This window comes from Oncorhynchus nerka, linkage group LG3, assembly GCF_034236695.1.
Source record: "Oncorhynchus nerka isolate Pitt River linkage group LG3, Oner_Uvic_2.0, whole genome shotgun sequence".
NCBI lineage: Eukaryota > Metazoa > Chordata > Actinopteri > Salmoniformes > Salmonidae > Oncorhynchus > Oncorhynchus nerka.
In genome coordinates this window covers 65,546,794-65,618,882 of record NC_088398.1, presented here as the reverse complement: position 1 = coordinate 65,618,882, position 72,089 = coordinate 65,546,794, and the positions used below count along the sequence as shown (strand labels likewise).

Here is a 72,089-nt window from a genome sequence, read left to right as displayed (position 1 = left end):
GAGAAGAGAGTCGGTCCAAGAATTGAACCCTGTGGCACCCCCATAGAGACTGCCAGAGGCCCGGACAACAGACCCTCCGATTTGACACACTGAACTGTATCAGAGAAATAGTTGGTGAACCAGGCGAGGCAATCAATTTGAGAAACCAAGGCTATCGAGTTTGCAGATGAGGATGTGGTGATTGAACTTTAGAATTTTCGATTAGGCTAATTGACATAATTTGAGTCAATTGGAGGTGTACCTGTGGATGTATTTCAAGGCATACCTTCAAACTCAGTGCCTCTTTGCTTGACATCATGGGAAAATCTAAAGAAATCAGACAATTGTAGACCTCCACAAGTCTGGTTCATTCTTGGGAGCAATTTCCAAATGCCTGAAGGTACCACGTTCATCCATACAAACAATAGTGTGCAAGTATAAACACCATGGGACCATGCAGCCGTCACACCGCTCAGGAAGGAGACGTGTTCTGTCTCCTAGAGATGAACATACTTTGGTGCGAAAAGTGCAAATCAATCCCAGAACGACAGTAACAGACCGTGTGAAGATTCTGGAGGAAACAAGTACAGTTGTATCTATATCCACAGTAAAACGAGTCCTATATCGACATAACCTGAAAGGTCGCTGAGCAACAGGGAAGCCACTGCTCCAAAACCACCATATAAAAGCCACACTACGGTTTGCAACTGCACTTGGGATGAAGATCACACTTTTTGGAGAAATGTCGTCTGGTCTGATGAAACAAAACTAGAACTGTTTGGCCATAATGACCATCGTTATGTTTGGAAGAAAAGGGGGGACGCTTGCAAGCCAAGAGAACACCATCCAAATCTTGAAGAATGGGGGTGGCAGAATCATGTTGTGGGGGTGCTTTGCTGCAGGAGGGACTGGTGCACTTCACAAATTAGATGGCATCATTTAGCAGGAAAATGTTGTGTATATACTGTATTAAAGCAACATCTCAAGACATCAGTCAGGAAGTTGAAGCTTGGTCGCAAATGGGTCTTCAAATGGACAATGACCCCAAGCATACTTCCAAAGTTGTGTCAAAATGGCTTAAGGACAACAAAGTCAAGGTATTGGAGTGGCCATCATAAAGCCCTGACCTCAATGCCATAGAAAATGTGTGGGCAGAACTGCAAAAGTGTGCGCGATCAAGGAGGCCTGCAAACCTGACTCAGTTACACCAGCTCTGTCAGCGGGAATGGGCCAAAATTCCCCAAACTTAATGTGGGAAGCTTGTGGAAGGCTAACCGAACCGTTTGAACCAAGTTAAACCATTTAATGGCAATGCTACCAAATACTAATTGAGTGTATGTAAACTGCTGACCCACTGGGAATGCGATGAAAGAAATAGAAGCTGAAATAAATCATTCTCTCTACTATTATTCTGACATTTCACATTCTTAAAATAAAGTGGTGATCCTAACTGACCTGAGACAGGGAAATGTTTGCTAGGATTAAATGTCAGGAATTTTGAAAAACTGAGTTTAAATGTTCTTGGCTAAGGTGTATGTAAACTTCTGACTTCAACTGTATATAGAGTGTCTTAACAGGGTGTTAGGCCACCACGGCCTGCCAGGTCAGCTTCAATGCGCCTTCGCATCGATTCTAATAATGGACTTAGATCTCAGAGTAACAGCATATTAGAACATTTAGGAACTTGGCCGGAGGCTTGGCTAGGCTTAGCAGCCTCCAGTATTTATGCTGCAGTAGTTTATGTGTCGGGGGGCTCGGGTCAGTTTGTTATATCTGGAGTACTTCTCCTGTCCTATTCGGTGTCCTGTGAGAATTTAAGTGTGCTCTCTCTAATTCTCTCTTTCTTTCTCTCTCTCGGAGGACCTGAGCCCTAAGACCATGCCTCAGGACTACCTGACATGATGACTCCTTGCTGTCCCCAGTCCACCTGGCCGTGCTGCTGCTCCAGTTTCAACTGTTCTGCCTTATTATTATTCGACCATGCTGGTCATTTATGAACATTTGAACATCTTGGCCATGTTCTGTTATAATCTCCACCCGGCACAGCCAGAAGAGGACTGGCCACCCCACATAGCCTGGTTCCTCTCTAGGTTTCTTCCTAGGTTTTGGCCTTTCTAGGGAGTTTTTCCTAGCCACCATGCTTCTACACCTGCATGTTTTTGCTGTCTATGCACTGTACTTTTGAATTCTATGTGTTCTTTTGTATTTTCTGCTAGCCTTCTGGCCAGGTCTCCCTTTTCTGGCCCCAAATGGGACTTTCTGGCTAAATAAAGGTTAAATAAAAAATATTATAAAGTAGCAATTCTTTACATACTGCACACAACACGTAAAAATATAATTATAATAATATAGAATAATAATAATGATAATAATAATACAATAATACTATAATAATAGGTAGACTCAGTCACAAACTTCTGAATGATTTTTAACAGTTTACAATATGTTCAAAAGCACTGAAACTAATGAGTAGTTAAAACATATATTCTCAGGAAGGAAACAACTGCTAACTGTCTAACAGACATTCTAAATATCATTCTTTATCTCTGATGCAAGTTTGGTGGTTGCAACCACACTGTAGTTTTCACTGACTTCCCTCTTCTTCCTTCTTCTTCTCCTTTTTTGAGTGGTCAAACAGCTACTGTTCACTGCAGTGCCTGGTCACTAGAGATATTGGATCATTTTAAATTTCACTGAAGAATGAAATGCATGTCCCACTCGGAATAGCATAGGATTAATTAGCATCCAACCAATCAGTATGTGTGTCATAGTTGAAGTGTAGCTATGATGAAAATTACAGGCCTCTCTCATATTTTTAAGTGGGAGAACTTGCACAACTGGTGGCTGACAAAATACTTTTTTGCCCCACTGTACCTGGCCTCCCATTAGTTGGCTTCAACATGCACCATTCATATATAATTACATACAGGAGAGCTATTGTTGCCGCTGAAGCAACAATGCCCCTCCACCACGGCAAGTCGGAGTTCATGAGAGGGGAACAAAAAACTGAAAGAGGACCAGCACTATTTAATGCTGTGGTGGAGGAGGGGCCAAGCTGAGGTTTCTAATGTCACAGAGAATCCTGCATAGGGTCCCTGTTCATTAGGCTCTCAAGTGGTGCAGTGGTCTAAGACACTGCACCTCAGTGCTAGAGAGGTCACTACAGACAACCTGGTTTGAATCCAGACTGTATCACAACCGGCTGTGATTGGGAGTCCAATAGGGCATTGCACAATTGGCCCAGCGTTGTCCGAGTTTGGCCGGTGTAGGCCGTCATTGTAAATAAGAATTTGTCCTTAAGTGACTTGCCTAGTTAAATAAAGGTTGAATGTATATTTTAAAGTTGTAGAACGTGCCTGTTCTTTGCAAATGGTTGTAGCGTTGGAGAATGTGCAGACTGGAATTCTTCCCCCACACAGTACATGTCTGCGATTCTTCTGGCATCTGTCCTCAGCCTGTCCGGTGATTTCTTTAAAAAAGCACAATAATCATACCTCATGAATTGACAATACCTCAAACAAGATATAAATAATATTAAAAATACAAAATAATAATTTAAAAAATGTGTGTTCCTTACATCACGTTACTTCTCCCTTATCCGCCTTCCTGGCTTGGAGTGTCAGAACCCAGACGTCCCAGGTTCATCTTCCTCAACCTTGTCATCAGATATTACAACAGTATTATTACATAGCAAAAAGTGGCTGATGAGATTAATTAATCACGCAACAATGGTAGATTAATCACGCAACAATGGTGGACTTTAACATAGTCACATACCTGTGGTGGTGCCTGGAACTGTTGATTGGCTATGATTGGACTCCTGGAAAATCGTCAAGATAAAAACATAATCTGAATTTGATCCAAATCAATATATGATCATCAAATATTTTTTTTTTTTTAAATGTCATAATGGAAAATTCTGTTCATGATATTACCAAGGAAACTGTCTGTATTTGCACCGGTACCATATGAGTGCAGCCGCAGCAACAATCAGACAGAGAATGACAACGAGTAGAACCCAACAGGCAGCAGAGGTCTCTGTGAGGAGAGAGGGGATACAATTAATATAACAAACAGTCTTAATTTACAATGACATTTTTTTATTTTACTGGGCAAGTCAGTTAAGAACAAATTCTTATTTTCAATGATGGCCTGGGTTAACTGCCTGTTCAGGGGCAGAACGAAAGATTTGTACCTTATCAGCTCGGGGATTTGAACCTGCAACCTTCCGGTTACTAGTCCAACGCTCTAACCACTAGGCTACCCTGCCGCCCCATGTAATCTTGTTTCCCTAGCAACCACAATGGCTCTGATGCAAATGCTTCCTGCAGAAAGCAACGAGATAATACCAGGTTATAAGACATGTACACATGCAGTAAGAGATAAGTGTATCATGACCATCTTAGTTAGTGGTTATACAGTAACTTCCAATAGAAAGGATAATGAGGCCATAAGTCTAATACTAACACATGCAGTGAAAGTTAAGTGAGCATCTTCCTCAACTTTGTTATCCATGCTACATCACATTTCTCAACCTCATATACATGTATGTGTTTGATGTGTATACCAGGAAAGCCTGTATATTTATCAGACACATTTCCCTATGGGACAATAAAGTATTCAATAAATCAGACAATCAATCAATTATCAGCAACTAGAAAAACTCCCTAGAAAGGCCAAAACCTAGGAAGAAACCTAGAGAGGAACCAGGCTATGTGGGGTATGAATAGATGTTCAAATGTTCATAAATGACCAGCATGGTCGAATAATAATAAGGCAGAACAGTGTGTGTGGACTGTGTGTGTGTGTGTGTGTGTTTGGCCATTGTGTGTGTGTGTGTGTGTGTGTGTGTGTGTGTGTGTGTGTGTGTGTGTGTGTGTGTGTGTGTGTGTGTGTGTGTGTGTGTGTGTGTCTCAGGTGCATCTCACCAGAGGATGTGTGTACATAGAGGGAGCCAGTTGCTCGTCCGTAGGAGTTGGAGGTCTCACAGACATAAAGACCATTCAACTCAGGGCTGAGACTGAGGAATTGCAGTATGTCTCCCTCAGCTTTCACTGAAGACTCAGGCCATGGCTGGACCACTCTGAGGGGGACAGAGAGAGGAGGAGAGGGGCTGAGTATCTGTGTGTGACTGTGTGTGTGCATGTGTGCGTGCGTGTGTGTGTTACAGACAAAGGCATGATTTGACCGCCAGCATAATTCAACAACTGTCCTTTAGCTAATTTAGATATCACGTCTTAACAAGTGCAGATAACAATTACATTTAAACTGGTTTGAACTAGTTTAGGAGTGAGTACCTGCTCCAGGTGTAGCTGGGTTGTGGGTTGCAATCTGCTACACATAGGAAGACTGTGGTTTTAGAGGCCTCACTAAGTGTGATGATCACAGTCTGAGGTGGATCTATATGAGAGAGAGAGAGAGAAAGAGAGAGAAAGAGAGAGAGAGAGAGAGAGAGAGAGAGAGAGAGAGCGAGCACTGGCTCTGTATTTATACACACACAGCATATGAGTTCATTCCACATGTTTATGAAGTTACTTCCCTCAGGTCATCTGCCACCATTATCTTTCAGTTCAGGCTTCTTCCATGTTCATGCCCAATAACGCCTGTATCCACTCTTGATTAGATTACAATGGTGGCAGGAACCCACCCTCCTTTGTGTGCCCCTCTGACCTCGGTATGTCCAGCTGTCCTATGCACTCATGGCCTTGCTTTGGTTTCCTGTCCTCTACAATAGACAATGCACTTTACCCTAAGCATTTATGCATTTTATGGCTTTGGCCATTATGTCTGTTATTTCTTGGTTTCCTGTTCATACCAGAATGGCAAATGCACTCTAAGTGTGTCCTCTTCCCTCTTGTGGTCTAATGTACATCTTTGCTGTACAGTATTATGTTTGTCCCTATATGTACCGTTTGCTCCCACACTACTCTGTTCTTTATTTTACTATTATTATTACTATCCTGATGCCTAGTCACTTGACCCTGCTTTCATGTACATATCTACCTCAACTACCTCGTACCTCTGCACATTGATCTCGTACTGGTACTCCTTGCATATAGCTCAATTCTTGCGTATTTAGTTTTATTCCTCTTGTGTTAGTTACTATTGAATTTATTTTTTAAACTCTGCATCGTTGGGAAAGGATTTTAAACAAGCATTTCACTGTAAAGTCTACACCAGTTGTAGTCGGCGTATATGATAAGCAACATTTCATTTTCTTTGATTTGAGAGACGGAGAAAGAGAAACAGAGAGGTGATTACAGTTACTGCAGGTATAGAATGTAAAAAGACGTACACTCACACACCAATACCAAGACAGCTATATTACAACTATAACAATGACAGGAGTGGAACTTTAATCCACAGATTTGTTTTATTTTAATTGAACGTTTGTTTAAAGAGGCAAGTCAGTTAAGAACAAATTCTTATTTACAATTACGGCCTAGGAACAGTGGGTTAACTGCCTTGTTCAGGGGCAGAACGACAGATGTTTACCTTGTCAGCTCAGGGATTCAATCTAGCAATCTTTCAGTTACTGGCCCAAAGCTCAGATGAGGCAAAACCTTATCTTCCTTCATTTCAGTTTGATTACTTTCAGTAGAGGAGTGGTACAATGAAAGCCTTGTAAAGGTCCATACCACTCTGTGCCTCAGAACTATATTTAAGCTAAAGAAAATAACAGTTGTTACGGGCTAGATCAAAGGCTTTCCTCGGTTGAAAGGGTTTTACATGGAACCCAAAAGGTTTCGACCTGGAACTAATAGGGGGTTATTCAAAGGGTTCTCCTATTTTGAAAGACAAAAAACAACATTTTTGGTTCTAGGATAGCACCTTATTTTCTAAGAATGTATAGACAGACAGGGACTGGTTAGAGGGGCTACTAGGCTACAGCCAGTGAAGACAGTGACACTCTATACATACAGTGGATGTCTATGGTCTATGACAGTGATAGTGGATTATATATTTACAGTGGATGTCTATAGTGAAGGAGAGTGCTAGTATAATATATACTTACGTTAGATGTATATGGTGTAGGACAGTGGTAGTAGAATATATTTACAGTGTCTGTCTATAGTGTAGGACAGTGGTAGTAGAATATATTTACTGTGTCTGACGATAGGGTAGGGCAGTAGTAGTGGAGTGTATACTTACAGTGGATGTCTAAGTTGTAGTTGTAGCTCCTTTCTGTTGCCAGGGCAGACTGGTTGACCACACACTGGACCTGCTGCTGATTGGCTGCTTTGGTTGGCAACCCGAGCAGGTGGCTGAGTACTGTGGTGGTTCCATTGGTGTGCTGTGTGAAGTTAGTCACTGTCCTCAACAAACTGCCAAATGTACCTGACTTCCACGTCACATCTGCCTGTGGCTTGGCACCAGCAGCCATACAGGTTGCCAAGACAACCTCATTCTTCCCAGTGACAGGAGGAACATCAATTGTCACACTCACTACTGGAGGAACTATGGCCAGGAAACAAACAAAGAGAGAACAGAAAAAAACAGAGAACAGAAAACATGAACAAGTAACTCATTGTAAATGTTGAACTATACATGGAACTACCAAAACAGACCTCACATCACATGAAATGCTCATGTTATATGTCCAACAAACTTTAAATAATAAACCATATCATGTTCTCTATCTGGCCAATTACAATATGCATTAGTAGCAACACATTTACTGTATTGTAGGTTTAGGCAAATACAGTTTTAACAGGTTTCAGCTCACCTTGATGAGAGTTACCTGCACCTGAGGGATTAAGTATTACACACACATCCCAAAATCTGTTTTTCAGCTTCAGCAGTTCCACTGAAAATAATTCACAGGTCAGTGATTATACTGTTAAGGAATGCAGGATATAATGGTGTATTCTCTATATTCCAACATCTGTTCCACCATTAGGGAAACTATTAATGCCTGTACTCTCCTGGTTTACAGCTTGAGTAAGCGGATACACTCTCAGAAAGGAAGGTGCTACGTACAACCACATAGAGTTCTTTAGTTGTCCCCATATGGGATCCCTTTTTTGGTCTACCTAGAACCCTCTCGTAGGGTTCTTCCATAGAATTACGAATTAGAATTGGATATCTATGGGTTCTTCATAGATCCCCCTTTGGTTCTGCCAAGAACCCTCTATAAATAATACAATCTATTTCAAAATGTTTTATTGTCACATACACCGGATAATTGCAGTGAGATGTGTTGTTTTTCAGGGTCAGCCAAAGTAGCACAGCACAGCTGGAGCAAATTAGGGTTAAGTGTCTTCCTCAACCAGAATGAAGATATCCAACAATTGGAACTTTTAATCACCTACAACATGCATTTTAGAAAGACTGCCAGGTCAGGCAAATTTGATAAAATATCTACCTAAATAATCTAAACTGGAACTACTGTCTCAGTAACGGGCGCTATAAGTCCAACTATTAAAAGATCGGAAAAATTGAGACAAATATTGTCATTTTTTTTCCCGTGTAGCATAAGGTTAATCAATTCAGATACAAAAACACAGATATTGAAACAAACAAATCTATCTGCAATAGACAATGCTGGGAAATATGATAATGATGGGCATGGTTTTGGGGTGTTTAGTCTTCTCCAAGCTCTGATGCTGCTGATGGTCATTAGTAGCCTACCAAACGTGCCTACTGCTTGGTACTCTGCACACTAATGTCCATCTAATCACTCTGACATCATTGCAAAGGTAATTGAAAATCTATTCAAACACATTTCTATAGGCTATGCAATTGCATGAGAAAACAGTTTTGATGTCCTCTATTAAAAAGGGGAGGAGGTATCCCATCAGCTTTCTATAGGCTAGACCAATGGTGTAAAGTACTTAATAATACAAGTATTACCTTTACTCCACTACCTTCCTAAAGAAAATAATGTACATTTTACTCAATAAAAAACATTTTTCCTGGCAGCTAAAGGTACTCCTTACATTTAAAATGCTCAAGCAGGACAGAATTATGGCACCTATCAATATAACGCTTTGTCATCCCTACTGCCTATGATCTGGCAGACTCACGAAACACAACTAACGTGTTTGTAAATCACGTCTGAGTGTGCACCTGTCTGTCCCTAATTAAAAATAAGAAGAAGACTGTGCCCTCTGGTTTGCTAAAAATAAGGAATATGATGTATAGCATTTACTTTGACAATTGAGTACTTTTTATACCACTGTACTTTAGTATATTTAACTTATAACCTATATTTAGTTGAACCTTTATTGAACTAGGTAAGTCAGTTAAGAACAAATTATTATTTACAATGACGGCCTACCCCAGCCAAACCCAGAGTGCACCTCCCTATGGGACTCCCAATCACAGCCGGATGTGATGTAGCCTGGATTCGAATCAGGTACTGCAGTGACACCTCTTGCACTGAGATGCAGTGTCTTAGATCACTGCGCCACTCGGGAGCCCAAAATGATGTGTGCTTATTATAGACGTATTACAGACACAGTATGTTTTACATTAGTTATTTTGTGTTCAACTCCTCCCATCTATCTCTTATCTATATTGGATTTTTATTTACCATATATTTTTCAACTGTTCGGTGATGTTTCACAAAAAATCTGAACCTTTCTATTTTCATTGTTTCTACAGATTATACATTAAAAATACAATGTTTGCTGACAGTATTATTATATTATTGATCGATTGACTATGACTTTTCAGATCATCCGGTAGTGCTATCTGCAGAGTTAGCTCCAGGTTAATATTGCAATTCTTCAGCCATTCCTGGACCTGTGACCAAAAACAAGCTACATATGGACAGTATCAAAACAAAATATCTAATGATTCTGTCCACTTCGCTGCAAAATCTGCAGAGCTGGGAAGGTTTTATCCCCCATATAAATAGCATTCTTTTGGTTGCAAGAATTTTGTATAATAATTTAAATTTAACAATTCAAAGTTTTTGGTCTTTAATGCAGGGCAGACAGACAAGTTCCTTACTTTTTCCCCCTTCCACTTTACTCTTAAATTTCTGCGGTATTTCTGAAATTGTTTGGTCGTAATTTTGGGTAGAACGTACATTTCCACATGTTTTGATAGCTGCATGTCCTACCTATGATATAATTTGCAAAGATGACCTTTTTTATTTATTATTATTTTTTTGTTTTTGATCAATTAGTGTATTTGAGTTTAAACACAATATTTGTTGCATTATTGTTTCTGTTGTTCTTGTACCCTTTACACAGATTGTTTTCATGTGAAATTTGTAGAGTTTATTTTAAGGTTAGGGAATAGTGCCACTTTTTAGGATGTCAATATAAATGAATGTATTCATGCTTGTTTGTCTTAACATTTAATCATTATTTGTGTTATTGTTTTTACCTTTGAGGACCACTTTGGAAACAAGTGTTTTAATTAATACTATATTCTGTTACCCAAAATAAATTCAATTCAATTCAATACATTTGAATGTTGTGAAATTCACTCCCTATCAAGAGAACACGTGATCATCCCTACTGCCTATGTTCTGGCGGACTCACTAAACACAAATGCATCTTTTGTAAATCATGTCTGACTTTTGAGTGTGCCCGTGGCTATCTGTACATTTTTAAAGCAATAAAATGGTGCAGTCTGATTTGCTTAATATAAGAAATTAGAAATGATTTATATTTTAACTTTTACTTTTCATACTTAAGTATATTTTAGCAATTACATTTTCTTTTGATAATTAAGTATTTTTTTAAATCAAATACTTTTAGACTTTTACTCAAGTAGTATTTTACTTGGTAAATTTCACTTTTACTTGAGTAACTTTCTATTAAGGTATTTATACTCTTATTCAAGTATGACCATTTGGTACTTTTTCCACCACTGATGATTTGAAAAAGTTGCAAAATAAAGGCAAGCTGTGTCTTGCCTTACTGAACAACCTGGGCTTCATTCCTAAGTGATAATACATCATTCACAAGTGATCGGCTAATATTGTCACCCATCAGACTATTCTTAATTTAGTGTTGTCTTTTCATATACGAAATAATATATGTGAGAAATTTGTTTTTATTTTATTTAGAATGATCAACTTTACTAATATTAAGCACATTGCTTCGTTTTACAACAGGAGTATAGCCTACCTGAATTCCATGAAAATGAACCAGAGGAAAAGCGTCCTCCCTTTTCTATTTAAGCACATACATGACATTTTTTTTCTCCATTGCCCCTGTTCCGAGACAGGTGCATGATAATGGTCCATTCTAAATAAAAAACTAATTTCATACGTATATTATTTAGTATATGTAAAGATGACACTCAATTAAGAACAGTCTGATGGGGGACACTAATAGCCTATCGCATGTGAATAATGTATTATCACTTAGGAATGATGGCCAATTTCTGCAGTAAGTCATGACACAGCTTGCCTTTTTTTGCAACTTTTTCCAAATCATCAGTTGTGAAAAAAGTACCAAATTGTCATACTTGAGTAAAAGTATAGTACCTTGATAGAAAGTTACTCAAGTAAAGGTGAAGGTTACCAAGTGAAAATACTACTTGAGTAAAAGTATAAAAGTATTTGGTTTCAAACTAAATGTATTTGCTAAAATATACTTAAGTATCAAAAGTAAAAGTAAAAATCTAAATAATTTCACATTTCTTATATTAAGCGAAGCAGACTGCACCATTTTCTTGTTTAAAAATGTACAAAAATATTTTACGGAAAGCCAGGGGCACACTCCAACACTCAGACATTATATACAAAATATGCACTGGTGTCTATATAGATTGCTAAATAGTTGGGAAGAGATTTTTGACGAACCAATTCCAAGGTTTATGAACTGATACCCAAAACTACATCAGATTCAAAAAAAATATTTTTTAAATTTAAATTATTATTCAAAATTCTTGCAACCAACAGAATGATATTTATATGGGGGATACAACCTTCTCAGCTCTGCAGATTTTCAAATCAAATGAAAATGTATTTGTCACGTCGCCGAATACAACAGGTAGAGTGAAATGTTTACTTACAAGCCCTAACCAACAGTGCAGTTTTAAGTATTTAGGTATTATTATTTAGGTTTTAGGTAAACAACAGATAAGTAAAGAAAATAAAACAGTAAAATGACTGTAAAATAACAGTGGCAAGGCTGTATACAGGTGTTACCGGTACAGAGTCAATATACAGGGACACCGGTTAGTCGGGCTAATTGGGGTAATATGTACAGTTGAAAGTTTACATAAACGTAGGTTGGGGTCATCAAAACTAATTTTTCAACCACTCCACAAATTTCTTGTTAACAAACTATAGTTTTGGCTAGTCGGTTAGGACATCTACTTTGTGCATGACACAAGTAATTTCTCCAGCATTTGTTTACAGACAGATTATTTAACTTTTAATTCACTGTATCACAATTCCAGTGGGTCAGAAGTTTCCAGAAAATTATGTCATGGCTTTAGAAGTTTCTGATAGGCCAATGAACATAATTTTAGTCAATTGGAGGTGTACCTGTGGATATATTTCAAGGCCTACCTTCAAACTCAGGGCCTCTTTGCTTGACATCATGGGAAAATCTAAAGAATCAAATCAAGAAATCAACCAAGACCTCAGAAAAAAATTGTAGGCCTCCACAAGTCTGGTTCATCCTTGGGAGCAATTTCCAAACGGCTGAAGGTACCACGTTCATCTGTACAAACAATAGTACGCAAGCATGAACACCATGGGATCATGCCGCTTAGGAAGGAAACGCGTCCCAAACTTTTTAAAATCCTGTACCCCTTCAAACATTCAACCTCCAGCTGCGTACCCACTCTAGCACCAGAGTCAGCACGCTCAAATGTTGTTTTTTTGCCACCATTGTAAGCCTGCCACACACACACTATACGATACATTTATTAAACATAAGAATGAGTGTTAGTTATTGTCACAACCCGGTTCGCGGGAAGTGACAAAGAGTTCTTATAGGACCAGAACACATAATAATAATTTTGCTCTTTATTTAGCCATCTGACATATACTTTATTTGTTCATCAAAAATGGTGAATATCTCACCACAGGTTCATGAGAAGGGTGTGCTTGAAAGGATGCACATAACTACAATGTAGGGTTGTATTGGAGAGAGTCTTAAATAATTTTCCACACACAGTCTGTGCTTATATTTAGTTTTCATGCTAGTGAGGGCCGAGAATCATACATGGTTGCAAATGGCATCAGTGTCTTAACAGTAAGATTTGCCAAGGCAGGATACTCTGAGTGCAGCCCTATCCAGAAATCTGTCAGTGGCTTCTGATTAAATACAATTTTCACAGAACCGCTTGTTACAATTTTGATGAGGCTCTCTTGTTCAGATATCATTAAGTGGACTGGAGGCAGGGCATGAAAGGAATAACGAATCCAGTTATTTGTGTCATCGTTTTGGGAAAGTACCTGTGTAATTGCACACCCAGCTCACTCAGGTGCTTCACTATATCACATTTGACATTGTCTGTAAGCTTGAGTTCATCTGCACACAAAAAAAGCATACAATGATGGTAAGACCTGTGTGTTCTCCTTGTTAATGCAGAGAGAGAAGAGCTCCAACTTCGTAATCATAGCCTCAATTTTGTCCCACACATTGAATATAGTTGCGGAGAGTCCTTGTAATCCTAGATTCAGATGATTTAGGCAGGAAAAAACATAAACCAGATAGGCCAGTCGTGGGAGAATCTCATCATCATGCAAGCGGTCAGACAAGTGAAAATTATGGTCAGTAAAGAAAACTTTTGTCTTGCAATTCAAAGTAACGCGTCAATACTTTTCCCCATGATAACCAGCACCTTTCTGTATGTTGTAAAAGCGTTACATGGTCGCTGCTCATATCATTGCCTAATGCAAAAAATACACAAGAGTTCAGGGGCCTTGCTTTAACAAAGTTAACCATTTTGACTGTAGTGTCCAAAACGTCTTTCAAGTTGTCAGGCATTCCCTTGGCAGCAAGAGCATCTCGGTGGATGCTGCAGTGTACCCAACTGGCGTCGGGAGAAACTGCTTGCACTCTCGTTACCACTACACTATGTCTCCTTGTCATGGCTTTTGCGCCATCAGTACAGATACCATCTTGACCTCCAAAGTCCATTTGATGTCACAAAGCTGTCCAGTACATGTCCTCTCCTGTTGTCTTGGTTTACAATGGTTTGCAGAAGAGGATGTCTTCCTTAATTGACCCCCATAAACGTAATGGACATATACCAGGAGCTGTGCCAGGCTGACTCATCCAGCTGTAATGCATAGAGTTCACTGACTTGTATGAGAAGCAGTAAATGTTTCAAAACATCTTCTGCCATGTGAAACAGTGTTGTTTGATTTTTTAAATAAAAAAATATAAAAAAATCACCTTTATTTAACCAGGTAGGCAAGTTGAGAACAAGTTCTCATTTACAATTGCGACCTGGCCAAGATAAAGCAAAGCAGTTCGACACATACAACGACACAGAGTTACACATGGAGTAAAACAAACATACAGTCAATAATAAAGTATAAACAAGTCTATATACGATGTGAGCAAATGAGGTGAGATAAGGGAGGTAAAGGCAAAAAAAGGCCATGGTGGCAAAGTAAATACAAAATAGCAAGTAAAACACTGGAATGGTAGATTGTGCAAAGTAGAAATAAAAATAATGGGGTGCAAAGGAGCAAAATAAATACATGAATAAATTAAATACAGTAGGGAAAGAGGTAGTTGTTTGAGCTAAATTATAGGTGGGCTATGTACAGGTGCAGTAATCTGTGAGCTGCTCTGACAGTTGGTGCTTAAAGCTAGTGAGGGAGATAAGTGTTTCCAGTTTCCGAGATTTTTGTAGTTCGTTCCAGACATTGGCAGCAGAGAACTGGAAGGAGAGGCGGCCAAAGAAATAATTGGTTTTGGGGGTGACTAGAGAGATATACCTGCTGGAGCGTGTGCTACAGGTGGGAGATGCTATGGTGACCAGCGAGCTGAGATAAGGGGGGACTTTACCTAGCAGGGTCTTGTAGATGACATGGAGCCAGTGGGTTTAGCGACGAGTATGAAGCGAGGGCCAGCCAACGAGAGCGTACAGATCGCAATGGTGGGTAGTATATGGGGCTTTGGTGACAAAACGGATGGCACTGTGATAGACTGCATCCAATTTGTTGAGTAGGGTATTGGAGGCTATTTTGTAAATGACATCGCCGAAGTCGAGGATTGGTAGGATGGTCGGTTTTACAAGGGTATGTTTGGCAGCATGAGTGAAGGATGCTTTGTTGCGAAATAGGAAGTCAATTCTAGATTTAACTTTGGATTGGAGATGTTTGATATGGGTCTGGAAGGAGAGTTTACAGTCTAACCAGACACCTAAGTATTTGTAGTTGTCCACGTATTCTAAGTCAGAGCCTTCCAGAGTAGTGATGTTGGACAGGCGGGCAGGTGCAGGTAGCGATCGGTTGAAGAGCATGCATTTAGTTTTACTTGTATTTAAGAGCAATTGGAGGCCATGGAAGGAGAGTTGTATGGCATTGAAGCTTGTCTGGAGGGTTGTTAACACATTGTCCAAAGAAGGGCCAGAAGTATACAGAATGGTGTCGTCTGCGTAGAGGTGGATCAGAGGCTCACCAGCAGCAAGAGCGACATCATTGATGTATACAGAGAAGAGAGTCGTTCCAAGAATTGAACCCTGTGGCACCTCCATAGAGACTGCCAGAGGTCCGGACAGCAGACCCTCCAATTTGACACACTGAACTCTATCAGAGAAGTAGTTGGTGAACCAAGCGAGGCAATCATTTGAGAAATAGGATGATATCTATGAGGGTGCCCGTGTTTAAGGCTTTGGGGAGGTACCTGGTAGGTTCATTGATAATTTGTGTGAGATTGAGGGCATCAAGCTTAGATTGTAGGATGGCTGGGGTGTTAAGCATGTTCCAGTTTAGGTCGCCTAGCAGCACGAGCTCTGAAGATAGATGGGGGGCAATCAGTTCACATATGGTGTCGAGAGCACAGCTGGGGGCAGAGGGTGGTCTATAGCAAGCGGCAACGGTGAGAGACTTGTTTTTAGAGATTTGATTTGATTTAATTAGGATCTCTTTTAGTCCCCATTTGGACTAATCTTCCAAGAGTCCTTAACATTAAAATACAATTTATAATACAAACACACTTTCACATATAATACACTATTACAAACATACATAATACACTAGCATAATGACCCAATAAATACTCAATCTAAAAAATATTTTGTAAATAAAAAAAAAAAAAAAAAAAAAAAAATGTGATTCTTCATCTACTATAGTCCCACAACATTTCTATATACTATATTTAAATTGTTTTTAAATAATGTTTAAACTTATATATTGAAAGGTTTCTAGTTTGCTCAGTTCATTTATTCCATTTCTTTATTGCTCTAAATCAAAATGTTCTTTTGCCCATTTCTTTTTTCTGTCTGGATAACGCATAGATGGTGGACAATCTATTCCTAGTATTTACGGAATGTCTGTCTCTTACCAACTGAATACCATTGTGAATAGAACTTGGCCGTTTTAAATGATGTATATTATAAAATAAGATAAGCATGTTTTTTTCAATTATCTTGTCGATTGATGACCAACCAAGAACACTGTGCATGACTGCAACAGAAGAACCATATATCCGCCTTAAAACAATCCTTGCTGCTTTATTCTGTGCATTCTGCAGCCTCCTAACTTCACTAGATGATGCATTTCCCCAGACCACCGAACAATATTTCACTTGACTCTCAACCAATCAATGCCTGTGTTATTTGCTGAAGGATTGTTCCTGGTAAATATTTAGCTATCCTTCTGATTATGCATGCTGTTTTAATATTTTTTTTTACATAGATTAGTTATTTGAGACGACCATGATAAGCAGTTGTCTAGCTGCACCCCCAGTAGTTTGGTTTCTGCCACTTCTTCAATTTGTACTCCTCCCATACTTAATTGTATCCCATGCTGTTTTGTCCTTTTCCTAGTTGAACAGACCAACATAACTTTTTCTTGGTGTTTAAAGCAAGTTTGTTTTGGCAAACCCATTTCCTGATTATCTCCAAATCTCCTTGCAAAGCTTGCTGTACCTGTTGAACCGATTGTCTTGCTGCATAAATTGTAGTATCATCTGCAAATATAGTAGCTTGAGTATCAACCAAGGCATAGGGAAGGTCGTTGGTGTATATTAAGTAGAGAAGTGGCCCAAGGCAGCTGCCCTGCGGTATTCCACAGTTTAACACATTAGGGGAAGAAAATGAACCATTGATATAGGTGGACTGTTTCCTGTCAGTTAGATATGACTGTACCCAATTCAATGCTACCTCCTTAAAACCATAATGCATTCATTTTGTCAAAATAATTTCATGATCCACTAAATCAAATGCTGCACTGAAATCTAAAAATAGTACACCTACAAACCTGCCATTATCCATAGCATTGAGCCACTGGTCAGTCATGTCAACCAATGCAGTGGTAGTGGAATGTTTTTTGCGATAAGCAAGAGCTGGATTTTTAAAAGTAGAAGTTCAAATTGTTTGGGTACAGACCTGGATAGTAGGACAGAACTCTGCAGGCTATCTTTGCAGTAGATTGCAACACTGCCCCCTTTGGGAGTTCTATCTTGTCTGAAAATGTTGTAGTTTGGGATTAAAATTTCAGAATTTTTGGTGGTCTTCCTAAACCAGGATTCAGACACAGCTAGAACATCCGGGTTGGCAGAGTGTGCTAAAGCAGTGAATAGAACAAACTTAGGGAGGAGGCTTCTAATCTTAACATGCATGAAACCAAGGCTATTACGGTTACAGAAGTCATCAAAAGAGAGAGCCTGGGGAATAGGAGTGGAGCTAGGCACTGCAGGGCCTGGATTCATCTCTACATCGCCAGAGGAACAGAGGAGGAGGGGGATAAGGGTACGGCTAAAAGCAATAAGAATTGGTCGTCTAGAACGTCTGGAACAGAGAGTAAAAGGAGGTTTCTGGGGGAGATAAAATAGCTTCAAGGTATAATGTACAGACAAAGGTATGGTAGGATGTGAATACAGTGGAGGTAAACCTAGGTATTGAGTGATGAAGAGAGAGATATTGTCTTTAGAAACATCATTGAAACCAGGAGATGTCATCGCATGTGTGGGTGGTGGAACTAATAAGTTGGATAAGGTATAGTGAGCAGGACTAGAGGCTCTACAGTGAAATAAGCCAATAAACACTAACCAGAACAGCAATGGACAAGACATATTGACATTAAGGAGAGGCATGCTTAGTTGAGTGATCAAAAGGGTCCAGTGAGTAGAGAGGTTGGTTGGGGCCACGGCGATTTAGACAGCTAGCCGGGCCATCGGTAGCAAGCTAGCATAGGATGGAGGTCTGTTATTAGCCACCTCAAATCACACAACAACAAAAAAAACAATAGATATAGTTATAGAGGCCCAAGAAAAAAATAATAAAGAAAAAAATAAATAATTGTCCGATAGGTCTATTCAGATAGCAGCCGATAAGACAGCTAACGGTTAGCGGATCGCAGATGGGCGTTCAGGTAACGTCGCGACGGAGGAGCCAGCCGGATAACTTCTTCGGGTAGATAACATCGGCAGTCCAGTTGTGAAGGCCCGGTGGGGCTCCGCGTTGGCAGTAAAACGGGTCCGGATAGGTGATTGTAGCCCAGGAGTGATTGACTGAACTCTTCAGCTGGCTAGCTCCGGAATAATTGATGATTGCTCCGGAATCATTTCATTGGATGACGGATTACAGCCGATAGTCACGGATAGCAGCTAGCTGGCTGCGAGATCAAGGTATGAATGTCCAGAGTTAGCGCAGCCCGCATTGTTCAACCTTCCCACACAGTCACGTCACCTGCCCTACCAATTAGGTGCTTGATATCCAGGGACATGGAGAGAAAAATAGGTCCGGTATGTTCCGTTCCGAGCCGCGCCGTACAAAACTGGAGATAGATTTTCGAGCTAAAGGATAGCTAGCTGATGACCACAAACCGTTACTGGCAAACGATTAGCCAGTAAAGAAGCTAACTAGCTTCTGATTAGCTTCTGATTAGCTTCTGGCTATCTTCTGGCTAGATTCTGGATTAGCTTCTGGTTAGCTTCTATGGAGGATTACAGATTTGAGGTAAATAATACTTTTTTATAAATATAAATTGGTGAGGCGGGTTGCAGGAGAGTGTTTTGACGGTGAGTTTAGAGTTTAGAGTTTAGAGTTTATGAGTTTATACGTAAAAATACATATAAAAAGGTATGCGAAAAAGTTGTAAATATATATATATACGGGACACGACAAGACGAGGACAAAAGACGTCTGAACTGCTATGCCATCTTGGAACGAATCAATGAAGGCATTGTCTGTATACATTTTTTGGCTTTTCCCCCAGCATTGTCCCAGCCATATCCGCAGCAGCAGGAAGAATTGAGTCCTCCAAAATAGTATGGGGCTTGCCTGTCCTAGCCACTCGGTAGCTCACCATGTAAGACGCTTCAAGTCGTTGTAATTTTCGCTCAAAAAACTCCTGTGGCTCATTTTTCAAATTGGCTTGTTTTGTTTCTAAATGTCTGCACAAGAGTGAAGGTTTCATTGGGAGTTGTGAGAATACTTTTGCACATATAACACACTGTGGCTGAGGAAAGGCTCTACTCCCAAAATACGTGAACCCCAAATCAATGTAATTCTGATCATATTTGCGCCTCCTCAATGGTCTAACGTCCCTGCTGTTGTTTGTGCTTTCCTGGGTAAGGGAGATGTAGCTCTTCGGCTGCATCAGATTGACAACTGTCAGTGTCCATGCTAGCTGGGCTATCAACAAATGTAGAATTACTGATGCTAGCATTGGATGTGCTCGTGGAAGCAGAAGAACTTGTGTCGTTGGGGTAGCCTAGTGGTTAGAGTGTTGGACTAGTAACTGGAAAGGTTCAAACCCCCGAGCTGACAAGGTACAAATCTGTCGTTCTGCACCTGAACAGGCAGTAAACCCACTGTTCCTAGGCTGTCATTGAAAATAAGAATTTGTTCTTAACTGACTTGTCTGGTTAAATAAAGGTAAAATAAATAAAAAAAGGTGCAGGTGTAGTACTGTTGGTAGTAACTCAGCAGTGTGCGGCATCTCAGTGCTAGAGGCGTCACTACATACACACTGGTTCAAATCCAGGCTGTATCACAACCACAAAGTTAAGCAGAAATGTTTATTGACAATGATGTCCTTGGAACAGTGGGTTAGAACAACAGATTTTTACCTTGTCTGCTAGGTGATTCCATCTAGCAACCTTGCGGTTACTGACCCAATGCTCTAACCATTAGGCTACCTGCCAACCCTGTTCTTAACTGACTTGCCTAGTTAAAAAAAAGGTTAAATTTTAAAATGAACAAAGTAGCAGTACTACCAGTTGAGATGGTATGTGTCTCTACAGACGCAGGCCTTACTTTTTTAAAACATGAATCCATTTTTGAGCAAACGGAATGAGCAGCAGCTACGTTAGGCTACATATGCACCGTTAGTGGAATTCCCGCAAGAGAGTAATGGTTAATGTGATTGGATGTTAATTATTTGACTAGACTTACCTGTATTTGACATTGTGTTGTTATTTTGCTGAACACCAGATGGTTTAATTTTATTTTTGGCAGTGAAACGAGGCTAAACGAGGCAAGAATAAAACATCACCCAGATGTATAGCCCCGTTGGAAAATCTAAATGGACTGTTTGAAAATGTGAATCACATTTTTATTTGGTTTACCTCCGACGGCATTGCTCGTACAGTGACCCAGATGCGATGGCCCAGATGCGGTAGCCGTAACTCAGCCAGAATTAACCCACCTTGTAACCACATTTTAGCCAACAACTCATCAATAGTTCCCTTATTCTAGCCGAAACAGTGCCGTACTAACATAATAAAACTGGAGGTCTGCCATAAGAAATCCTAATTTGGGCCGCACATTCCAAGAGACACTTTGTCTGGACTGGATGGCCTTGTGAAAAACAATAAAGACAGGGTTGGACTATGATTTGTACATTTTATTCACAAGCAAAAGATAATACATATAATGATATAACTACAATGTGGCTATTTTTGAGCTACAACCCCACATATTGTTAGTCCGGACAGGACCAAGTCACAATTATTACAGCAGTTGAAGGACAATTTCAGCATTTAGGACACTTACCTGTATATTATCACATAAATGCCATGTTGTAGAAGGGTGAAGACAACAACAACAACACAAATCACTAGGTTGAGTAACTTACCTGAAGCAGCGTTCGTCTTCCTGAGCATCTTCTGGAAATTTGGTGCAAGTTGGCAAAATAAAACTTACACAGAAATCCTTTTACAAGCTGCAAACATCTCGTTTTCATGGTGAATAAACTGGTGGCAGGTAGCCTAGTGGTTAGAGCATTGGGCCAGTCACAAGGTCAAATACCCAAGCTGACCAGGTGAAAAACCTGTGGATGTGTCCTTGAGCAAGGCACATAACCCTAATTTGCTCCAGGGGCTGACCCTGTAGGTAGGCAGTCATTGTATATAACAATTTGTTCTTAATTGATTTTGAAGGTTAAATAAAGGTAAAATAAAAATATAAAATGGTAGTTTGTGCATTTCAGATATTGTCTCAAGGCCAAACTTATCATTGGAGATAAAGCTTAGAATTACAAAATGTTAATTTCTACAGCATCTACAGTACAGACCTGCACCATGATAATGATAACTTTTCAGCTTGTTAAAGTACTATGTATTTCTGTGTTTTTGGAGCCTTTGTTACTATTTCCATATCAGGAAGACAACTGCTGCTGCGGGTAAGTGACTTTCATTTTTTTGTCTTCACCCTTCTATAACATGGCATTTATATGATTAGGGTCCTAAATACTGAAATGGTCTTTTAATTTGTATAGTACAGTACAGTTATCACATTAAATGTGAATACAGTGATGTATACTGTACTCTATTGTGCTCTACTGTAATGTACTAAAGTCTAGTTTGTCCGTGCCAGCTTACTCAATCATACACCTTAACATACAAGTGCATTGATACATAACGTTAACGTTCTGCAGTGGCAACACAGCTAATACTGTTACACATATTGTTGTAAAACAAGCTCACATCTCAAATGATTGTTGCCCAAATGAACCTTCCCACACCAGAACACTAAAAACATTCACAAAATTTGAGTTTGCTATTCACAACAAGCATTGTCTGATGTGAACCATGGCTCGAACAAAGGAGATCTCAGAAACCCCGAGATTAAGAATTCTTGACTTGCATAAAGCTGGAAAGGGTTAAAAAGTATCTCTAAAAGATACAAGCCTGAACAGCTTGCTTGAGTTTATTTCTGCCAAAGGAGGGAAAACCAGGTATTAAATCCAAGGGTTCACATACTTTTTCCACCCGCACTGTGAATGTTTACACGGTGTGTTCAATAAAGACATAAAAACATATAATTGTTTGTGTGTTATTAGTTTAAGCAGACTGTGTTGTCTATTGTTGTGACTTAGATGAAGATCAGATCAAAATGTATGACCAATTTATGCAGAAATTCAGGTAATTCCAAAGGGTTCACACACTTTTTCTTGCCACTGTGAGCATATTTGTTTGCAGTTATTCTCATGAACTGAAAAAGAAGACTGGCCTTGGCGTAAAATGAATGCTCTCAACATGTGTAAACACTACAATCAGTGAAATGTATACCTTCCTGCTCACGGTGCTGCTAATTGGGCTAGTGAAGAAGGGCTCTGTGAGAGATTACTCCCTGTCCCACATCCTTGTCTTGCTGAGAGCGCTCCACTTTGTGAACAATGCCACTGCCAACCTCGCCAACCCCATTCACAAAATGAGGAATGTCCTGGGCAGCTTGACCGGGGCATTTGGAAGACTGTGCATCACAAGGACTTGTGCATTGATAAGCCTCTCATTTCTTGGAAAGGGAGGCTTGCATTCTGCCGATACATCCCTTCAAAGCACATCATATTTGGAGTCAAGTTCTTTGTTTTACGTGACTGTCTGACAGGATGTGTTCAGGACCTGATCATCTACACCGGCACCAGCACAGATATGAGGCATGTTGAGGGTCTTGGCATATCTGGATCAGTTGTGATCATCATGCTGCAGCCTTACCTCGGAAAGGGGTACACTGCTACAGTAGCGCTACTCTTTTCCTGTACCTTTTTGAGGGAGAACACAGGGGCCTGTGGCAAAGTGAGATCCAACAGGAAGGGAATGCTAATATTAAAAAGAAAAATTAGCAAGGGGGAGGTGGAGTTTCAAATGAACTGGAAGTTAATGGCAGTGAAATGTCACGACAAGCGCAATGTCCTTGTTCTGTCCACTGTGTTCAACTCCAAAATGTAGGACAAAGGAAAACTGGACTATGTCACCGGAGGTAGGAAAATGAAGCCAGACTGTGTCATGAAGCACAACAAGAAGATGGGAGCAGTTGACAAAGTGGACATGCAGAACAGTTTTGTTGAGAGAGCCAGAAAGTCCCTTAAAGTACAGGATAAACCTGATGCAGCAGCTCCTTGCGGACCACCACACTACTTGTTGTCCATCTACTGGGGGCCGTCCTGCCTCTGACAATCCTCTACACCTCACTGGACACCACTTTCCAAGTGATGTCCCTCAGACCACCCTGCAAGGAAAAAGCACAAGGAGGACATTGCAAGGTCTGTCTAACATCTACCCAATGACAGAAACAAAGGAAGATGACCAAGTACAGGTGTGAGTCGTAACACAGCCTTGTGTGCAGTTCCTTGCTTATTGAAAGTACCACACCCTGAAGCACTACTGTGGAAAGAAGGCTTATAACGGCTGGTACAATAAATATCATTGTAAAATGTATTGAAATGTTTGACTTGAGGTGTTTGATGTGGGGGATTGGGGATATGTTCCCAAACAATTGAAAATGAACGTGATTGTTTACCTGAATTGAAATACTTTATTTGACTCCTGGGCTAAATTTCTGAAATAAATCTAATCAAATTTCACGTTACAGTGAAAAGATTACTTACAAGCCCTTTACCACCAATGCAGTTAAAAAAAAAGTGCTGAGTAAAAATTAGATAAGTAAAAAATGTAAATAACAAATAATTAAAGAGCAGCAGTAAAATAACAGCAGAGAGGCTATATACAGGGGGTACGGGTACAGAGTCAATGTGCGGGGGCACAGGTTAGTCAACGTAATTGAGGTAATATGAACACTACCGTTCAAAGGTTTGAGGTCATTTAAAATAATAAAATAACATAAAATTGATCAGAAAAACAGTGTAGACATTGTTAATGTTGTAAATGACTATTGTAGCTGGAAACAGCTGTTTTTGTGTATGGAATATCTACAAAGGCGTAATGCTATTTTTTGATTGGAATATCTACATAGGCGTAAATTGTCCAAGAAACTGGAGATCTCGTACAACGCAGTGTTCTACTCCCTTGTCAGAACAGCCCAAACTGTCTCTAACCAGAAAAGAAAGAGGAGTGGGAGGCCCTGGTGTCTAGTTGGAGAAACAGACACCTCACAAGTCCTCAACTGGCAGCTTCATTAAATTGTACCTGCAAAACAAAGAAAAATACATATCTCAGACTGGCCAATAAAATAAAAGATTAAGATGGGCAAAAGACCACAGACACTGGACAGAGGAAGATTGTAAAAAGGTGTTATGGACAGACAAATCTAAGTTTGAGGTGTTCGGGTCACAAAGAAGAATATTCGTGAGACACAGACCAAATGAAAAGATGCTGGAGGAGAGCTTGACACCATCTGTCAAGCATGGTGGAGGTAATGTGATGGTCTGGGGTGCTTTAGTGGTGGTAAAGTGTGAGGTTTGTACAGGGTAAAGGGGATCTTGAAGGAAGGCTATCATTCCATTTTGTAACGCCATGCCATACCCTGTGGACGGCAATTAATTGGAGCCAATTTCCTCCTACAACAGGACAATGACCCAAAGCACAGCTCCAAACTATGCAAGAACTATTTAGGGAAGAAGCAGTCAGCTGATATTCTGTCTATAAAGGAGTGGCCAGCACAGTCACTGGATCTCAACCCTATTGAGCTGTTGTGGGAGCAGCTTGACCGTAAGAAGTGCCCATCAAGCCAATCCAATTTGTGGGAGGTGCTTCAGGAAGCATGGGGTGAAATCTCTTCAGATTACCTCAACAAATTGACAACTAGAATGCCAAAGGTCTGCAAGGCTGTAATTGCTGCAAATGGAGGATTATTTTACAAAGCAAAGTTTGAAGGACACAATTAAAAATCATTATTTATAACCTTGCCAGCGTCTTGACTTGACTTGACTTGAATGGACTATTTCCTATTCATTTTGCAACTCATTTCATGTGTGTTTTCATGGAAAACAAGGACATTTCTAAGTGACCCCAAACTTTTGAACGGTAGTGTATATAGTGTATCATCAGAGAGGGGGGTCCCAAGTCATACAGATTCTGGCCTGTTGTTGTTTTTAACTGTGTTTTTCTTAAAGAAAATACATAATTTTGTCCCATCATTCTTGTTTTTTTTGTAATGAGGCTTATGTGTATGTTTTATAACCAGTATAAGGTTATAAGGCTTTCAAAGAGGAAGCACACAGACTATGAAAGCCAGGAGTCTGCGAGATGATCCACCCCATTGTGCTATAGCTGCTGGGGCTTGCTGAATTAGTGTTTTCCAACAGTAGGAGGACATTTTTCTGTCAGCACAAACGTCAAAAACAAATGTCTGCTATTTCAGCAGAGGAACTTCTATTCATCAAAGGTTAGTGGTCTCTTAAATTTACAGATGCATCTGTTTTGTTCCATTATTACTGACCAATGTAGGACTGGTTGTTTATTTTGGAGAAAAGGTTTTGGCTTCATTGCAAGATGTGCATAGTCTACATCAAAGAGTTATGATTGCAGACCAATGCTTGAATACATTTTATTGCATAGAACATTATTTTACATACAGCTCAGCCTACATAACTGTCTTACATAAACAATGAATAGATCCAATTTTAAAATGTAATATAATTACATTTCCCCTCTGATCCTAGCAATGAGAAGAGCAAATATGTTACTGAAGCTGAGCTGTGTGATTCTGCTCATCATCCAGAGGGATACAGAAAGTAGGTTTCCAATTGTCATAAAATGTCATACTATTGAGATCATGTTTTTGTCTCTTTCTTCTTATTGACACAAGGCAAGACAGTAACACCCAACAAACACACAATCCCACCATTCAACTGTAGTCCTTGTCCTTTTAGGGTACATAAGGCACACACATCAGCTCAGTGTGTTTACTATGTTTTTAACTCAGGATGTTAACTATGTTTTTAGCTCAGTAGTTTTGAGACATGCTGAGCATTCACAAGTATCTGGGAATGTATTGAATATCTTAGTCTTGATTAAGTGTTAGTATAGAGTCAGGGCTTTTGGCTTATTATTCTAATAACATATTCACTATGTAATTTCAGCCTAGACTGAACCCAGATCAGTGCGTGCTTTAGCCATCTCCTCTGACTATGGCTGTCCAAATGGGGTTAGGGTCAAAGATTGAGTAATAGCCACATTTCAGCATCAATAGGATTTCATAGTTCATAAGCACAGCTAAATACGAATAATGGTCTTGTCTGTGTGTTTAGTTATCATCTCTGTTTATTAGAGTTCATAAACATCTATTCTACAGGTATCTTCTGGACTGTTTTTTAGGCTTGTGTTTTCTCTACAGGTACACGGGTCATTGGTGAATGCAGGACTGTGGTACTGGGGGAGGATGTGGACTTATACTGCAGACTGATAGAGACAACTGAGGACCTCGAACAGATAACATGGCAGAAAAGTACTGCGGAAGAAACACAGAACCATAATTTTATGCTGATTAATCCCCATGGGGTTACTACATTCATTGCACCGAATGGATTGAGTGGTAGAGTCCAGTTTATTGGGAACCCATCAGAAAACCTTGGATCTATTCGAATAACAGCTGTCAGACTGCTTGATGAAGGCACCTTCACATGTATCTTCAGTGTTTTCCCCAGTGGAGCATACAATACAGAGATACGTCTGACTGTGCTAGGTAAGAACTCTTTCTTCACTCTTTGCGTCACTGTTTCTATGATTGACAGTGTGGAAAGACTAAATGTGATAATCAATACTAGAAAGGTAAGTTGGTAGTTTCATAATTCAAGTGAAGCAAGAGCAGAGCCCTCATCTACAGAACCCTCATCTTCCATCTTCTCTGCGCTTAGAAAAAAAGGTTCCCAACGGGTTCTTTCCAGAGGGATACGATTCAACCTTTTTTTCTTTTTTTTTTATTATTATTTTTTTTACCTTTATTTTACTAGGCAAGTCAGTTAAGAACAAATTCTTATTTTCAATGACGGCCTAGGAACAGTGGGTTAACTGCCTGTTCAGGGGCAGAACGACAGATTTGTACCTTGTCAGCTCGGGGGTTTGAACTTGCAACCTTCCGGTTACTAGTCCAACGCTCTAACCCTGCCGCCCCTTTAACCTTTTTTTATCCTAAGAACTTTTTTTGGAATAAATAGTTATTTGATGATTCTGTGGCAGTCATACAATTTTGTCAGCCGGTTATTGCCATGCAAATAAAGACTGCATGTCTCACGGTATCTGACTGTTACTTAACATAATCATGTTTAGCTTCTCCGGACCTCCACACATACAAGTTGCTGATATGCGCCTTTGGAATATCTACATAAAAAAAATTGAATAAATAAGTTTAATATACACCATCACAATAAATAAATGTATTATTTTAATCAGGTCTAAAGAAACATTATGATATGAAGAAAATGTATTTCAGAATAACAAAATATGAGTTGGCCTACTGCGTGCTATGTGGCTATGCTCCATGCCATATGCTGTAGGCTTGTTAATTTAGCTGACAAGATATTCTTTAAGTCCCGTGCCATTATTTTATTTTATATGATTTTATATTATGAAGAATGTAATTGAAGGATATTTTTCTTGAAACATGTCCTATATGCTAGATTTAGAGTTGGGCTGTTGATGATTTGAGAAAGAAGAAAAAAAGCTTGCGCTCTGTTCCTTTCCTCAGGGTGCACTGCTGTTCTCTCATCAAGTGATTTTCACATCAGACTATTCTCAAATTAATCTTGTCTTTACCAATGTAAAATACATGTCATCTGTATGCACTCGATTAGGGAATGGAGGCCGCCAGTTTTCCCGACAGTCTGATATTCAATGATGATAGATAGGCCACTTTGGTTTTATAGTGGAGCATGTGCTTAAGAGCAGCTGAGAAATAAATACAATAACACTTATTTCACTCCACGCATTAACCACTGTTTGAGGAGTATGCTGTCGCTGCCCAACAGGTGATATGTCACCTAAACGCTGTATGCCATGGGCTCTCCAATCGTATTCCTGCAGCTACCCAGTGCTTAATTTGGGAAACCAGAATGCTGATATACATATGCATAAGCTCTAATGTGCATATGGATGTTCTGAATTAATCATCACCTTGTGAGCTCTGTCCATTTTGTTACACTGTTTCAACCTCCTGTTGAACTTCTTTCTTCAAATTGATCATCACAGTGAGGTGAGTTTTAAAAGTATGAAAAAGCTGTTTTGATGATAAGTGTTTGGTGTGATTTTCGATTGCACTTGCACTGTTCTCAAAAGTGATTATGCATCTCATGGTTTATTATAAAGGTGTGTTTTTATGGTGAAAATTATCTTCCAAAACTTGAAACTCACCCCCAGCCTATGTATGCCAGTAGGCTATACTGGTTATAAAGCAAATTAATGTGCTTAATTTTAAGCTGTTACTTGGCCACTTTAGTTGTGATACAAACCTTATCAAAACATGTAGGTATATGGGCTAGGGTACATGAGGTGTGCAACGATTATTTGCAGTGGTGTAAAGTACTTAAATATATGTACTTTAAAGTACTCCTTAAAGTAGTTTTGGGGGTATCTGTACTTTCCTTTAATATTTCTATTTTTGACAACTTTTACATTTACTTTACTACATTTCTGAAGAAAATATTATACTTTTTACTCCATGCATTTTCCCTGACAAAGAAAAGTAATTTTTTTAAAGAGGTAGATCAGCTTTAATGTTGCAGATAGATTCTAACTTACATCAATGTAATTGTCTGCATCACTTCCAATCCCCCATGTATTCTTTGCAAATATATATATATATACACATACATACATACACACATAGATAAATACAGATCCCATTTTTTTAAATATATTTGACTTTATTACTTTCTAATCCTACCACCCGTCCCCTAATTGGAGTAAACTAGTGAATACTATTTACATTTTATGGACGCAGTCAATTTTACAATAGTTCTATTTTCTTTGTTTTTACTCCTGTCTTTCTCTACCCTCAACCTCTCCCTGTTCTGTGACAGGTGCACGATAATGATCCATTCTAAATAAAAACTAATTTCTCACATATATTATTTCGTATATGAAAAGACAACACTAAATTAAGAATAGTCTGATGGGTGACAATATTAGCCGATCACTTGTGAATGATGTATTATCACTTAGGAATGAAGCCCAGGTTGTTCAGTAAGGCAAGACACAGCTTGCCTTTATTTTGCAACTTTTTCAAATCATCAGTGGTGGAAAAAGTACCAAATGGTCATACTTGAATAAAAGTATAAATACCTTAATAGAAAGTTACTCAAGTAAAAGTGAAATTTACCACGTAAAATACTACTTGAGTAAAAGTCTAAAAGTATTTGATTTAAAAAAATACTTAATTATCAAAAGAAAATGTAATTGCTAAAATATACTTAAGTATGAAAAGTTAAAGTTAAAATATAAATAATTTCTAATTTCTTATATTAAGCAAATCAGACTGCACCATTTTATTGCTTTAAAAATGTACAGATAGCCACGGGCACACTCCAACAGTCAGACATGATTTACAAAAGATGCATTTGTGTTTAGTGAGTCCGCCAGAACATAGGTAGTAGGGATGATCACGTGTTCTCTTGATAGGGAGTGAATTTCACAATTTTCCTGTTTTGCTGAACATTCAAATGTATTGAATTGAATTAAATTTATTTTGGGTAACAGAATATAGTATTAATTAAAACGCTTGTGTCCAAAGTGGTTGTCAATGGTAAAAACAATAACACACATAATGATTGTAAGGATCTGGGTGTAACTGGTGCAGAGGAGTCAGGCGCAGGACAGCAGAGATGAGGAACACAAAGAAATTTACTCAAAATATCAAAATACATGAAGTAACACCAGGCCCCAAACAACGGACCGAACTTACAATAAACAAACACGCACAAAAACCATGGGGAAAACAGAGGGTTAAATAATAAACATGTAATTGTGGAATTGAAACCAGGTGTGTAAAACAAAGACAAAACAAATGGAAAATGAAAGTGGATCGGCGATGGCTAGAAGGCCGGTGACGTCGAACGCCGAACGTCGCCGAAACAAGGAGAGGGGACGACCCGGAGGATGAGGTGCAGGGAGATCCGGATGGAGACGGTGGAACTCCCGCAGCAACGAAGGGTCCAAAACGTCCTGCACTGGCACCCAGCATCTCTCCTCCCTTCCTTCCCACTCCACAAACGGGTAAAGAACATAGCCCACATTGCCTGGCGTAGGTTCAGTCTCCTCGCCGCCCGGATGTACTCCAGATTGCGGTGGTCAGTCCAGATGAGAAAAGGGCGTTTAGCCCCCTTAGGTCAATGACTCCACACCTTCAGAGCCTTGACAACAGCCAAAATCTCTCGGTCCCCCACATCATAGTTTCGCTCCACCGGGCTGAGTTTCTTTTTAAAAAAGTGCAGGGGCTGAGCTTTGGTGGTGTACCCGAGCGTTGAGAGAGCATGGCTCCTATCCCAGCCTCGGACGTGTCCACCTCCACTATGAACGCCAAAGAGGGATCCGGATGAGCCAGCACGGGAGCCGAGGTAAACAGAGCCCTCAGGTGACCAAAAGCCCTGTCCGCCTCAGCCGACCACTGCAGTCGCACCGGTCCCCCCTTCAGCAGTGAGGTAATGGGAGCTTTCCCGTGTTAGGAGTCGGCCAATTACGCACGGCTGAAATGCGGTCATTCTCCATCTCCACCCCTGACATGGAAATGTGGTACCCTAGGAAGGAGACGGACTGTTGGAAGAACAGACATTTCTCAGCCTTGACGTACAGGTCATGCTCCAACAGTCGACCATGCACCCTGCACACCAGCGGAGAAATGCGGAGTATATCAGAATGTCGGCGATATACATCACTACACCCTGCCCGTGCAGGTCCCGGAAAATCTATCTATAGTATTTTCACTTTGGATGAATTGCGTGCCTAGTTAAATAAAGGTTCAAATAAATATAGGTTATAAGTTAAATATACTTAAGTACAGTGGTAAAAAAAGTACTCAATTGTCATACTTGAGTAAAAGTACAAAGTAAAAGTAAATGCTATCCATCATATTCCTTATACTTAGCAAACCAGAAGGCACAATCTTCTTCTTATTTTTAATTAGGGACAGACAGGTGCACACTCAGACATAATTTATAAACACAATAGTTGTGTTTCGCGAGTCTGCCAGATCATAGGCAGTAGGGATGACAACGCGTTATATTGATAGGTGCCATAATTCTGTCCTGCTTGAGCATTATAAATGTAAGGAGTACCTTTAGATGCAAAGGGAAAATGTACGGAGTAAAATGTACATTATTTTCTTTAGGGAGGTAGTGGAGTAAAAGTAATAGTTGTCAAAAGTATTAATAGTAAAGTACAGATACCCCCACAACTACTTAAGTAGTACTTAAAACTAGTATTACTTAAGTACTTTACACCACTGGTCTAGCCTATAGAAAGCTGATGGGATACTCCCTCCCCTTTTTAATGGAGGCCATCAAAACTCTGTCTTCTCATGCAATTGCATAGCCTATAGAAATGTGTTTGATTATTATAGATTTTCAATTACCTTTGCAATGATGTTAGAGGGACAATAGTGTGCAAAGTACCAAGCAGTAAGCAAGATTGAAAGGCTACTAATGACCATCAGCAGCATCAGAGCTTGGAGAAGCCTAAACACCCATAACCATTCCCACCATTATCATATTTCCCAGCATGCTCTATTGCAGGTAGATTTGTTTGTTTCAATATCTGTGTTTTGGTATTAACCTTATGCTACACGGAAAAAAATAACAATCTTTTTCTAAAATGTTTTGATCTTTTAATAGTTAGACTTATTGCACCCGTTAGTTACTGAGATAGTTGTTCCAGTTTAGTTTCCCTGTAATGCTCCGGGTGTCATGGGTGTGGAGTCAAACGCAGGAGACAGAGAGTGCAATGCTGTGCGTCTTTAATAGCACCAACGCACTACAGGGTGCTCACAATAGTAACGGCCCCAAACACAGGGAATGAAAATGTACAACGGAAAAATCACGACCAGGCACTAACACTAAATAGATAACATGAAATGGTTTATTTAAAGTTTGTTGGACATATAACATGAGCATTGGTGAGGTCTGTTTTGGTAGTTTTTCCATGTATAGTTCCACATTTACAATGAGTTTCTTGTTCATGTTTTCTGTTCTCTTTGTTTGTTTCCTGGCCATAGTTCCTCCAGTAGTGAGTGTGACAATTGATGTTCCTCCTGTCACTGGGAAGAATGAGGTTGTCTTGGCAACCTGTATGGCTGCTGGTGCCAAGCCACAGGCAGATGTGAAGTGGAAGTCAGGTACGTTTGGCAGTTTGTTGAGGACAGTGACTAACTTCATACAGCACACCAATGGAACCACCACAGTACTCAGCCACCTGCTCGGGTTGCCAACCAGAGCAGCCAATCAGCAGCAGGTCCAGTGTGTGGTCAACCAGTCTGCCCTGGCAACAGAAAGGAGCTACAACTACACCATAGACATCCACTGTAAGTATACACTCCACTACTACTGCCCTACCCTATAGACAGACACAGTAAATATATTCTACTACCACTGTCCTACACCATATACATCTAACGTAAGTATATATTATACTACTCACTATAGACATCCCTACCCTATAGACAGACACAGTAAATATATTCTACTACCACTGTCCTACACCATATACATCTAACGTAAGTATATATTATACTAGCACTCTCCTTCACTATAGACATCCACTGTAAATATACACTCCACTACTACTGCCCTACCCTATCGTCAGACACAGTAAATATATTCTACTACCACTGTCCTACACTAGCCGCATCCACTGTACATTTATATTCCACTATCAATGTCATAGACCATAGACATCCACTGTATGTATAGAGTCTCACTGTCTATGTATAGAGTCTTACTGGCTGTAGCCTAGTAGCCCTCTTGTCAGAGTCATGTTTATAAGTGGCAGGGAAGTCAGGCGCAGGAGAGTCAAATGGAGTGTAATGTAGTCTTTTAATACATGTCCACTAAACATGCTCCAAACACTAAATGTACATACATAAATAAATCCGTTGCACACCCATACAACTATAAAAACCACACTGACATAAAACAATCTCTGACAAAGACATGAGGGGAAACAGAGGGTTAAATACACAACCGGTAATGAATGGGATTGAAACCAGGTGTGTAGGAAGACAAGACAAAACCAATGGAAAATGAAAAATGGATCAATGATGGCTAGAAGACCGGTGACTTCGACCGCCGAGCACTGCCCGAACAAGGAGGGGGCACCGATTTTGGCAGAAGTCGTGACAGTACCCCCCCTTGACACGCGGCTCCAGCAGCGCGTCGACACCAGCCTCGGGGATGATCCGGAACCCAGCATCTCTCCTCCGGCCTGTACCCCCTCCCAGTCCACGAGGTACTGAAGGCCCCTCGCCCGACATCTCGAATCCAAAATGGATCGAACAGAGTACGCTGGGACCCCGATGTCTAGAGGAGGCGGAGGAACATCACGCACTTCAGCCTCCTGGAGCGGGCCAGCCACCACCGGCCTGAGGAGAGACACATGGAACGAGGGGTTAATACGGTAATTAGTGGGCAGTTGTAACCTATAACATACCTCGTTCACTCTCCTCAGGACTTTAAACGGCCCCACAAACCGCGGACCCAGCTTCCGGCAGAGCAGGCAGAGGGGCAGGTTTCGGGTTGAGAGCCAGACCCTGTCCCCTGGTGCGAACACCGGGGCCTCACTGCGGTGACGTTCTGCGCCAACTTTCTGGCGCGCTGAAGGTGGACGTGGGCTGCCTCCCAGGTTTCCTCAGCGCACCGAAACCAATGGTCCACCGCAGGAGCCTCAGTCTGACTCTGATGCCAAGGAGACAGAACCGGCTGATACCCTAATACACATTGAAAGGCAGTAAGGTTAGTGGAGGAGTGATGTAGCGAGTTCTGGGCCATCTCTGCCCAGGGCACGAACTTCGCCCACTCCTCCGGCCGGTCCTGGCAATAAGACAGCAAAAACCTACCCACAGCCTGGTTAACTCTATCCACCTGCCCATTACTCTCAGGGTGAAAACCTGAGGTAAGACTAACCGAGACCCCCAGACGTTCCATGAACGCCTTCCAGACCCTTGATGTGAACTGGGGACCCCAATCAGACACTATATCCTCAGGCACCCCATAGTGCCGTAAAACGTGTGTAAACAGGGCCTCCGCAGTTTGTAAAGCCTTAGGGAGACCAGGCAAAGAGAGGAGACGACAGGACTTCAAAAACCGATCCACAACGACCAGGATCGTGGTGTTACCCTGTGTAGGTGGAAGATCAGTTTAAAAAATCCACCGACAGGTGCGACCACGGCCGCTGTGGAACAGGGAAAAGGTTGTAGCTTACCTCCGGGCACGTGTCTAGGAGCCTTGCACTGGGCGCACACCGAGCAGGAGGAAACATAAATCTTCACGTCCTTAGCTAAAGTGGGCCATCAGTACCTCCCATCAAGACAGCGCATCGTCCGACCTATCCCAGGATGACCAGAGGAGGGTGATGTGTGAGCCCAATAGATCAATCGGTCGTGGACAGTAGATGGAATGTACAGACAACCAGCTGGACACTCAGGGGGAGAGGGCTCTGCACGTGACGCCCACTCAATGTCCGCGTCCAGCTCCCGCACTACTGGCGCCACCAAACACAAAGCTGGGAGTATGGGAGTAGGATCCATGGACCGCTCCTCTGTGTCATACAGCCGGGACAATGCGTCTGCCTTCACGTTCTGGGAGCCTGGTCTGTAAGAAAGAGTAAAAACTAAACGAGTGAAAAACATGGCCCACCTTGACTGGCGAGGATTCAGTCTCCTCGCTTCCCGGATGTACTCCAGATTGCGATGGTCAGTCCAGATGAGAAAAGGGTGTTTAGCCCCCTCAAGCCAATGCCCCCACGCCTTCAAGGCTTTTACGACAGCTAACAGCTCCCAGTCCCCCACATTATAGTTTCGCGCCGCCGGGCTGAGCTTCTTCGAAAAGAAAGCACAGGGGCGGAGCTTCTGTGGCGCACCCGAACTCTGAGAGAGCACTGCTCCTATCCCAGCTTTGGATGTGTCCACCTCCACTATGAATGGCAAAGAGGGATCCGGATGAGCCAACACAGGAACCGAGGTAAACAGAGTCTTCAGGGGCCTAAAAGCCCTGTTCGCCTCAGCCGACCACTACAAGCGCACCGGCCCCGGTAGTAATTGGCAAACCCTAAAAAACGCTGCACGGCTGCAATGCGGTAGCTCTCCATTTCCACTCCTGATGTGGAAATCCGATGCCCTAGGAAGGAGATGGATTGTTGGAAGAAAAAGCATTTCTCAGCCTTGACATATAGATCATGCTCCAACAGGCGACCAAGCACTTTGCGCACCAGGGACACATGCTCGGTGCGTGTAGCGGAGTATATCAGGATATCATCGATATACACCACTACACCCTGCCTGTGCAGGTCCCTTAAGATCTCATCTACAAATGATTGGAAGATTGATGGAGCATTCATCCACCCATATTGCATGACAAGGTACTTATAATGACCCGAGGTGGTGCTAAATGCCGTCTTCCACTCATCACCCTTCCGAATACGCACCAGATTGTACGCACTCCTGAGGTCCAATTTTGTGAAGAAGCGTGTCCAGTGCATTAACTCAATAACTGTAGTTATAAGAGGTAGAGGGTAACTATATTTCACCGTGATTTTATTGAGACCTCGATAATCAATGCACGGGCGCAAACCGCCATCCTTCTTCACAAAAAGGAAACTCGAAGAGATGGGTGAAATGGAGGGCTGAATGTACCCCTGACGCAGGGATTCAGAGGCATATGTCTCCATAGCCACCGTCTCCGCTTGCGACAGGGGATACATGTGACTCCTGGGATATGCAGCGTCTACAAGGAGATCTATCGCACAATCCCCCCATCGATGGGGTGGTAATTGAGTCGCCTTCTATTTTACAGATGGCAAGAGCCAAATCGGCATATTCTGGGGGAATGCGCATGGTGGAGACCTGGTCTGGACTTTCCACCGTAGTAGCACCAACAGAAACCCCTAAACACCTACCTGAGCACTCTCGTGACCACCCCGTGAGATCCCTCTGTGGCCAAGAAACAGTGGGGTTATGGCAAGCTAACCAGGGTAGGCCTAGCACCACAGAATACGCAGGAGAATTAATAAGGAAAAGACTAATCTTCTCCTTGTGACCCTCCTGCGTTATCATACACAAAGGACCGGTGACCTCCCTGATAAACTCTGACCCTAATGGTCGACTATCTAAGGCATGAACAGGGAAAGGCATATCCAAGAAACAATAGAGATCCCTAAACTATGAGCTAAACTTTTATAAGGGGGGGGGGTCAGTAAAAGTGACAGAGACAAACATTAGTGCAACATAGGGCTCTGGATGAGAATGGTGCCTACTCGCCTGGGGTGATGCCAGAGTGCCCTGCCTGCCTTCTCTATTCCCAGAGGAACCAACCCGGCACCGACCAGCAGTGTGCCCTCTACAACCATAGATGGTGCTCCAGCGGGAACACCCTCCGGTCTCCCTGCGCACCATCCCTCCCAATTCCATAGGTTCGGGAGAGAGGGTGCGGGAGGATGGAACAACCAGACCCCGATCTAGATGTCCACGAGTAGCCAGCATGTTGGCCAGCTCCCGACGGACATCCTCGCGTAGACTACAACGGTAATGGTCGATCAGGGCCCTCTCGCTCCATCCAGCACCAGCAGCCAGGGTCCTAACCTCCAGAGCAAACTCCTGTGCACTCCTCGTCTCCTGCCTCAGATGATAGAGGCGCTCACCCGCCGCTCTGCCTTCGGGTGGGTGGTCGAATACTGTCTTGAAATGGCGGGTGAACTCCTCAAAATGGTCCAACTTCGCATCCTCCTCTCTACACTGCACTGGCCCACTCCAGGGCTTTCCCGGTGAGGCACGAGACGAGGGCACAGCTCTTCTCACGGTCCGATGGAACTGGAGAGACCATGGCCAGGTACAAGTACAGTTTAAGGAGAAAACCCTGGCAGCCGGCAGTATCTCCGTTGTATCCCGTGGGTGGGGATAAATGGATCTTATTAGGTTCAGGAGGAGAAAAAGCGTTCAAGGGAGATCCCGGTTGTGGTGGTGGAGGTGCTGGAAATACTCTGTCTCTCCCAGCGGTCCATATTCTGGACAACGCGATCCATGGCGGCGCTCAGACTGTCAATCTCCTGCGCTTGTTCCATGACGCGTTACTCCATCTCCATGAGCGAAGAATCTTCTCCTCTAATCAGTCCATATGTCACTGTCGTGAGGAGAGACAGACCAAGGCGCAGCGTGATTAAAGTTCCACATCTTTTAATAAAGTGAAACTTCCAAACAAAACAATAAAAAAAACAATGAACCGTGACATCAGTGGTGCTACATGCACATAAACAAAACAACATCCTACAACCCAGGTGGGAACAATGGAGAACTTAAAGTATGATCCCCAATTAGCCACTAGCCACTTTAAACAATGCTACCTAATATAATGTTTACATACCCTACATTATTAATCTCATATGTATACGTATATACTGTACTCTATATCATCTACTGCATCTTTATGTAACACATGTATCACTAGCCACTTTAACTATGCCACTTTGTTTACATACTCATCTCATATGTATATACTGTACTCTATACCATCTACTGTATCTTGCCTATGCCGCTCTGTACCATCACTCATTCATATATCTTTATGTACATATTCTTTATCCCCTTACACTTGTGTCGGAACTAGAAGCATAAGCATTTCGCTACACTCGCATTAACATCTGCTAACCATGTGTATGTGACAAATACAATTTGATTTGATTTGATTTGAATTAGAGACAATGATAATCAGCTGCTTCTAATTGGGAACCATACCAAGTACACCAACATAGAAATAGGAAAACTAGAACACCCCCCTTGTCACGCCCTGACCTACAACACCATAGAGAACCAAGGGATCTCTATGGTCAGGGCTTGACACCATGTCTGTCTATACACTCTTAGAAAATAAGGTTCTATCCTAGAACCAACAGGAGAAGCCTTTGAAGAGAATCCTTTGAATAACCCCCTATTAGATCCAGGTAGAATCCATTTGGTTCCAGGTAGAACCCTTTTAGGTTCCAGGTAAAACCATTTGCACAGAGGAAAGCCTTTGATCTAGCCCGTAACAGCTGTTATTTTCTTTAGCTTAAACATAGTTCTGAGGCACAGAGTGGTATGGACCTTTACAAGGCTTTCATTGTACCGCTCCTCTACTGAAAGTAATCAAACTGAAATGAAGGAAGATAAGGTTTTGCCTCATCTGAGCTTTGGGCCAGTAACTGAAAGGTTGCTAGATTGAATCCCTGAGCTGACAAGGTAAACATCTGTCGTTCTGCCGCTGAACAAGGCAGTTAACCCACTGTTCCTAGGCCGTAATTGTAAATAAGAATTTGTTCTTAACTGACTTGCCTCTTTAAACAAACGTTCAATTAAAATAAAACAAATCTGTGGATTAAAGTTCCACTCCTGTCATTGTTATAGTTGTAATATAGCTGTCTTGGTATTGGTGTCTGAGTGTAGGTCTTTTTACATTCTATACCTGCAGTAACTGTAATCACCTCTCTGTTTCTCTTTCTCTGTCTCTCAAATCAAAGAAAATTCAATGTTGCTTATCACATACGCCGACTACAACTGGTGTAGACTTTACAGTGAAATGCTTGCTTAAAATCCTTTCCCAACGATGCAGAGTTTAAAAAATAAATTCAATAGTAACTAACACAAGAGGAATAAAACAAAATACGCAAGAATTGAGCTATATGCAAGGAGTACCAGTACGAGATCAATGTGCAGAGGTACGAGGTAGTTGAGGTAGATATGTACATGAAAGCAGGGTCAAGTGACTAGGCATCAGGATAGTAATAATAATAGTATAATAAAGAACAGAGTAGCAGCAGCAAATTATGTGTAAAAGTCTGTGTGTGTATGTTAGAGTGTGAGTGTCCGTCTGTATTTGTGTGTTTGTGTTGTGTCAGTATGCGTGTGTGTGTGTGTGTGTGTGTGTGTGTGTGTGTGTGCATATTTAGTGTTTGAATGTGTGATGGATTTGTCTGGGAGTGACAGTGTAGTGTGGGTGTGTAAGTGAGTGTGTGTATATGGTGTGTATAAATAGTCTAGTGAGGGTGCGTAGGGTCAGTATATATCAGGTCAGTGTATATGTAAAATGTAGAGTCAGTGCAAGATAGAGTCAGTACAGATAGTTTAGGTACCATAATTGATTATTTAGCAGCCTTATGGCTTATGGGTAGAAGCTGTCTCTGAGCCTGTTGGTCCTAGAGCCGATGCTCCGGTACCGTTTACCGGACGGTAGCAGAGTGAACAGTCTATGGTTAGGGTGGCTGGACTCTTTGGCAATTTACCAGGTCTTCCTCTGGGACCACTTGCTATAGAGATTCTGGATGGCAGGGAGCTCAGCCCCTGTGATGTACTGGGCTGTCTGCATCAACTTTTGTAGCGCTTTGCGGTCAAGGGCAGTGGAATTGCCATACCAAGCGATGATGCAGCTACATATTTTTTTGAGGATCTGAGGGCCCATTCTCTTCAGGACTGTGCGGGTGAATGTGGACCATGTTAAGTACTTACAGATGTGGACGCCACATGTGGACTCCACAACTGCCCCGTCGATGTGGATGGAAGTGCTATCCCTTCTTTCTCATATAGTCCACAAACAACTCCTTTGTCACCACACTGCTAAGTCTTTGACTTCCTCCCTGTTCTTACTGTATATGAGTTTGAACCATCACTTTAGTCTCTCTCTCTCTCTCTCTCTCTCTCTCTCTCTCTCTCTCTCTCTCTCTCTCTCTCTCTCTCTCTCTCTCTCTCTCTCTCTCTCTCTCTCTCTCTCTCTCTCTCTCTCTCTCTCTCTCTCTCTCTCTCTCTCTCTCTCTCTCATATAGATCCACCTCAGACAGTGAACGTTACCTTTAGTGAGGCCTCTAAAGCCACAGTCTTACGATGTGTAGCAGATGGCAACCCACACCCCAACTACACCTGGAGCAGGTACTTACTCCTATGTAAACTATTTCATACCAGTTTAAATGTAAATGTTATCTAAACATGTTAAGACATGAGATCTAAATAAGCTAAAGGACAGTTGTTGAATTATGCTGGCAGTCAAATCATGCCTTTGTCTTTAACACACACACACACACGCACACATACAGTCACACACATACTCTCAGCCCCTCTCCTTCTCTCTCTCTCCCCCTCAGAGTGGCCCAGCCATGGCCTGGGTCTTCAGTGAGAGCAGAGGGAGACATACTGCACTTCCTCAGTCTCAGCTCTGAGCTGAATGGTCTCTATGTCTGTGAGGCCTCCAACCCCTACGGACGAGCAACTGGTTCCCTCAATGTACACATATCCTCTGGTGAGATGCACCTGACACTCACACACACACACACACACACACACACACACACACACACACACACACACACACACACACACACACACACACACACACATTCATACTAGTTGCTTATAATTGATTGATTGCCTAATTTATTGAATACTTTATTGTCCCATAGGGACATTTGTCTGATAAATATACAGGCTTTCCTGGTATACACATGAAACACATATATGAGGTTGAGAAATGTGTTGTATCATGGATAACAAAGTTGAGCCAGATGTTCACTTATCTTTCACTGCATGTGTCAATATCAGACTTCTGGCCTCATTACCCTTTCTATGGGAAGGTACTGTATAGCCATTACTAAGATGGTCATGATACACACTTATCTCTTACTGCATATGTACATGTCGTTTAACCTACAGTCATGGCCGAAAGTTTTGAGAATGACACAAATATTGATTTCCACAAAGTTGGCTGCTTCAGTGTCTTTAGATGTTTTTGTCAGATGTTACTATGGAATACTGAAGTATAATTATAATCATTTCATAAGTGTCAAATGCTTTTATTGCCAATTACATGAAGTTGATGCAAAGAGTCAATATTTGCAGTGTTGACCCTTCTTTTTCAAGACGTCTGCAATCCGCCCTGGCATGCTGTCAATTAACTTCTGGGCCACTGATGGCAGCCCATTCTTGCATAATCAATGCTTCACCTGCCTCTTGAGGATTGACCACAAGTTCTCAATGGGATTAAGGTCTGGGGAGTTTCCTGGCCATGGACCCAAAATATCGATGTTTTGTTCCCTGAGCCACTTAGTTATCACTTTTGCCTTATGGCAAGGTGCTCTATCATGCTGGAAAAGGCATTGTTCCTCACCAAACTGTTCCTGGATGGCTGGGAGAAGTTGCTCTCGGAGGATGTGTTGGTACCATTCTTTATTCATGGCTGTGTTCTTAGACAAAATTGTGAGTGAGCCCACTCCCTTGGCTGAGAAGCAAACCCACACATGAATGGTCTCAGGATGCTTTACTGTTGGCATGACACAGGACTGATGGTAGCTCTCACCTTGTCTTCTCCAGACAAGCTTTTTTCCGGATGCCCCAAACAATCGGAAAGGGCATTCATCAGAGAAAATGACTTTACCCCAGTCCTCAGCAGTCCAATCCCTGTACCTTTTGCAGAATCTCAGTCTGTCCCTGATGTTTTTCCTGGAGAGAAGTGGCTTCATTTGCTGCCCTTCTTGACACCAGGCCATCCTCCAAAAGTCTTTGCCTCACTGTGCGTGCAGATGCACTCACACCTGCCTGCTGCCATTCCTGAGCAAGCTCTGTACTGGTGGTGCCTCGATCCCGCAGCTGAATCAACTTTAGGAGACGGTCCTGGCGCTTGCTGGACTTTCTTGGGCACTCTGAAGCCTTCTTCACAACAATTGAATCGCTCTCCTTAAAGTTCTTGATGATCCGATAAATGGTTGATTTAGGTGCAATCTTACTGGCAGCAATATCCTTGCCTGTGAGTGTAAAGGGATTCTTCCTGGGAAGGAGAGGCGGACTAAAATGCAGCGTGGTTATAATTCATGGTTCTTTAATAATGAAACTATACATGAATTAACTACAAAACAAGAAACGTGAAAACCCAAAACAGTCCTGTGTGGTACAAACACTGACACAGGAGACAACCACCCACAAAACCCAACACAAAAAAGGCTCCCAATATGGCTCCCAATCAGAGACAATGACTAACACCTCCCTCTGATTGAGAACCATATCAGGCCCAAACACAGAAACAGACAAACAAGACATCCAACATAGAATGCCCACTCAGATCACACCCTGACCAAACAAAACATAGAAACATACAAAGCAAACTATGGTCAGGGTGTGACAGTGAAGCCCTTTTTGTGCAAAGCAATGATGACGGCACGTGTTTCCTTGCAGGTAACCATAATTGACAGAGGAAGAACAATGATTTCAAGCACCACCCTCCTTTTGAAGCTTCCAGTCTGTTATTTAAACTCATTCAGAATGACAGAGTGATCTCCAACCTTGTCCTCGTCAACACTCAACCTGTGTTAACGAGATAATCACTGACATGATGTCAGCTGGTCCTTTTGTGGCAGGGCTGAAATGCAGTGGATATTTTGGGGGGGGATTCAGTTAATTAGCATGGGAAAGAGGGACTTCGTAATTAATTGCAATTCATCTGATCACTCGTCATAACATTTTGGAGTATATGCAAATTGCCATCATACAAACTGAGACAGCAGACTTTGTGAAAATTAATATTTGTGCCATTCTCAAAACTTTTGGCCACGACTGTAGTATTATCTCTTTGTTTTCTGCAGGAAAGTGTTTGCATCAGAGCCATTATGTTTCCTAGGGCAACAAGATTACATGTCATTATAAATGAAGACTGTTTCTTATATTAATTGTATCTCCTCTCTCTTCACAGAGTCCTCTGCTGCCTGTTGGGTTCTACTCGTTGTCATTCTCTGTCTGATTGTTGCTGCGGCTGCACTCATATACCGGTGCAAATACGGACAGTTTCCTTGGTAATATCAACTATTGTAATATTATGAACAGAATTTTCCATTACGAAAAAAAATCATTTTCATTTGATGATCATATATTGATTTGGATCAAATTCAGATTATATTTTTTTCTTGACGATATTCCAGGAGTCCAATCATAGCCAATCAACAGTTCCAGGCACCACCACAGGTATGTGACTATGTTAAAGTCCACCATTGTTGTGTGATTAACCTATCTCATCAGCAACCTTTTGCTATGCAATAATAATGTTATAATGTCTGATGACCAGGTTGAGGAAGATGATCCTGGGACGTCTGGGTTCTGACACTCCAAGCCAGGAAGGCGGATAAGGGAGAAGTAACGTGATGTAAGGAACACACATTTTTTAAATTATTATTTTGTATTTTTAATATTATTTATATCTTGTTTGAGGTATTGTCTATTCATGAGGCATGATTATTGTGCTTTTTTAAAAAGAAATCACTGGACAGCCTGAGAACAGATGCCAGAAGAAGCGCAGACATGGAACGGGCGGGCCAGTCCATAGCATCAATGCCTTCCTCTTGCAGGAACTGCTGACACACTCCAGCCACATGAGGTCTAGCATTGTCTTGCATTAGGAGGAACCCAGGGCCAACCGCACCAGCATATGGTCTCACAAGGGGTCTGAGGATCTCATCTCGGTACCTAATGGCAGTCAGGCTACCTCTGGCGAGCACATGGAGGGCTGTGTGGTCCCCTAAAGAAATGCCACCCCACACCATGACTGACCCACCACCAAACCGGTCATGCTGGAGGATGTTGCAGGCAGCAGAACATTCTCCACGACATCTCCAGACTCTGTCACGTCTGTCACATGTGCTTAGTGTGAACCTGCTTTCATCTGTGAAGAGCACAGGGCGCCAATGGCGAATTTGACAATCTTGGTGTTCTCTGTAAGCACAACCCCCACCTGTGGACTTCGGGCCCTCATACCACCCTCATGGAGTCTGTTTCTGACCGTTTGAGCAGACACATGCACATTTGTGGCCTGCTGGAGGTCATGTTGCAGGGCTCTGGCAGTGCTCCTCCTGCTCCTCCTTGCACAAAGGCGGAGGTAGCGGTCCTGCTGCTGGGTTGTTGCCCTCCTACGGCCTCCTCCACGTCTCCTGATGTACTGGCCTGTCTCCTGGTAGCGCCTCCATGCTCTGGACACTACGCTGACAGACACAGCCAACCTTCTGGCCACAGCTCGCATTGATGTGTCATCCTGGATGAGCTGCACTACCTGAGCCACTTCTGTGGGTTATAGACTCCGGCTCATGCTACCACTAGAGTGAAAGCACCGCCAGCATTCAAAAGTGACCAAAACATCAGCCAGGAAGCATAGGAACTGAGAAGTGGTCTGTGGTCACCACCTGCAGAACCACTCCTTTATTGGGGGTGTCTTGCTAATTGCCTGTAATTTCCACCTGTTGTCTATTCCATTTGCACAACAGCATGTGAAATGTATTGTCAATCAGTGTTGCTTCCTAAGTGGACAGTTTGATTTCACAGAAGTGTGATTGACTTGGAGTTACATTGTGTTGTTTAAGTGTTCCCTTTTTTGAGCAGTGTATTTGGTGCATGTTGAATCCAACTAAAGGGAGGTCAGGTATAATCTAAATAACATGTGCAAATGGAGAATATTGTCAGTAATGACTAGACAAACACTGGCTGATGGTGGTACTTGCAGCTGCTCTAAAATGAATTCCTTCATATTATGCAGCCTTATGGGGTCTTGGTACAGTCATAAAAGAAACCGAAACCAAAGGTGTGGCTAGTTTTTTTTACCTAACTAGGCATGTCAGTTAAGAATACATTCTTATTTTCAATGACAGACTAGAACAGTGGGTTAACTGCCTTGTTCAGGTGCAAGAACATCAGATTTGTATCTTGTCGGCTCTGGGATTTGATCTTGCAACCTTTCAGTTACTAGTCCAACGCTCTAACCACTAGGCTACCTGCCACCCATGGCTACTGACCCACTGGGGACAGAAGCTCCACTAACAGCTGCCTTATGATTCACGCATTAACCCTATCCCTGATAAACCCTATGTTATTTGTTTTTTTAGCCTAGTATTAGTGTAGCATGGCATTTTTCGGTCACCAGTAGTTACTGTAGGTAGTTAGTAGTTATAATGCAGTTATTTTCCCTATATTATTAGCTAGAATGCAGGTCTAGTTACAATGCAGATCTTTTCACTAAGTTAATTGTTAGAATGCAGTTTAGAAAGAGACTGTTATGTCATGTCTTGTTCAAAATGTACACACAATTTTCACAAGGCCTTGCTTTGCTTCGTGCACTGTAAAGTCCTTGTATTTCAGCCTTGGAACTAGGAACACACAGGGACAAGCTGTTTCCTGTTCATTGTGGCTCTGTCTGCTTGATTGATGATATGGGAGTGGCTATTATAGACCACGTGTGGGTACAAGGCAGATTAATTCCCTCCTGATCCATGAACTGTTTTAGCCTCAACTTCCTCCCAACCCAATCTTCCAAAATTCGTTAATTCTTATCAAGTTAACCTGTTGCCTCTACTTGGGACGCTTGCGTCCCAACTAGAGCTCTGGAAATGCAAATGCGCTACGCTAAATGCTAATAGTATTAGTTAAAACTCAAAAGTTCATTAAAATACACATGCAGGGTATCAAATTAAAGCTACACTCGTTGTGAATCCAGGCAACAAGTCCGATTTTTAAAATGCTTTTCGGCGACAGCATGAGAAGCTATTATCTGATAGCATGCACCAATACACTACAACAGAAAAGCACAGCAGGGGACGTAAACAAAATAATTAGCATTTCGGCGTTACACAAACCGCACAATAAAATAGAAAACAGTCATTACCTTTCACCATCTTCTTTGTTGGCACTCCTAGATGTCCCATAAACACTATTGGGTCTTTATTTCGATTAAATCGGGCCATATAAAGCCAAGATATCGTTATATGTAGACTGTGTGATAAACGAAAAAAACAGCGATTTCACAACGTAACGTCATTTTTCAAAATTCAAAAAGTAGACGATAAACTTTCACAAAACACTTCGAAATACGTTTGTAATGCTACTTTAGGTATTAGTAAACGTTAATAAGCGATAAAAATCATCCGTAGGCGATGTAAATATCATTAGCTGTCGTCTTGGAAAAAATTTCAGGAGAGATCTGGGCGGAGACCGGAGGTAAGCGGTGCCCCTCTTTCGGTTCAACCAAGAATCAAAGATGATTAAATTCACAAGACTCTCGACAACACGGGGATGCTGTGGGAGTTGAATGCTCGGTCTTATCTAATTCGACTCACTGTTAACAAATGCTGGAAGTGGCGCAAGGATATTTATTTCCATTTTCTGTGATCAGGTTTTCCTGCGCTTTCCGATGTAACGCACGTTATGTAATAGCCACAGTCGTGATTTAACCAGTTTTAAAAACGTCCGAGGGTTTCCTATCCACACATTCTAACCATATGAACGTACTATATTCCTGGCATGAGTAGCAGGGCGCTGAAATGTTGCGCGATTTTTAACAAAATGTTCAAAAAAGTAGAGGGTCGACTGAAGAGGTTAAAGCATTCCTAAAGGTTAACCTAGTGTGCACTTCTGCCTTTTAATCAACAAGAAGAGACATGTCTGTTGGTTTATGGGTGGTAGTGGCAGTAGTTGGTGTGTGTGTACATTACTAGTGTACATTTCTTTGTGTTGGTTTTATTCACACATACTGATTGGTTGGATGCTAATTAATCCTATACTCTTCTGAGTGGGACATGCATTTCGTTCAGTGAAATGTAAAAGAATCCAATATCTCTAGTGACCAGGCACTGCAGTGAACAGTAGCTGTTTGACCACTCAAAAAAGGAGAAGAAGAACATCTGTTAGACGGTTAGCAGTCGTTTCCTTCCTGAGAATATATTTTTAACTACTCTTTAGTTTCAGTGCTTTTGAACATATTGTAAACTGTTAAAAATCATTCAGAGGTTTGTGACTGAGTCTACCTATTATTATAGTATTATTGTATTATTATTATCATTATTATTATTCTATATTATTATAATTATATTTTTACGTGTTGTGTGCAGTATGTAAAGAATTGCTACTTTTATAATATTTTTTATTTAACCTTTATTTTGCCAGAAAGTCCCATTTGGGTTCAGAAAAGGGAGACCTGGCCAGAAGGCTAGCAGAAAATACAAAAGAACACATAGAATTCAAAAGTACAGTGCATACACACAAAACATGGTCACATTACTCAGAGAGATGGGGATGTAAAACAGAGGGGTGAAAAGATTGATGAAAACAAAAAACTGTAAAAAGAACTATCAAGACAAAGAGATATCAGATAATGGACATTGAAACTCTTTCTCTCAAATAAGTCACTGTTTCTGGACTGAATGCTAGTAGCTAAGCCTCCGGCCAAGTTCCTAGATGTATTAATATGCTGTTACTCTGAGCACTAAGTCCATTCTTAGTATCGATGCGAAGGCGCATTGAAGCTGTCCTGGCAGGTCGTGGTGGCCTAAAACCCTGTTAACACACTCTATATACAGTTGAAGTCAGAAGTTTACATACACCTTAGCCAAGTACATTTAAACTAATTTTTTCAAAATTCCTGACATTTAATCTCAGCAAACATTTCCCCGTTTTACGTCAGTTAGGATCCCTTTATTTTCAGAATGTGAAATGTCAGAATAATAGTAGAGAATGACTTATTTCAGCTTTTATTTCTTTCATCACATTCACAGTGGGTCAGAAGTTTACATACACTCAATTAGTGTATGGTAGCATTGCCTTTCAATTGTTTAACTTGGGTCAAACGTTTCGGGTAGCCTTCCACAAGCTTCCCACAATAAGTTGTGGGAATTTTGGCCCATTCCCCCTGACAGAGCTGGTGTAACTGAGTCAGGTTTGTTGGCCTCCTTGCTCGCACACACTTTTGCAGTTCTGCCCGCAAATTTGTGGCTTTGTGATGGACACTCCAATACCTTGACTTTGTTGTCCTTAAGCCATTCTGCCACAACTTTGGAAGTATGCTTGGGGTCATTGTCCATTTGAAGACCCATTTGCGACCAAGCTTTAACTTCCTGACTGATGTCTTGAGATGTTGCTTCAATATATCAACAACATTTTCCTGCTAAATGATGAGATCTATTTTGTGAAGTGCACCAGTCCCTCCTGCAGCAAAGCACCCCCACAATATGATGCTGCCACCCCCATTCTTCACGGTTTGGATGGTGTTCTTCGGCTTGCAAGCGTCCCCCTTTTTCTTCCAAACATAATGATGGTCATTATGGCTAAACAGTTCTAGTTTTGTTTCATCAGACCAGAGGACATTTCTCCAAAAAGTGTGATCTTCATCCCCAGGTGCAGTTGCAAACCGTAGCCTGGCTTTTATATGGTGGTTTTGGAGCAGTGGCTTCCCTGTGGCCTTTCAGGTTATGTCGATATAGGACTCGTTTTACTGTGGATATAGATACTTTTGTACCTGTTTCCTCCAGAATCTTCACAAGGTCCTTTGCTGTTGTTCTGGGATTGATTTGTACTTTTCGCAACCAAAGTACGTTAATCTCTAGGAGACAGAACACGTCTCCTTCCTGAGCGGTGTGACGTCTGCGTGGTCCCATGGTGTTTTTACTTGCACACGTTTGTTTGTATGGATCAACGTGGTACCTTCAGGTGTTTGGAAATTGCTCCCAAGAATGAACCAGACTTGTGGAGGTCTACAATTGTCTGATTTCTTTAGATTTTCCCATGATGTCAAGCAAAGAGGTACTGAGTTTGAAGGTATGCCTTGAAATACATCCACAGGTACACCTCCAATTGACTCAAATGATGTCAATTAGCCTAATCAAAGCTTCTAAAGGCATGACGTCAACTTCTGGAATTTTCCAAGTTGTTTAAAGGCACAGTCAACTTAGCGTTTTCATTCGTCTGACCCACTGGAATTGTGATACAGTGAATTATAAGTGAAATCATCTGTCAACAATTGTTGTAAAAAATTACTTGTATCATGCACAAAGTAGATGTCCTAACCAACTTGCCAAAACTAGAGTTTGTTCACAAGAAATTTGTGGAGTGGTTTAAAAACGAGTTTCAATGACATCCAAAAAGGGTTCCCCTGTGGGGACAAGAACCCTATGTCTTTGTACAAGAACCCTATGTCTTTGAATCTTTATTTCTAAGAGTGTATCCTCTTTCTCAAGCAGTAAACAGGAGAAGCACCCATAGTTTCCCTAATGGTGCAACAAACGCTGGAATATAAAGAATACACCACTATATCCAGCATTCCTTAACAGCATAATCACTGGGCTGTGAATGCTTTTCAGTGGAACTGGTGAAGCTGAAAAGCAGATTTTGGGTGTGTGTGAGACTTAAATCCTGAGATGCATGTACCTCTCATCAGGGTGAGCTAAAACCTGTTAAAACATGATTGCCCATACCTCCAGTACAGTAAATGTGTAGCTACTAATGATGTATATTGCAATTGACCAGATAGAGAACATTAAAGGGTTTATTTAAAGTGTGTTGATCATGTGACATGAGCATTTGGATAAGTTTCACATGACGGGCTGTGTGTGTTTGGGTTGTTCTTTCATGTATAGTTCCACATTTATCTTGGCCAGGTCGCAGTTGTAAATGAGAACTTGTTCTCAACTGACCTACCTGGTTAAATAAAGGTGAAATTTAAAAAATATATAAAAAAATATAAGGAGTGACTTGTTCCTGTTTTCTATTCTCTGTTTGTTTGTTTGTTTGTTTTCTGGTCATAGTTCCTCCAGTGGTGAGTGTGACAGTTTATGTTCCTCCTGTCATTGGGGAGAATGATGTTATCTTGGCAAACTGTGTGGCTGCTGGTGCCAAGCCACAGGCAGATGTGAGGTGGAAGACATGTGCATTGGGCAGTTTGTTGAGCACAGTGACTAACTCCACCCAGCACACCAACGGAACCACCACAGTACTCAGCCACCTGCTCGGGGTGCCAACCAGAGCAGCCAATCAGCAGCAGGTCCAGTGTGTGATCAACCAGTCTGCCCTGGTAACAGAGAAGACCTACAACTACAACATAAACATCCACTGTAAGTATAAACTCACTGTAGCTGCTATCTAGAACCAAAAACGTTTTATTAGATTGTCTCCATATTAGAACCCTTTGAATAACCCCTATGCGATCCAGGTAGAACCCATTTGGTTCCAGGTAGAACCATTTGGGTTCCATGTAAAACCATTTCCACAGAGCAAAGCCTTTGATCTAGCCTAGCACAGAGTGGTATGGACCTTTACAAAGCTTTCATTGTACTGCTCCTCTACTGCAAGTAATCAAACTGAAATGAAGGAAGACCAGGTTCACAAACAACTGAATTCTTAGTGTTGCCTCATCTGTGGAATAAAAACTTATTCGGGATCGGTGTCCCTTCCACGGACGTTTGAGCTATCATAGGCTAATGCAATTAGCATGAGGTTGTAAGTAACACGAACATTTCCCAGGACATAGACATATTTGATATTGGCAGAAAGCTTAAATTATTGTTAATCTAACTGCACTGTCCAATTTACAGTAGCTATTACACTGAAAGAATACCATGCTATTGTTTGAGGAGAGTGCACAATTCTTAACATGAAAAGTTATTAATAAACAAATTAGGCACATTTGGGCAGTCTTAATACAACATTTGGAACAGAAATGCAATGGTTCGTTGGATCAGTCTAAAACTTTGCAAAGACACTCCTGCCATCTAATGACCAAAATCTAAATTGCACCTCGGCTGGAGTAATACATTATGGCCTTTATCTTGCAAAGATGATGGTACAAAAAATTATAATGGTACAAAAAAAAGAACAGTTGATTTTTTCTTTGTTTTATCTTTTTTTCCAGACCTATTGAGTTATATTTTACTACATTCCTTTCATATTTCCATAAGTGTTTCCCTTCAAATGGTACCAAGAATATGCATATCCTTGCTTCAGGGCCTGAGCTATAGGCAGTTAGATTTGGGTATGTCATTTTAGGGGAAAATTAGAAAAAAAGGGGCTAATCCTTAAAAGGTTTTAAGTTCCACCTACTGCTCAGAGACTGTAGAGTCATTGTTATGGGTGTCATATATCTGCCTTGGTATGGGTGTGTGAGTGTAGGTCTATTTACATTCTATATCTGCAGTAACTGTAACCACCTCGATGTCTCTCTTTCACTCGCTGTCTCTCTCAATGTCTCTCTCTATCAAATCAAACTTGTCGAATTTACAAGCATTTCGCTACACCCGCAATAACATCTGGTAAACATTTGTATGTGACCAATAAAATTTGATTTGAACTCAACTGGTGTAGACTTTAAAGTGAAATGCTTGCTTACAAACCTTTCCCAACGATGCAGAGTTTAAAAAAGCATTATAATAAATCAATTAGTAACAAACACAAGAGAAATACAAAACAACATACAACAATGGGGCCATTTACAGGAAGTACCAGTACCAGATCAATGTGCAGAAGTACAGGTAGTTGATGTAGATATGTACATGAAGGCAAGGTAAAGTGACTAGGCATCAGGAGAGATAATAATAAGAGTAAAATAAGGAACAGAGTTGCTGCAGAAAATTATGTGTAGAAGTGTGTGTGTGTTTCTGTGTTGGTATACATCTTTGTTATGTGTGTGTGTGTGCATATGTAGTGTTTGAATGTGTGAGGGATGTGTGTGGGAGTAACAGTGTAGTGTGGGTGTGTGAGTGAGTGTGTACTGTATATAAAGTCTAGTGAGTGTGCGTAGGGTCAGATCAAATGACTTAAATGTAAATGTAAATGTAAATATAAAAAATTGTTTTTCTTTAATTAACAAGGACATTTCTAAGTGACCCCAAACTTTAAAATGGTAGTGTAGGCTTGAATCATCAGTATGTTCATTTCTAAAGGACAGTTGTTGAATTGTGCTGGCAGTCAAATCATGCCGTTGTCTTTCTCACACACACACACACACACACACACACACACACACACACACACACACACACACACACACACACACACACACACACACACACACACACACACACACACAGACCTCCTTCTCTCTCTCTCCCCCTCAGAGTGGCCCAGCCATGGCCTGGGTCTTCAGTGAGAGCAGAGGGAGGAGACACACTGAACTTCCTCAGTCTCAACTCTGAGCTGAATGGTCTCTATGTCTGTGAGGCCTCCAACCCTACGGACGAGCAACTGGCTCCTTCTATGTACACACATCCTCTGGTGAGAATCACATGAGACACACACACACACACTATTCATACTGGTTGACAGTGGTGGAAAAAGTACATCATGCCTTCATAAAAAATGACTTACATAAAAGTGGAATTCACCCAGCAATTTTCTACATAAGTAAAAGTCTAAGTATTTGGGTTTAAATACACTTAAGTATCAAAAGTAAATGTAATAGCAAAATAATGCTTAAGTATCAATATATTAAGCAAACCAGATGGGACAATTGTCTTTTTTATTTAATTTACGTATAGCCAGGGGCACACTCCAACACTCAGACATCATTTACCAACGAAACATTTGTGTTTTGTGAGTCCGCCAGATCAGAGGCAGTAGGGTAGAACAGGGATGGATGGTCTCTTGATAAGTGTGTGAATTGGACCATTTTCCTGTCCTGCTAACCATTCAAAATGTAACAAACCCTTTTGGGAGTCAGGGAAATGTATGGAGTAAAAAGTACATTATTTTCTTTAGGAATGCAGTGAAGTAAAAGTAAAAGTTGTCGAAAATATAAATTGTTAAAATTTCTTAGGGCTGAAATCCCCTTAACGGGATCGATATGATAACAGCCAGTGAAAGTGCACTGCGCCAAATTCAAAACAACAGAAATCTCATAATTAAAATTCCTCAAACATGCAAGTATCTTATACCATTTTAAAGGTAATCTAGTTGTTAATCCCACCACAGTGTCTGATTTCAAATAGGCTTTACAGCGAAAGCACCACAAACGATTATGTTAGATCAGAGCCAAGCCACAGAAAAACATTTTTCCAGTCAAAGAGTGGAGTCACAAAAAGCAGAAATAGAGATAAAATGAATCATTAACCTTTGATGATCTTCCTCAGATAACACTCATAGGACTTCATGTTACACAATACACGTATGTTTTGTTTGATAAAGTTCATATTTAAATTAAAAAATCTCAGTATACATTGGCGCGTTATGTTCAGTAGTTCCCAAAAACATCCGGTGATTTTACAGAGAGCCACATCAATTTACAGAAATACTGTAATAACCATGTAATAATCTGAGTACGGCGCTCAGACAACAAATACATATGTCCGCCATGTTGGAGTCAGCAGAAGTCAGAAATAACATTTTAAATATTCACTTACCTTTGATGATCTTCATCAGAATGCACTCCCAGGAATCCCAGTTCCACAATAAATGTTTGATTTGTTCGATAATGTCCATCATTTATGTCCAAATAGCTACTTTTGTTGTCGTGTTTGGTAAACAAATCAAAACTCATGAAACGTGTTCAATAGTTGCAGATGAAATGTGAAAAAGTTCCGTTACAGGACGTAGACACTTGTCAAACGATGTCAATCTTTAGGAAGTTTTTAACATAAATATTCAATAATATTCCAACCTGAGAATTCCTTTGTCTTCAGAAAAGCAAAGGAACGGGAGATACCTCTCATGTGAAATGCGCATGACCAGCACGTGACTGATGGCAGACCTCTGACTCATTCCCCTCTCATTCAGCTCCCCTTCATAGTAGAAGCATCAAACAGTTTCTAAAGACTGATGACATCAAGTGGAAGCCTTAGGAAGTGAAACATGACCAATGTCCCACTGTATCTTCAATAGGGGCTGAGTTGAAAATCGACCAACCTCAGATTTCCCACTTCCTGATTGGATTTTTTCTCAGGTGTTTGCCTGCCATATGAGTTCTGTTATACTCACAGACATCATTCAAACAGTTTTAGAAACTTCAGAGTGTTTCCTATCCACATATACTAATAATATGCATATATTAGAAACTGGGACTGAGGAGCAGGCAGTTTACTCTGGGCACCTCTGGGCACCTTATTCATCCAAGCTACTCAATACTGCCCCCCAGCCATAAGAAGTTTAAGTAAAGTACAGATACCCCCCAAAACTTCTTAAGTAGTACTTTATAGTATTTTTACATATGTAGTTTACACCACTGCTGGTTGCTTAACTGGTTTCTTATACTGTTTTATAAGTTGCTTATAATTGTTATGCGATCGTTTGATTGGTTTGTTGATTTGATTGCTTGATTTATTGAATACTTTCTTGTACCATAGGGAAATGTGTCTGGCAATGATATAGGTATTCATGGCACACATATATATGAGGTTGAGAAATGTGTTGTATCATGGATAACAAAGTTGAGCCAGATGCTCACTTATCTTTCACTGCATGTGTTAGTTTCAAACTTATGGCCTCATTCCCCTTTCTACAGGAAGGTACTGTATAACCATTACTAAGATGGTCATGATACACTTATCTCTTGCTGCATATGTACATGTCTTATAACCTAGTATTATCTCTTAACTTTCTGCAGGGAAGGGTTTACAACAAAGCTATACTGATTGCTAGGGCAACAAAGTTACACGTAAATGCAGCTGCTAGGAAAACAAAATGACATGTAATTGTAAATACAGACTTATATTAACTGTATCTCCTCTCTCCTCACAGAGTCCTCTGCTGCCTGTTGGGTTCTACTCGTTGTCATTCTCTGTCTGATTGTTGCTGCGGCTGCACTAATATGGTACCAGTGCAAATACGGACAGTTTCCTTGGTAATATCAACTACTGTAATATTATGAACTTAATTTTGCATTTAAAAATAAACGAATTGCCATTAGATGATCATATATTGATTTGGCTCAAGTTCATATAATATTTTTTGGGGGGAGTTCAATGACAGGAGTTCAATCATGGCCAATCACCAGTTCCAGGCACCACCACAGGTATGTGACTATGTTAAAGTCCACCATTGTTGCTTGAGTAATCTATCTCATCAGCCACTTTTTGCTATGTAATAATACTGTTATAATATCTGATGACAAGGTTGAGGAAGATGAACCTGGGACTTCTGGGTTCTGACACTCCAAACCAGGAAGGCGGATAAGGAACAAGTAGTTTGATGTAAGAAACACACATTTTTTGAAATTTATTTTGAAATATTATTAAAAACATCTATTGTTTGTGCTATTGTCTATTCATGAGGCATATTTATTGTACTATTTTAAAGAAATCACAGGACAGACTGAGAGCGGATGCCAGAAGAATCTCATTCATGCACTGGGTGTGGGAAGAATTCCAGTCTGCACATTCTCCAATTCTCCAACCATCTAATGAACAGAGACCCTATGCAGTATTCACTGTGACATTAGAAACCTCGGCTCGGCCACTCCTCCACCACAGCTTTACATAGTGCTGGCCCTCGTTTCAGTTTTTTAGCACCTCTCCTGGAGGGTCTTTGTGACTTCAGAGGGAGCAACATTACTCCTGTATCTATGTATGTATGTATGTATGTATGTATGTATGTATGTATGTATGTATGTATGTATGTATGTATGTATGTATGTATGTATGTATGTATGTATGTATGTATGTATGTATGTATGTATGTATGTATGTATGTATGTATGTATGTATGTGTGTATGTATGTGTGTGTGTGTGTGTGTGTGTATGAATGTATGTTGCATGTTGAAGCCAACTAAATTGAGGCCAGGTTTAATCTAAATAACATGTCAAATGGAGAATCTTGTCAGTAATGACTAGCCAAACCCGGACTGATGCTGGTACTTGTAGCTGCTCAAAATGTGTTCCTTCATATTATGCAACCTTATGTACTATTGGTACAGAGAGCAGTTATAAGAGGAACCATGAAACCAAGGGTGTGGCTAGTGATCCACTGGGAACAGAAACTCCACTAACAGCTGCCTTATGATACATGCATTAACCTATCCCTCATGAAACCTGTATTATTTGTTGTTTTAGCCTAACATTAGTGTAGCATGTCATTTTGGCCACCAGTAGTTACTGTAGGTAGTTAGTTAGAATACAGTTCTCTTCACTACATTAGTAGTTAGATTGCAGGTCTTTACATTGCACTAGTAGTTAGAATGCAGGTCTTTTCACTACATTAGTAGTTAGAATGCAGGTCTTTTCACTACATTAGTAGTTAGAATGCAGGTCTTTTCACTACATTAGTAGTTAGAATGCAGGTCTTCTCACTACATTAGTAGTTAGAATGCAGGTCTTTTCACTACATTAGTAGTTAGAATGCAGGTCTTTTCACTACATTAGTAGTTAGAATGCAGGTCTTTACACTACATTAGTAGTTACAATGCAAGTCTTTTCACTACATTAGTAGTTACAATGCAGGTATTTTCACTACATTTAGTAGTAACAATGCAAGTCTTTTCACTACAGTAGTAGTTAGAGTAGAGGTCATTTCACTACGTTAGTAGTTAGAATGCAGGTATTTTCATTACGTTAGTAGTTAGAATGCAGGTCTTTTCACTTCATTAGCAGTTAGAATACTATCACCTTCTGACCTTAGTTCTTTTGTTATGTCTTTGTTTTAGTATGGTCAGGGCGTGAGTTGGGTGGGTTGTCTATGTTCCTTTTTCTATGATTTGGGATTTCTGTGTTTGGCCTGGTATGGTTCTCAATCAGAGGCAGCTGTCAATCGTTGTCCCTGATTGAGAACCATACTTAGATAGCCTGGTTTCACTTTTGAGTTGTGGGTGATTATTTTCCGTGTCAGTGTTTGTTCCCACACGGGACTGTTTCGTTTGGTTTTGTTTTTCACGTTGCCGTTTATTGTTTTGTTCAGTGTTCATTATTCTTTTTAAAAACCAAGATGAACACTTACCACGTTGTGTATTGGTCCGATCCTTGCTACTCCTCCTCAGAAGAGGAAGAGGAAAGCCGTTACAAATACAGGTCTTTTCGCTACATTAGTAGTTAGAATGCAGGTCTTTTCACTACATTAGTAGTTAGAATGCAAGTCTTTTCACTCCCTTAGTAGTTACAATGCAGGTCTTTTCACTACATTGATAGTTAGAATGCAGATCTTTTCACTAATTTAGTAGATACAGTTGAGGACATGTGATAAAAAAAAAAATCTCAAACTAGAGACTAATGTACTTGTCCTCTTGCTCAGTTGTGCACCGGGGGCCTCCCACTCCTCTTTTTATTCTGGTTAGAGCCAGTTTGCGCTGTTCTGTGAAGGGAGTAGTACAAAGAGTGGTACGAGATCTTCAGTTTCTTGGCAATTTCTTGCATGGGACAGCTTTCATTTCTCAGAACAAGAATAGAAGAAGAAAGGTCTTTGTTTCTGGCCATTTTGAGCCTGTAATCGAACACACAGATGCTGATGCTCCACATACTCAGCTAGTCTAAAGAAGGCCAGTTTTACTGCTTTTTAAATTAGGACAACAGTTTTCAGCTGTGCTAACATAATTGCAAAAGGGTTTTCTCATGATAAATTTGCCTTTTATAATTATAAACTTGGATTAGCTAACACAATGTGCCATTGGAACACAGGAAGGATAGTTGCTGATAATGGGCCTCGGTACGCCTATGTAGATATTCCATAAGAAAATCTGTCATTTCCAGCTACAATAGCAATTTACAAAATTAACAAAATTAACAATGTCTACACTGTATTTTTGATCAATTTTATGTTCTTTTAATGGACAAAAAATGTGCTTTTCTTTCAAAAACAAGAACATTGTTCAATTAAGATTTTACAAGTTCAAACAAACAAATGAAAACTTAACCTCTCTAGGGTAGGTGAGATGCTAACGTCCCACCAGGCCAACATCCGGTGAAACTGCAGAGAGCTAACATTCTAAATACACCATTTGTTATATTAAACATTCTTGTAAATACATGTATCTTCCATCATTTAAAAGATGAACGTCTTATTAATCCAGCCTCTGTGTCAGATTTCAAAAAGCCGTTACTACGAAAGCAAACATGCTATTTTCTGAGGGCGGCGCCACGCACACACAAGTATTACCAGCATTTTCCAACCAAGCATTAGCGTCAGAAAGGTCAGAAATAACAATAAAATAAATCTCTTACCATTGAAGATCTTCCTCTGGTGGCAATGCCAAGTGTCCTAACTACACAGTGAATGTTCGTTTTGTTTGCTAAAATCCATTTTTATAGCCTAACACAAAACATCTGTAAACGCTTGCGTCATGATTTGCGTCTCATTCAACTTTGGACGATGCGTTCGTGGTAATTACACACACTAAACAAAGTTTATCCAGTCATGGTTGGTTTCATTGCAATCCTCTGGTTGTTACTAACACAACCATACTTGATGGTTCTTTTCCCGGGACGTATTGACTGAAACAAACCGATTTGAAGACACCAATAAATTACATCATGTGTGCACCAATGGTAGGACCGGTCGATCGTTGACTGACTGTATTTTGGCCCAATGACCACTGATCATCTTGAAATCTAGCTTGGAAGATAGCCAATGAGCTGAGGTAAACGACAATATGTAATACATTTACATTTACATTTAAGTCATTTAGCAGACGCTCTTATCCAGAGCGACTTACAAATTGGTGCGTTCACCTTATGACATCCAGTGGAACAGCCACTTTACAATAGTGCATCTAAATCTTTTAAGGGGGGAGGGGTGAGAAGGATTACTTTATCCTATCCTAGGTATTCCTTAAAGAGGTGGGGTTTCAGGTGTTATACGTTTGAAGACCAGCCTTTGTCATAAACTCTGGCGTAAAAGAGGTTCATTCGCCATTGCAAATCCTACTTGACGGAGACACTGGTGTTACGCATAGCAGTACATATTCAATAGAATTTTCAACAAGTTTATATATTTAAAATATGGCGAAATCAGGAAAAGCTAAAACAAGTCTAGGTATAGGTACAGATTTAACCCAAATTATAGAGGAAATAGATAGATACAGCGAGACCGAGTTGCTTCAAGAAGATGAATCTTTCAGCGAAGCTAGTTTTGACTCCCAGGTTTAAGACATGTTTCTGCATGGTGAGGATGCCATGCTGGCCTTGCCAGTCTCCAGATCTCAACCCCATAGAACATCTTTGGAGGGAGTTGAAAGTCCCTGTTGCCCAGCAACAGCCCCAAAACATCACTGTTCTAGAGGAGATCTGCATGGAGGAATGGGCCAAAATACCAGCAGCAGTGTGTGAAAACCTTGTGAAGACTTGCAGAAAACGTTTGACCTCTGTCATTGCCAGCAAATGGTATTTAACAAAGTATTGAGATAAACTTTTGTTATTGACCAAATACTTATTTTCCACCATCATTTGCAAATAAATTCATAAAAAATCCTACAATGTGATTTTCTGGAATTTTTTTCTAATTTTGTCTGTCATAGTTGAAGTGTACCTATGATGAAAATTACAGGCCTCTCTCATCGTTTTAAGTGGGAGAACTTGCACAATTGGTGGCTGACTAAATACTTTTTTGCCCCACTGTACATGCACACACACACTCGTACATAGTTGCATAGGGTTGAAGTATATTGTATAAGTTGAGCTATGTCAACTTTCTGCGATTCAAATCAAATTCTCCACCAATGCATCATAGTTCTATCATCACAAACAGATAGTGTTTGATGCGTGCATCAACCATGTTAATCTGCTTTAATGTTGGCTAACACTCTGTCTATACTACAGATCTCTACTACAGGAGAAAGAGGAGGGAGAAAGAAAGAAGGAGATGGAAAGAGACAGAGGAAGAGAGTGGGGGGGGGGGCAGGGAGAAAGAGGGGAAGACAAAGATAAGGGTGGAGGAGTGAAACACTTTGCTATAAGTGAAGTGATAGGCACATATGTGACTGGTTTAAATTATACAACCCTTGCAAGATTAAACCTTTCTATGTGTATTTCAATGTTTGGTGTATACCTGTGGCTGAGGTTTGAATGTGTTACTTCCAGAGTCCTATAGCAGCCGAGAAATAGTCTTTAATATACAGTACCAGTCAAAAGCTTGGACACACCTACTCATTCCAGAGTTTTAATTTATTTTTACTATTTTCTACATTGCAGAATAATAGTGAAGACATCAAAACTATGAAATAACACTTATGGATCATGCAGTAACCAAAAAAGTGTTAAACAAATTCAAATATATTTTATATTTGAGATTCTTCAAAGTAGCCACCCTTTGCCTTGATGAAAGCTTTGCACAATCTTGGCATTCTCTCAACCAGCTTCATGAGGTAGTCACTTTAAATGCATTTCAATTAATAGGTGTGCCTTGTTAAAAGTTCATTTGTCTTGTTAAAAGACATTTCTGTCCTTCAGTTGTGTTGTGACAAGGTAGGGGTGGTATACAGAAGATATACCTAGTTATGGCAAGAACAGCTCAAATAAGCAAAGAGAAATGACAGTCCATCATTACATAAGACATGAAGATCAGTCAATCTGGAAAATGTCAAGCACTATGATGAATCTGTCTCTCATAAGGACCACCACAAGAAAGGATGTTCATTAGAGTTACCAGCCGCAGAAATTGCAGCCCAAATAAATTCTTTACAGAGTTCAAGTAACAGACACATCTCAACATCAACTGTTCAGAGGAGACTGTGTGAATCAGGCCTTCATGGCCGAATTGCTGCAAAGAAACCACTACCAAAGGACACCAATAAGAAGAAGAGACTTGCTTAGGCCAAAAAACACAAGCAATGGACATTAAACCATTGGAAATCTGTCCTTTGGTCTGATAAATCCAAATTTTAGATTTTTGGTTCCAAACGCTGTGTCTTTGTGCAATGCAGAGTAGGTGAACGGATGATTTCCGCATGTGTGGTTCCTACCGTGAAGCATGGAGGAGGAGGTGTGATGGTATGGGGGTGCTTTGCTGGTGACACTGTCAGTGATTTATTTAGTATTCAAGGCAAACTTAACTAGCATGGCTACCACAGCATTCTGCAGCGATACGCCACCCCATCTGGATTACACTTATTGGGACTATCTTTCGTTTTTCAACAGGAAAATGACCCAACACACCTCCAGGCTGTGTAAGGGCTATTTGACCAAGCAGGAGAGTGATGGAGTGCTGCATCAGATGACCTCGCCTCCACGATTCCCCAACCTCAACCCAATTGAGATGGTTTGGGATGAGTTGGACAACAGAGTAAAGGAAAAGCAGCAAAGTGCTCAGCATATGTGGAACTCCTTCAAGACCGTTGGAAAAGTATTCCAGGTGAAGCTGTTTGAGAGAATGCCAAGAGTGTGCAATGTAATGTTCCTGAAATGACAATTTACATTGAACTTTTACATGTAATTGGCCTTTAACTTCTTGCGTCGAGCCTTCCCGGATCCGGGATCGTGACTACAGCCTCAAGCCCATTACCATAACGCAAGGTTAACTATTCATGAAAATCGCCAATGAAATGAAATAAATATGCTAGCTCTCAAGCTTAGCCTTTTGTTAACAACACTGTCATCTCAGATTTTCAAAATATGCTTCTCAACCATAGCAAAACAAGCATTTGTGTAACAGTATTGATAGCTAGCGTAGCATTTAGCGTTAGCATTCAGCAGGCAACATTTTCACAAAAACCAGAAAATCATTCAAATAAAATCATTTACCTTTGAAGAACTTCGGATGTTTTCAATGAGGAGACTCTCAGTTAGATAGCAAATGTTCAGTTTTTCCTGAAAGATTATTTGTTTAGGAGAAATCGCTCCGTTTCGTTCATCACGTTTAGCTACGAAAAAACCTGTATCCAGGAGTGTAATTCTATTCGAAAGCTCATTAGCATAACACAACGTTAACTATTCATGAAAATCGCTGGCTAATGTTGGCTAACACTCTGTCTATACTACAGATCTCTATTACAGGAGAAAGCGGGGAAGAGAAAGAGGGAGGAGATGGAAAGACAGAGGAAGAGAGTGGGGTTATATCCTTCCTGTTTGGCCCTGTCCGGGGGTGTCCTCGGATGGGGCCACAGTGTCTCCTGACCCCTCCTGTCTCAGCCTCCAGTAATTATGCTGCAGTAGTTTATGTGTCGGGGGGCTAGGGTCAGTTTGTTATATCTGGAGTACTTCTCCTGTCCTATTCGGTGTCCTGTGTGAATCTAAGTGTGCGTTCTCTAATTCTCTCCGTCTCTCTTTCTTTCTCTCTCTCGGAGGACCTGAGCCCTAGGACCATGCCCCAGGACTACCTGACATGATGACTCCTTGCTGTCCCCAGTCCACCTGGCCATGCTGCTGCTCCAGTTTCAACTGGCCTGGGCCCTAGGACCATGTCCCAGGACTACCTGACATGATGACTCCTTGCTGTCCCCAGTCCACCTGGCCATGCTGCTGCTCCAGTTTCAACTGGCCTGGGCCCTAGGACCATGTCCCAGGACTACCTGACATGATGACTCCTTGCTGTCCCCAGTCCACCTGGCCATGCTGCTGCTCCAGTTTCAACTGTTCTGCCTTACTATTATTCAACCATGCTGGTCATTTATGAACATTTGAACATCTTGGCCACGTTCTGTTATTATCTCCACCCGGCACAGCCAGAAGAGGACTGGCCACCCCACATATGCTCTCTCTAATTCTCTCTTTCTTTTCTCTCTCAGAGGACCTGAGCCCTAGGACCGTGCCCCAGGACTACCTGACATGATGACTCCTTGCTGTCCCCAGTCCACCTGACTGTGCTGCTGCTCCAGTTTCAACTGTTCTGCCTTATTATTATTCGACCATGCTGGTCATTTATGAACATTTGAACATCTTGGTCATGTTCTGTTATAATCTCTACCCGGCACAGCCAGAAGAGGACTGGCCACCCCACATAGCCTGGTTCCTCTCTAGGTTTCTTCCTAGGTTTTGGCCTTTCTAGGGAGTTTTTCCTAGCCACCGTGCTTTTACACCTGCATTGTTTGCTGTTTGGGGTTTTAGGCTGGGTTTCTGTACAGCACTTTGAGATATCAGCTGATGTACGAAGGGCTATATAAATAAATTTGATTTGATTTGATTTGATTTGAGGGGGGGGCAGGGAGAAAGAGGGGAAGACAAAGATAAGGGTGGAGGAGTGAAACACTTTGCTATGAAATGCCAATTAAATGAAATAAATATGCTAGCTCTCAAGCTTAGCCTTTTGTTAACAACACTGTCATCTCAGATTTTCAAAAATATGCTTCTCAACCATAGCAAAACAAGCATTTGTGTAACAGTATTGATAGCTAGCGTAGCATTTAGCGTTAGCATTTAGCGTTAGCATTCAGCAGGCAACATTTTCACAAAAACCAGAAAAGCATTCAAATAAAATAATTTACCTTTGAAGAACTTCGGATGTTTTCAAAGAGGAGACTCTCAGTTAGATAGCAAATGTTCAGTTTTTCCTGAAAGATTATTTGTTTAGGAGAAATCGCTCCGTTTTGTGCGTCACGTTTGGCTACCAAAAAAAACGAAAATTCAGTCATCAAAACGCCAAACTTTTTTCAAAATGAACTCCATAATATCGACTGAAACATGGTAAACGTTGTTTAGAATCAATCCTCAAGGTGTTTTTCACACATCTCTTCGATGATATATCGTTCGTGGAAGTCTCCTCTCTCCCTTGAATCACATGGATGAATGCGTGCAGCTTGGAGATTACGCAGCAATTTCGACAAAGGACACCGGGTGGACACCTGGTAAATGTAGTCTCTTATGGCCAATCTTCCAATGATATGCCTACAAATACGTCACAATGCTGCAGACACCTTGGGCAAACGGCAGAAAGCGTAGGTTCGTTCAGGGCACATTCACAGCCATATAAGGAGACAATGGAAAACAGAGCCTCAAAAATTCTGCTCATTTCCTGTTTGAAGTTTCATCTTGGTTTCGCCTGTAGCATCAGTTCTGTGGCACTCACAGATAATATCTTTGCAGTTTTGGAAACGTCAGAGTGTTTTCTTTCCAAAGCTGTCAATTATATGCATAGTCGAGCATCTTTTTGTGACAAAATATTGCGCTTAAAACGGGCACGTTTTTTTTTATCTAATAATGAAATAGCGCCCCCATAGCTTCAAGAGGTTAATGTGAAATGGGTTGGTAAAGGTGTCCGTAGGTCTCCATTGGTATGGTGTGGTATTTGATTAGACTGGGGTCAACTGAAACCAAGGCTATCTTTATGTCCAACAATGCAACGAGGAGGTGATTTATGAAAATTGCCTAGCAACTGATGCTGCACAACACCATCAACATGGACCCACAAGACTGAGAGATAAAAAAGGAGATAGATTAAACAGAAAGACGACAGTGTTGGGTGAGAGAGTGAGGGGAGGTGCTGGGTGAGAGAGTGAGGAGAGGTGCTGGGTGAGAGAATGTACAGCATTTCTATTTCAGGCATTGACCAACTGATAACAACAGTGCTGAGGTGATGGAAATATATGGACGTCATTTGTACCAGAGCATGAGAGACAGATACACCTCTGTACTATATAGTCAGAAGGTGGTGCTTAGGGGTTGTTGCTTTGCTTGTTTACAGCATAGCAACAAACCCATGGTTTAAAATCTAGGTATTATGCTTTTATCTAGGAATTAAATGCAATATATCTCAGATATATCTCTTTCTAAATGGCATTGGCACCTTTGCTTTATTTTTCTATTCAGAGGACTATTCAAAGAATGTATCCAAGGCCGAAATAAAATAACATCTAAATAAAATGTAATGTTATTCATCACATGCTTCATAAACAACAGGTGTGGATTAACAGTGAAATGTTACTGACAGGTCCTTCCCAACAATGCAGAGCTTTTTTATTTTTTTTAAAACAGTAGTAGCAGCGTATGTGATGAGTAAAAAGTGTCAATCAAGATAGTCCGGGTAGCTATTTGGTTAACTATTTAACTAACTATTTAGCAGTATTGTGGCAGGGCTTGCAAACTATTACGGACTACAAAGGGAAATCCAGTCCGTAATAGTTTGTAAGCCCTGCCACATCCGATGGAATCTTCTGGACACTGGGATTCTTCCGGCCTATCTACCAAAATGGTCTGAGTACAAGGTGATCCAGGAAACTTCGGAATCCCGGGGAATCGCGGGACTCTAAAACTCACCTTTTGCATATTCTTCCTGACTCCCGGTGTATATGTTACATTAACTTGGTTTTTACTTGGACTTTGTAGTTACTGCAAATTCCAAGCTACGTTTTCTTTGAAACGGAACATAATTAAACCCGGACACAATATAAAACAGATACTACAAAGCCTGATTTCAGTCTTTAACTCAATTTGACCAAAAGTGTAGTTGCTGCATTTTGGGCAGAATAGTTCCCTAATGGTGGAGCACTGGCATATATATATGGTGACAGAAGACGTCAAGACGTTTACACAGATCAGACACACTGTATCCTGTCAGGCACAAAACTGAACTCCCTCCTCATCCCTGCAACCATCCCCAACTATACGGGAGTCCTTTCTTCCCCCCACTCTCCCCTGTGTGCTGCCCTTCTGGCAGCTTTGTGGGCCTTGCACAGCTGGTGAGCAATCAGCCCCAATTAGTCCTGGCAGGAGAGCCCGTCGAGACCTGTCACGTCCAGTAGATGGAGCCATCGCCTGGTGATGTATACTCTGTCTGTCACCAGGCCTCTACGAGTCTCCCCCTGGTGGCTGACCTGCTGTACTCCACAATATATATACACACACACCACTATATACAGCATCCCTTAACAGTATAATCAATGGGCTGTCAATGTTTTTCAGTGGAACTACTGAAGATGAAAAACAGCTTTTGTGATGTGTGTGTGAAACGTAATACCTCAATACCTCAGCTAAAACAGCTAAAACCTGTTAAAACTGGATTTGCCCAAACCTACAATATAGTAAATGTATAGCTACTAATGATGTATATTGCAATTGGCCAGATAGAGAACATGAAAGGGTTTATTTAAAGTACGTTGGTCATGTGACATGAGCATTTGAATAAGTTTCACATGACGGGCTGTGCGTGTGTGTTTGGTAGTTTTATCATGTATAATTCCACATTTATAATTAATGACTTGTTCATGTTTTCTGTTCTCTGTTGGTTTGTTTTCTGGTCATAGTTCCTCATGTGGGGAGTGTGACAGTCAATGCTCCTCCTGTTGTTGGGGAGAATGAGATTGTATTTGCAACCTGTGTGGATGCTGGTGCTGTGTGTATAATTTTAACCTGTTGCCTGCCTAAGTTTGTGCGGGGTTAGTCGTTTATTGTGAGGTGCTCAGTTAGGTATTACTGTTTACTGACGTCTTCCGGCACTACGGGGTGCCTGAGGACATAGTTTCTGATCGGGGTCCCTAGTTCACGTCCAGGCTGTGGAAGGCATTCATGGAACGTTTGGGGTCTCGGTCAGCCTTACCTCGGGTTTTCACCCCGAGAGTTACGGGCAGGTGGAGAGAGTGAACCAGGATGTGGGTAGGTTTCTGCGGTCGTATCGCCAGGACCGGCCAGGGGAGTGGGCGAAGTATATCCCCTGGGCAGAGAAACCCAGAACTCACTCCGCCACTCCTCTACGAACCTATCGCCCTTCCAGTGCATGTTGGGCTATCAGCCGGTTCTGGTACCATGGCATCAGAGCCAGACCGAGGCTCCTGTGGTGGACGATTGGGTGAGGCGCTCAAGGGAGACCTGGGAGGCCGCCCACGGGTACCTTAAATTGGGCCGAGGGGCGGCAGAAGGCAAGTGCTGACCGCCACCGCAGCGAGGCCCCGGTGTTCCGGGTCTGGCTCTCGACCCGAAACCTGCCCCTACGCCTGCCCTGCCGGAAGCTGGGTGCGCGGTTTGTGGGGCCGTTTAAAGTCCTGAGGAGAATTAACGAGGTGTTTCATAGGTTACAGCTTCCCCCTTATTACCGTATTAACCCCTCGTTTCATGTGTCTCTCCTCAGGCCGGTGGTGGCTGGTCCGCTTCAAGAAGCTGAGGTGCGGGAGGTCCCTCCGCCCCCCTGGACATCGAATGCAGTTCGGTCCATACTGGACTCGAGGCGTCGGGTGGGGGGTCTTCAGTAACTCGTGGATTGGGAGGGGTACGGTCCGGAGGAGAGATGCTGGGTGCCGGTGGAGGACGTATTGGACCCACCTATGCTGAGGGAGTTTCACCTCCTCCATCCGGATCGCCCTGCGCCTCGTCCTCGGGGTCATCCTCGAGGCCTGCGTTGGCGTCAGGGGGGGGTACTGTCACGACTTCTACCGAAGGTAGCTCCTGTCCCTGTTCGGGCGGCGGTCGGCGGTCGGCGTCACCGGTCTACTAGCCATCACCGATCCCTTTTTCCTTTTCTGTTTGTTTTGTCTTTGGTTCTTTTTCACACCTGGTTTCATTTGCATTAATTTCTGTGTGTATAATTGTAACCTGTTGCCTGCCTAAATTTGTGCGGGATTATTTATTATTGTTGAGGTGCTCGATTAGGTATTACCGTTATTTGTTTTCAAGGGTTCTGAAGTATATGAGTATCGGAACTTTGTTTGTTCCTCCGTGCGTTTGTACGGCTTCTCTGTTGTCGAGGGCGTTGTACCTTTTGATTGTGCCATTCCTGTGTTGGTGGACTTTCTTATTAAAACACGCTTCTCAGACATCCTTGCTCTCCTGCGCCTGACTCCTACACCTACCACCTAGATGCACGCTATAAAAACTGAACATAACACGACAATGTGTACTGAGATTTTTTTTATATAAATATGAACTTTATCTAACAAAACATACATGTATTGTGTAACATGAAGTCCTATGAGTGTCACCTGATGAAGATCATCAAAGGTTAGTGATTAATTTTATCTCTATTTGTGCTTTTTGTGACTCCTCTCTTTGGCTGGAAAAATGGCTGTTTTTCTGTGACTTGGCTCTGACCTAACATAAACATTTGTGGTGCGTTTGCAGTAAAGACTATTTTAAATCGGACACTGTGGTGGGATTAACAAGAATTGTGTCTTTAAAATGGTGTGAAATAGTTGTATGTTTGAGGAATTTTAATTATGGGATTTCTGTTGTTTGGAATTTGGCGCCCTGCACTTTCACTGGCTGTTGTCATATCGATCCCACTTAGCGGGATCTCAGCCCTAAGAAGTTTTTAACCCTATCACTGATTAACCCTATATTATTCGTTGTTTTAGCCTAGTATTAGTGTAGCATTGCATTTGTGGTCACCAGTAGTTACTGTAGGTAGTTAGTAGTTAGAATTCAGGTGTTTTCACCACATTAGTAGTTAGAATTCAGGTGTTTTCACTACATGAATAGTTAGAATGCAATTATTTTCAGTACATTAGTAGTTAGAATGTAGGTATTTTCACTAACATAGTACTCAAGACCTTGCTTTGATTAGTGCACAGTGAATTCACCGAGTTAGTAGTTACAATGCAGGTCTAGTTACAATGCAGGTATTTTCAGTTAGTTAGTCATTTGAATGCAGGTTAGAAATAGACTGTGTCATGTAAGTTTACTCAAGGCCTTGCTTTGGTTAGTGCACTGTAACATCTTTGTATTTCAGCCTTGGAACTACATGTAGGATCACACTGTTGCCTGTGGAGTCTTTGTGGCTCTGCTTGGTCTGTTTGATGTTATGGGAGCCACTTCTGTGGACCACATGGGGGTTCACGGCAGTCGGTCTCAACTTCCTCCCAACCCCCTCCCCCAAAATACGTTATGTTGAAACATGCTTAAAGATTAACTTAGTCTGCACACCTGCCTTTTTCTTATCAACAAGGTGTGTGGGCTCAGTAGTGGTGGTTGGGTGGTATGTGTGTACAGTACTAGTCTACATTTCTTTGTGTTGGTTTTATTCACACACTGATTGGTTGGATGCTAATTAAACCTATACTTTAGTGAGTGAGGCATGCATTTCATTCTCTTGTGAAATTAAATATAATTCAATATGTGTAGTGACCAGTAGCTGTTAGATATCTCTATGGGAAGTCGGGGGAAACCCCAGTTTGGCGTTTCAATTCATCCCAAAGGTGTTCGATGGGGTTGAGGACAAGGCTCTGTGCAGGCCAGTCAAGTTCTTCCACACTGATCTCAACAAACCATTTCTGCATGGACCTTGCTTTGTGCACGGGGGCATTGTCATGCTGAAACAAGAGCGAGCCTTCCCCAAACTATTGCCACAAAGTTGGAAGCATAGAATTGTCTAGGATGTCATTATATGCTCTACCATTAAGATTTCCCTTCACACAAACTAAGGGGCCTAGCCCGAACCATGAAAAACAGCCCCAGACCATTATTCCTCTTCCACCAAACTTTACAGTTGGCACTATGCATTGGGGTAGGTAGCGTTCTCCTGACATCCTCCAAACCAAGATTTGTCAGTCGTACTGCCAGATGGTGAAGCGTGATTCATCACTCCAGAGAACGTGTTTCCACTGCTCCACTGCCCAATGGCGGCAAGCTTTACACCACTCCAGCCGACGCTTGGCATTGCTCATGGTGATTTGTGTGCGGCTGCTCGGCCATGGAAACCTATTTCATGAAACTCCCAACAAAAATGTATTTTGCTGACGTTGCTTCCAGAGGCAGTTTGGAAGTCTGTATAAAATTGTTTCAAACGTGGACAGGCAATTTTTACACACTACGCAGTCCTGTGAGTTTGTGTTGTTTGCACTTGTTTGTTTGCACTTCACAATAACAGCACTTACAGTTGACGGCAGCTCTAGCAGGGAAGAAATTTGATGAACTGAATTGTTGGAACCTATGACGGTGACAGTGCCACATTGAAAGTCATTGAGCTCTTCAGTAAGGACATTCTACTGCCAATGTTTGGCTATGGAGATTGCATGTGTGACCGATGTGAAATGGCTAGCTAGTTAGCAGGGTGCGCGCTAATAGCGTTTCAATCGGTGATGTCACTCGCTCTAAGACCTTGAAGTAGTTGTTCCCCTTGCTCAGCAAGGGCCTGGTTCAAGCCCAGGTAGGGGCGAGGAGAGGGACGGAAGCTATACTGTTACACATGGATGTGTGCTTGATTTTATAAACCTGTCAGCAACAGGTGTGACTGAAACAGCATAATCCACTCATTTGAAGGGGTGTCCACATACCTTTGTATATATAGTGTATGTTGAATTAACAACTAATAAGCATGGAGAGCTTCACAAGTTTGATGAAATTACCTAATATCTTTCAGTCTATTACGGCTATTTACTTACTTTTGTAGATCTTCATTAGAACAACACATTTCACTGCACTTATCTGGTAACAATTTAGTTAAATGTTTTGAATACGCTTTTTGTAAATATGTAGGCCTAATGTCCTCTTCAAGTTTAGCTGGAACAAAGATGATGGATATACATGTCTCCCCATCCTAACAATGTAGCCCCCACTACAGACAGTTACATGTATATGGGTCCGCTAATACAAGACTAGTAAAGGCCCAGTACACACACTACTTATGTGAAAAAAGAACATTTTCAACCACAAAAATATTTGTTTCATTAATAAATTAAATGTATTCTGATTTCTTTACGGGGAGCTGCAGCACACTCAGCACCTTACTTCTGGCGGCTAGTATTTAACCAGGAAGTCCAATTAAGGTCAGAAAAGGGAGACCTGTCCAAGAAGGCCAGCTATTAACAGTACAATGCAAAAGCATAAATAGCTTTTTTTAAATTAAAATTATAAAACACTATTGTGCCGTTTATGTCTCACGTTCAGTCATGAAATTAACTTGTTGACAGAATATGGAAATGAGAGATGAATGAGCTAAATAAAACCAAACTTACCCCTACAAACTAAAAATAATACAGTTCCCTATTAACCGCTCATATAACATTACAAATATCTTGTTAGCAAGCTTCTCTTCCCTGCATGGGAGAGGCAGGGAAACTTACTGATAAATGGATAGTGGGATAGGGTTAATAGATACAGTAGGCCTTGGGTAGAATGATGTGTTCGTGTGTTTAACATCTGTGCTTTTGAATGACAGAGGGCAGACAGAAAGTCTCTTTGTCCTGAATGAATGAAGATATTGATTTTACAGCTGGTATGAGTTAAAGGCTAGAGCTGCCGCTTTCAAGGAGCGGGAGACTAATCCGGGCGCTTATAAGAAATCCCGCTATGCCCTCAGACGAACCATCAAACAAGCAAAGCATCAATACAGGATAATTGAGATTGAATCCTACTGCATCGGTTCTGACGCTCGTCGGATGTGGCAGGGTTTGAAAACTATTATGGACTACAAGGGGAAACCCAGATGTGAGCTTCCCAGTGACGCGAGCCTATCAGACGAGCTAAATGCCTTTTATGCTCGCTTAGAGGCAAGCAACACTGAAGCTTAAATTCTTGTTAATCTAACTGCACTATCGGATTTACAGTAGGCTTTACAGCGAAAGCATGCCATGCGATTGTTTGAGGTTTCATAAATTCACAAATAGCGAATAAATATTCACTTACTTTTTGAAAATCTTCATCTGATTTGTCACCCAGTTTACAGATAAATGTATGTGTGGGGTACAGAGATGAGGTAGTCATTGAAAAATCATGTTAAACACGTATTGCACACACTGAGTCCATGCAACGTATGTGACTTGTTGTAATTGTGCTGCTGTAATTGTGCTATGATTCTTCTTCTTATTATTATTAACTTATTATGTTAAGTACATTTTTACTCCTGACCTTATTTAGGCTTGCCATAACTAAGGGATTTAATTCTTATTAACTCAAGACATTTTAGCTTTTCATTGTTTATTCATTTGTAAAAAATGTCAGAATTCTTAATTCCACTTTGACATTATGGGGTATTGTGTGTAGGCCAGTGACATTATGGGGTATTGTGTGTAGGCCAGTGACATTATGGGGTATTGTGTGTAGGCCAGTGACATTATGGGGTATTGTGTGTAGGCCAGTGACATTATGGGGTATTGTGTGTAGGCCAGTGACATTAT

The 72,089-nt window shown here is 41.2% G+C and overlaps 2 protein-coding genes and 1 pseudogene across 3 annotated transcripts in view; 2 read left to right on the top strand and 1 right to left on the bottom strand.

Annotated features, from left to right (window-relative positions):
• The window catches only part of LOC115115203 (nectin-3-like), a 9,310-nt gene extending 1,864 nt beyond the window's left edge, over positions 1-7,446 (bottom strand). Inside the window, exons 1-7 of the mRNA XM_029643693.2 lie at positions 7,132-7,446; positions 5,277-5,379; positions 4,908-5,062; positions 3,915-4,017; positions 3,757-3,799; positions 3,557-3,634; positions 1-3,448 (exon numbers count right to left, since the gene is read on the bottom strand). The exon at positions 1-3,448 is cut by the window's left edge and continues 1,864 nt beyond it. Coding sequence (XP_029499553.2) covers positions 3,599-3,634; positions 3,757-3,799; positions 3,915-4,017; positions 4,908-5,062; positions 5,277-5,379; positions 7,132-7,363 — 672 coding nt within the window. The 5' untranslated portion in view covers positions 7,364-7,446 and the 3' untranslated portion in view covers positions 1-3,448; positions 3,557-3,598. The remainder of the gene's footprint in view (positions 3,449-3,556; positions 3,635-3,756; positions 3,800-3,914; positions 4,018-4,907; positions 5,063-5,276; positions 5,380-7,131) is intronic.
• A 17,642-nt stretch (positions 7,447-25,088) lies between these two features.
• On the top strand, positions 25,089-45,030 carry LOC115115204 (nectin-4-like). 2 transcript variants are annotated; one of them, XM_065014789.1, is made up of 10 exons: positions 25,089-25,650; positions 25,928-25,999; positions 26,602-26,949; positions 32,467-32,586; positions 40,251-40,353; positions 40,566-40,720; positions 43,160-43,259; positions 43,386-43,428; positions 43,529-43,606; positions 43,717-45,030. In XM_065014789.1, the coding sequence occupies exons 1-9, from the start codon at positions 25,611-25,613 to the stop codon at positions 43,562-43,564; spliced, it is 1,017 nt and encodes a 338-aa protein (XP_064870861.1). In that variant the 5' UTR covers positions 25,089-25,610; the 3' UTR covers positions 43,565-43,606; positions 43,717-45,030. The 2 variants fall into 2 exon arrangements, with proteins under 2 accessions (XP_064870861.1, XP_064870856.1); XM_065014784.1 differs by having other exon boundaries at positions 25,091-25,650; positions 32,467-32,772.
• A 4,644-nt stretch (positions 45,031-49,674) lies between these two features.
• Positions 49,675-67,232, top strand: LOC135563038 (cell adhesion molecule 2-like; annotated as a pseudogene).
• The last annotated feature ends 4,857 nt before the right edge of the window (positions 67,233-72,089 follow it).

Bases quoted from the DNA above. Each gene is read 5' to 3' on its own strand.
- LOC115115204 (XM_065014784.1), top strand. From the start codon at position 25,611: ATGTCTGCTATTTCAGCAGAGGAACTTCTATTCATCAAAG. The intron at 43,260-43,385 runs GTAATATCAACT...ACGATATTCCAG, and splicing joins AAATACGGACAGTTTCCTTG to GAGTCCAATCATAGCCAATC. The intron at 43,429-43,528 runs GTATGTGACTAT...TCTGATGACCAG, and splicing joins AGTTCCAGGCACCACCACAG to GTTGAGGAAGATGATCCTGG.